At 45.4% G+C, this 72,089-nt stretch overlaps 1 protein-coding gene across 1 annotated transcript; it reads right to left on the bottom strand.

Moving 5' to 3' along the window:
* Nucleotides 1-12,628: 12,628 nt before the first annotated feature.
* LOC135400422 (stomatin-like) lies at nucleotides 12,629-44,059 on the bottom strand. Its single transcript, XM_064632259.1, has 9 exons — nucleotides 43,924-44,059; nucleotides 34,142-34,254; nucleotides 29,637-29,709; nucleotides 26,169-26,251; nucleotides 25,843-26,046; nucleotides 25,365-25,463; nucleotides 24,474-24,617; nucleotides 22,069-22,258; nucleotides 12,629-14,061 (listed from the first exon to the last, which is right to left on the bottom strand). The coding sequence occupies exons 1-9, from the start codon at nucleotides 43,955-43,957 to the stop codon at nucleotides 14,024-14,026; spliced, it is 978 nt and encodes a 325-aa protein (XP_064488329.1). The 5' UTR covers nucleotides 43,958-44,059; the 3' UTR covers nucleotides 12,629-14,023.
* Nucleotides 44,060-72,089: the final 28,030 nt, after the last annotated feature.

Here is a 72,089-nt window from a genome sequence, read left to right as displayed (position 1 = left end):
GGACTTTAATTCGGAAAATTAAATTTCCCATGGTGAAAAATTCATAAAAGTGTTCTCACACGACGGCAATAACTCTCTGAAGATGAATACCGCTGACCCCTTAATTTCCCGACGTATAGATTTTTAAATATAATTTTGACACCTTACGTGAGACACCCTGTATACTGATTAAACAAAGACGCCGAACAGGAACAGGAACGTTTCCAAAGATTACACAAATTCACTGGCTAGTTCCAGAAAATTCCATGACCAAAACAAAAAGGGATCGTGCTTGGTAGATCACTTATCAAACAGTGTATTAAATTCAAACAAAGAGAATACCAATTAACATGTTTAGCCCTTAACAGAATATTTTTTTACCTGCTGGGAGCGCGCCGGATGTCCCCAAGGAGAGCGAGCGGGTTGTTACAGGTTTCCCGCGCCGCAGGACAAGGGACATGCTTCCTCGTCCTCGTTGTGAAATAATCCGCGTGATTTCAAATGTTTGTTTCAAATAATTCCTCAAGGATACAACTGCCAGGTTAACTTCGTATTGCCCCTCCTACCTGAAGCTATTGTTTTTGCAATCCGTGCAGCATTGCACCGTGCGTGGATAGAAGCTTTTGCGGGAGTTGCCTGTGGATTTTCTTATGAAAGGTCGATGAGCGAGGATGTCGGCCGGGCATCTCAAGCCATTCCATTGTCTTCAGTTTTTCATCCATTTTTAATGTATGTAGTCGATGCCTGGGGCATTCCATTTCTTTTTACGCTTTTACCCCTCCTCGCAGGCATTGAGCGCTGCTGGGAAGATCGCAAAGTGAATTGCACTGTGATCGTTACCATCCGCGCTTGGGAAATGACCAACATCCCACATTCGGGGCGAAGCCCGTCTGCCCAGCGTACGAGGGAGACACCCAAGAAAGCCCAGCTTACCCGAAGGCAGCACAGGTTTATTAAATCCGAACGCCAGACCAACAGCTCAGCCCGGACGCCCACGGCCAAAAGCCCCGGTAAAAAGGTTCCCCCGCTTTTATTGTTAGTCGACCGGATGCCACACCTCCAAAAAGAACCGGTGGCGTCCCCTTGCCAACACAGATAACCAAGATACGCAAAGAGCCGGTGCTACGGCCACGTGCAGGAGATTGCGTCCCCCTACACTCGCCCGTCCTCAAGATCTCACAACAGGAGGTCATCTGCGTCCAGAATGTCATCCGGGACATCGGGAACCGGTACTGGGGCTTCATCGGGTCGGTCGGGGGTAGGTGGGACCGGACCTCTCAGGAAGTCGGGCTAAACCGTCGGAGCAGAGCTAGGCCAGCAACAATGTTGGACTTCACCGAACCGACGGTAGACCTCTGGGCCTCCGCGCGAGCACGGTGAAGATTTCCCCAACGGTAGGCGGCACGGTGAAGTTCAGGAACGCCGTATAAAGGGCCAAGGAGACGCCTTTCCTGGTCCGTCATGGACAGAAGAGGGTCGGTTGAGTGACGAACCTCCAGGCTAAGACCTCAGAAGGGCGGTGGGATCTGGTTCGTGTCCATTCCCCTCAATAGTCCAGGTTGATAACTCCAACGGGATCTCCACGCCCACGACACAAGGCGGCCGCTCTCGACGACATGCGATGCTGGTCGGGCAGCCGTGTTGACTTCAGGGGCAGAAAACTGATGGCGCCTTCCACGAAGTTGGTGGCGGTAGGAGCTCCACTCCGCTGCTTGGTGCCTCGATGTCATTCCTTTTAAAACAATAAAACAGTGAAACAGTACAAATGGTCAGGAGGCATCTCCTGGTGGCTAGGGTCTGACTAAACCCCGAATGCAAGGATAACGATGTCAAAGTTGAAGATCGGGGCCCAGGCCCCAACCTTCAACTTTCACGTAGCGATCGTTATCGTTATCTTTAAAGTTCGCGTGCTCCAAAGCCGCTTTGCCAGGTTCGCGCAAGAGCTAGTGGCGAATCACGGGCTGAAGTGATGCACTTAACGTGCGTTATGAGATAACGAGAAGTTGAAGATCGGGGCCCGCTTCGTTGTGAAACAGGAGTAATTTTAACCTGTGGGCTGTGACAGGCAGGATATAGTGCTTGACTACTTATTTCATTTGGGATAATTTCATTTGCTCTGTCCATTGTAGTTCAACATGAAGCCAAATGAATTTAAAGTGATTGATTTGATGCGCTCATTCCGGTAATCAACGGTGTATAAATCATTTCCATGGACCCCATGATGAACTTAGCGGCCTACGTTTATTGGCGCGTTTCACTAATTATCGAGCACTAGAAGACCTAGCTACTGGACTAGCCAGCAAAAAAAAATGATTGCTCAACACTACTTTCCTCCTTTCGAGTACACGCTAGAGAGTTTTACATTATGCACAGTTTTAATTTCCTCGTCACTCCCACACTGCGTAATCGGGCGGCTATAATTGGCATCATGCATTAACGCTTTTCCGGAAAAAAGCAATGCGGAATATTTATTGCTTTCCCAATCTGTTTACCAAAATTTAGAGCCATATGTGATTCATCCTCCATCAAACATACGCATTAGGAAGAGATAGGTTCAGTCAAACACCACCCCCGCATCACGTTCAGTCTTGATCAAGGTCGCTACGAACAAGTTTTGTTATCAAGTAACTAAGCTGTGCATGTTTGTGTGTGATCTTTCGCATTATCCACTGAGTGCACTAATATGCCGTAAACGATCATCGGGTAACTTCGCCAATAATCCTGGCGGTTACCGCGGTACAGGGAGCATCCCAAGGAAGGCTACTGAGGGATGCTTGCATGTTTTCTGTGGTGGGTAGTCCTCTTGGACTCCCCAGGTCCCAGAGCAAGAGGGTTAGCACAACTCTCCCTCTCTTATACCACCATCATCTCTCCCCTTCCACTTTCACCCTCCCCTCCTCTCCCTGCCTTGGGTGCACCGAGCAGACAGACCTCACCTTTCCCCTACATCACCCCCCCCCCCCCGTAACCGATATTGCGTGTGTACTTCGTTCTTGATTTCGTAATCGTGAAAGTGCGGTCTGTCATAATGACTCGTGTGAGATCCGTTTGGCGGCGTCGTTGTCTACGATCACCAGCTTTGATCATCTGGACTTGTCTGACAGTATTAGGATGCTTAACATATTGTGATCGCGGATACGAGATACAGGGCGCAATATCGACCTTCGCATGAGTTTAATGTGAGAGTGAGGTCGATACGCCTTATTACGTAATTGTGATCTTGAGTGATCGTGAACCAAAATGCCGACCGCTGCCGGCACGGCGCACCTGATTGTAATATCATCTGATAGTTCCGTGCCCGCCTAATAAGCAGGCTGCTGATCATGCAAGGCTGCGATCAATTCTTACCGTGTGCTTGGAAATACACATGTACGTCGCAGCGGCGCCTGTGTTTGCAGCGTCGATGCCAAACCCACGTCAAGGTTCTTTTCCCCCACGACGTCACGCCTGACTGACACTCTGTCGTTGCGGTGGTAGCAGGCTGCGGCACTGCGAGTGCGCAGTCAGCTCATACTTCTCACGGAGCTGTGCCGTGCACCTGCTGAGCGTCAATGGCGCAGCACCACGTGAAGTACACGCTAAGCGATGTACGAGGGTGGTTTCATAAGTTTCCGGCCCGACCAACTTTTAATAGTCATAGAGACGAAAGAAGTGTATCACTTTTCGACATAGTCACCCTTGACTTCGATGCACTTTTGACACCTTTCAACCAGCATTCTTACACCCTTGAAAAAATAGTCCCAAGTTTTGTCCGCAAAATGCTGGAAAACTGCCTCTTGCACCTCACTATCGTTTTGAAATCTCCGTCCTCTGAGATCCCTCTTCAAGTTTGAGAATAGGAAGTTGTCACTCGGTGCCAAGTCTGGACTGTAGGGTGGGTGGTGGATATCTTCGAAGCCGCGCTCCTTCAGTGCAGCCTTGGCAACAGAAGCCGTGTGGACAGGGGCATTGTCCTGGAGCAACCGGACACCTCGACTCGACCTGCCGCGCCTCTTTTCCTTGATGGCGTCTCGCGGTCGGTGCAGGAGTGAAGCATAATACGTCGCATTCACTGTGGTGTTCCTCTCTTTGAAGTCGATGAGGAGGATCCCGTGATAATCCCAAAATATTGTAGCCATGATCTTCTTTGTGGATTGTGTGACCTTGGCTTTCCTTGGGGGTGCTGCTCCTGGTTTGCGCCATTCGATCGACTCCTTTTTCGAAAGGGGACCATAGTAGAGCACCATAGTCTCATCCCCTGTGACAATGGACTTCAATATTTCTTCTTCGTTCTCTTGACAGAAGTCTAAAAACTCTTTGGCACAGACGACGCGCTGTTGCTTTTGAACTGACGAGAGACGGCGTGGCACCCATCTCTCACTGACCTTTTTCATGTGAAGGCCCTCGCCGATTATGCGAAAAACGGTTGTTTTGGAAAGCCCCAGCCTTTCGCAGATTTCCTTCACCTTCAGGCGCCTGTCGCTCAGCACTTCCTCCTCGACAAGAGACAAATTTTCTTGTGACACCACTTCCACCGGACCACCATTGCGTGGATCATCTTCAATCGACTCTCGCCCCAGTCGAAACTGCTAAGCCCAGCCTTGGTGGTGTACGACGGAGAGGCTTCCCTGTACACGTTGTCCAGTCGCGCTTTAATTTCTTTAGGCGAAAGTTCCTCTTTCGTCAAGAATTTTATTACAGCGCGGTACTCGATTTTTTTCATTTGAACTGAAGAGTGCACCCTGGCTGTTTGAAATGCCGCTCTCCAACCGACAAAAGCATGGAGAGGGTTGAGGGTGGTGCTCCGGCCCTCCAACAGATGGCGCCACGCGTCCTTAATCGCATTTTCAAATTCGCTCGCATTTTCTACCTGGAGCCGGAAACTTATAGAACCACCCTCGTATCTATCCTTCCTGGGAGGGCGGAGGCTAGGCGCTGAAGCAGCAAATTAGCAGAACATGAATCTGTACGAATCAAAAACCTGCCCACGGCCACGCTCAGATGATACATGACAAGTCTCACGCGCGACCTTAGCCCCAGGATTTCAAGGCCGGCTATTACGCGCAAAAAAACACGCCTGGAAACAAGGGATGAGGGCAAGAAGGGAGCACACTGGAAACACATCGTGCAACTGGTACCCCACACCAACCCTCCGCGCCCATCCCGTCAACGTAAACGACATTCGAAGTACGACCGGTTATTAAAGTAGCATGCAGAAATTTGCGAAAGCGGAAAGAAAGCACGTTGGAATTCCACAGCGCGATCTAACCAACCCGTCACGCCAATTCATAAATCAAATGCGATAACCACAAATAACTTTTAAATTTATTGGAAACAAACTTGGTCTCCCTCGCAACCAGACAGACGAGCAGGCCCCACGTCGGGCGCCAATTGTGGAAAAATGACCATCCTCCCACACTCTGGGCGAAGCCCGTCTGTCCAGCGTACGAGGGAGACACGCAACAAAGCCCAGCTTACCGGAAGACATCACATGTTTATTAGATCCGAGCGCCGGACGAACAGATCAGCCCGAGCCTGCAACGGCCGAAAAGCCCCGGCAAAAAGGTTCCCCCGCTTTTATTGTTAGTCAACCGGGGCCCACGCCTCCAAAAAGGACCGGTGTCGTCCGCTTGCCACCACAGATATCCAAGATACGCCAAGAGCCGGTGCTATGGCTACGGCCGGAGATAACGTCCCCCACGTTGCGAACGGTATCTTATATGATGATGGAAGAACACCCTGCGACACGGAACGAAGAAGATTGGATTGGATTGGATTGGAAAAAGAAAAAAAATATGGAGAGGTTAGTCCCGACCCAGTCAGAACTGACTGCTCCAAAACACGTTTGTGGGTGAAATCATAGAGCCAGAAAGAACAAACAAACAAAAACAGGAAAGGGCTAGAGTGGGTGTAGCAGGATAAAGCATAAAGAAAAACGGGGCAAAGGAAAGGGGGAGACTTTAGGTACCGAGAAACACTCACTGCATAATGATACCGCGCGAACACAGTGTCACAGAAGTTGTTACAGGGTGTCAAGGAGGTTCGAAGCGGTAAGGAAGTCCACAAGAGCGCGCAATGCCGTCACTTGGTGATGTGCAGTCCAGCGGCCTAGAACCTTCTCAACGGAGAAAGGGCGATTGTCGAGGCGGGCTTGTGCCACCTCAAGGGAAAGACGAGGCGGTCTGTATCGAGGGCAGGCCTCGATAACATGCTCTGTGTCCTCCGATACCCCGCACTCAGAACAATTCGGTGAGGTAACCTTCGCAAGAGGAGGCGGTCGGTATATGGCACATTGAGACGGGCGGCAGGCAAGACAATCGTTGCTGCACCAGCTGCACTTCCGTCTAAGCCTCGTTTCCAGTCCAAGATCTGATCGTGTCCAATGTTGAATATGTGTTCTGTCCTGGATTGGGGGGTGGCAGTGTGTTCGACGCCGCTGCAGCTTGATTATATCGCATTCGAGGGAGAAGCCAATAACTCCTCTCTATAACAAGAGCGCCCCCACAATTTTCACTAATGAATTTTGGTGAAAACTTTCACCAGGAATCTGAGCTGCTAACGTTGCCACACATGTTGGGTACGTACGTACGTACTGAAGTGATTTGCCCCACAGTGTGTATCCAATACCATGGTGCTGTCAAATACAACTGGTTCACACGATTGTAATGCCGCCAAAGAAGTGTAACTGCTGTGCCTGGAACGTGAAACGCCGGGCCAGTTATGCATTCGAGAAACAGATACGTGTGCAATGCATGACTTCGCAAGCAGCAAGTGATGCAGCGGTGGTGAGCCGTAACGATGCGGCGACGACGGCGTCTTGCAATTACGCAAAAGGTCGACTTACTTTATCAAGCCAACTACAATTCCAACAAAAAATATATTTTTCGTATGTAGGCGTAGCACAGCTGGTTCAACAGTACGTGACGGTCATGGTGCTCTTCGCCAGTTAGCCGAAGCAGGCAACGCAAAAGCACAATTCCATGAATCATAACTGCGCAGGTACGTGGTATCGAAAACGTTTTTAAGGATGGGTGTTTGGCTACTGGTATTAAAAGCCTGTAGCAGAACAAAATGCTTAACACTGTTGTGGAAACCTGGTGACTGCCATGTAAACTTTTTGAATTTAGATTGATTGAAAACTCACCTGAATTTTCATTTACTGTACCTATTCTTTTTTTCCTTCGCTTCCATTCTAATACAGTACATGCAAGAGAGTCGAATATTTCCGGTAATGTGCTTCACTTTGACATGCCTGATATTTATCCTGATAACATTCCTGATGTCACGCGCACACTAGTGAAAATCGAATGAAGAAGGATGCAATTGATCTTAATTCATCAGGCGCCGCAGCTCAGCCGTACCGAGGCCGTTGGCTTCGCGATACGAAGTCCTCCGGTCCCCGCGAATCCACTCCGAACAAATCCACCTATCCAAACGGTCGGGCGGCCGTTTGAGTATGTGCGTCACTGTTATGTTTGGCGCGTTCACTGATTTGCATTGCTGACGGTGCATTTGCTTTGCTGTTCCAACCAGCTCGCGTGGCTCAGTAGTCAGCCTGCTGGCCATCTCACGTCTAGACTGGGAGTACCCGGGTTCGAATCCCGGTGCTGGCTGTGCTGTGTGGGGTTTTTATCTGGGGCCCAGGACGCACATTTCCCGGAACGCTTGCCCACATTTGTGAGGCCGACAATGGCGAGCGTCTCGTCGAAGTCAACAGTACAACGATGGTTTGCTGTTTCCCCTTGCTACGCCTCTCTGTCACATCTCTGTAAGGGTGCCGGTATACACACACAAAAAAGAAGAGTGCTGTGGTTAGAGCTCGGATTTTCAGGCGCCTATAAAAGTTCCCCAAAATCGCGATTTAAGAACTAAAAAGGCATTATATGCACTATAACTTTTTGTTTTTATTTTCATTTGCACCTCTGAAAGTGCAAAAAAACAAAGGGTATAAATAAGTTCCATCCGCAAGAACAATACCGTAACTGGGAGTTCTTACTGTTCTTTCTTTTTTTGCTTTCGCTTCCGCGCCTTTCATCATTCGCTTTTTGCTACGGTCACAAGGCTTCTAGCCATATTGCCACCGGTCCCACGACACTTTTCAGAAGGACGTGTCGCGGCCAGCATATTAGCGATATGCATCGAAGGCTTTAGTCTAATACGCAAATTTCTTAGTCCTTGAATTTTTTAAGCTTCGCCTTCTAGAGCTCGTTTTCGGCATTACCGCAAGGTTCGCAACAGCAGGCAAATATGGGGAATCAAGTCTGCTCACACTGGAGGCGGCGTCACTTTCGCTCGTGTGCCTTGCTGGCACTGACTGCACACCAGGAAGGCAGCTTCCTCAGGTAGCCAAACACTAGGGGTGGTACCGGACTTGTGCCTATGTTCGTACGCCATACCCGTTCCCCAGCATTTTACCGTGTGCCAAATTGAGTAATAAGAAGGAAGAAAAAAAAATAAAAGAAACTAAAAAGCTTCGGGGACTCTTCGATGTAAACACGCAATAACGCTGAAAGTTCCAGATTTGGACAAAATCGTTATGAAGCTTGCCTATATTATATAATAACGACCAGGCGCGGATCTAGAGGGGGGGGGGTCAGGTGTCAGGACCCCCTCAATTCCAGACTTGGATATAGGGTTCAGTGGACCCAACCCAGCCTGCACGTTGCACTTGTCCATAGCGGACCCCCCCGCCCGCCAGATCCGCCCCTGATAACGACCCACAAGACAACAGCACAATGCTGGAAGGGAGAGAAAGAACGAGTAAGCGACTGTGCTGATTTTCGATTCTCAGCTTACATTCCAGCACCTTTGAGATACTCGCTTCTTTCAAGCGATCGATGGTTTCAAAGAGACGTGCGACGTGACCGATGTCAATGCCCGATGTCTATTATTGAGCTTCGCCTTCTAGATCTCGTTTTCGGCATTACCACAAGGCTCGCAACAGCAGGCAAATATGGGGAATCAAGTCTGCCCACACTGGACGCGGCGTCACTTCCGCTCGTCTGCCTTGCTGGCACTGACTGCACACGAGGAGGGCAGCTCGTTCAGGTAGCCAAACAGTAGGGACCCAAGCACCACAATGTACTGAAAGTCGAATGCAATAGGGGTGGACGGTACGTGTCTTATCAATGTTCTTTAGTTTTACGCGTCTGTTCAAGGCATTCCACCTACCAGTCCACCCCTGTTGCACTCGACTTTCAGTACATTGTGCTGCTTGGGGATGGTACCGGACCTGTACCTACGTTCGTACGTCATACCCGCTCCCCAGCATTTTACCGTGTGCCAAATTCATAAGACTAATAAAGGAGCAAGAAAAAGATAGGAAGAAAAGAAACTAAAAAGCTTCGGGGACTCTTAGATGTAAACACGCAATAACGCTGAGAGTTCCAGATTTGGACAAAATCGCTATGAAGCGTGCCTTCAATAGATTGATTTTCAATTATCAGCTTACATTCCGGCACCTGTGAGATACTCGCTTCTTTCAAGCGATCGATGGTTTCAAAAAGAGGTGCGTCGTGACCGGTGTGAATTTCGCCTGGACAACGCAGCTTCGCCACCGCTCAAGGGTCATTATAGGCGTTTTTCGACGTTTAATCAGAGGTTTAGGCATCGACGTCAAGGTAGGCATTAACGCCGGAATAGGCATTTATATGCACTATCAAATATATACAGGAGGCTCCCCAGCACCCAATTCGCGCTCCTGTATTGAAAAGGCAGTATTAGAACCACGCGAAAAAAAAAAGGCATTCTAGTTATTGTACTTCTGTATTCCTAAAACAGTGTTAGGTTAATCCCCTTTTGGGAGGGTGTAGAGTCATCCAACGGTGTAAATGTACAAAAAAAAAAAAAAGAAGACAAAAAGAAGGAGGAGGAGTCAGCTATGGTATAGCTGAATTACAACCAAAAAGCTGTTCAGAATTTAAGAGTGTGGTGCATATAAATACATGTCTGGTACGTTATTTCATATTTCACATGACAGTGTATGAATAGTGCATATTTTGCATAACTAGAGATTTATTTATGGAGTTATTTTACCCCAAGGGCCCTTACGGGCACAGATGGCCAGGTGCGAGGGCACCAGCATAGCCAGAGTATTCTTCTCTTTTCTTTTTGTCATGGAAGGTTTGCTGGTCTCGGGAAGGCTTTGCGTCCTCTTTCGCGAATCAAATATTTTTGCTGTTTCGGTGGGATATGTACCCCCCCCCCCCCCAATTGGCTGCCCTGCTGTGTAAAATATATTCAGCATGAATGAAGTTCGTGATACCGACAAATAGTCAAGATCTCTTTACAGCGTTACGCGAGGCTCCCATGCCGTTGGAGTGTCTCGGTTGTGCTTGCACTGCCGACGCGGACGGAGTGTAAGGCGCCACTTCATTTGCCGTTATGAAGACGGACGCCGTCCGCCCCTGTAAGCCTTCAACGCTGTACTGTTTCAAACAACTCACTTAATACAATTATTTAATTAAAGATTAAGCTCGATAGTGCGGAAGCGCAACAGACGTCGTCGGTTTTTACCCACACTGAGTTTTGTGATTAACTGATAAAATAGCAAAAACGCAGGCTGCCTGGTGGACGAAATCCATGAGGAAACAAGCCGGAACTATGGACAACACGAATTATAGGAAAATACACAACGTTGTATATTTTCGTCTAATTCGTGTTGCCCATTCCTCAGGCTTGATCCATCATGGCTTTGCGATTACTGTGCGAGCGTATTTATTTCGCGAGCCTTCTTTGTGATATGCTCTTGAACGATGGCGACGTTATTAATGCGTTAGTCCTGGGTACGCAAGAATCGAGGCGTGGTGTGTCTGTAGCCGCGGCGCGACGACGCTGCCCAGCGGCAAGTGCAGCTGTGGTGGTCGACAGGTTCGGGTGTGTCAATGTGGTCGCGCCATGTACGTAGAAGCACCGGCGAAAGAAGGCAGAGCCTGCGCGGCGGTGCCAAGCTGAGTAGTAGGAAGCCCGAAAGGCTCGTTTGGCTGCGGACGCTATCTTGTGTTAGCCTTGTGTAGGTTTGTGTGAGGGGTTGTGTAACGTTTGTGAACGGTCATAGAAGGGATGTGTAGCGTTGTGAAGGGGAATTCCAAATGGGTTTTCAAGTTTTAATGCTAACGCATTTCCGTCGGATCCTCCAATGGATCGGCCATGTTTTTTTTTACCGCATGATCACTTGTAGAATTCTCAAATTTTGGCAAATATGCATTCGATGGAGTGTTTTCTTGCAAAGAACAAGGAAAAACATTGCATGTACTCAAGATGTTTACTGCATATTTTACTGCATAGTTGCATGCATATTTCACAAGTTTTTGGTGCATATGTATCCTCGCTATCATTATGACCTCGGTACCAGAGATACGATGGCACTGATCCGTTTTAAGGGTACGCGGTGTTGTCTTTTTGCAATCCTGCGGCCGCTGCTGCTCCAATTCCAGTAGAACGTTATTTATTTTTTAACGTTTATGGCTTTGGTAGCAGCGTTACTGCAGCATCGGTCCATCTAAAAGGGGTCCGGCACTGAGTTTGCAACCGAGGTGTGACGATGGTACCTGTTGCAAATGAGCGGCAATGTTCTTACAGTATAACTCCGTTTCTGTATATATCCGGGGTACCTCGAGGAAGCAACCTGGGTCATCTTCTATTTATCATGTTTGTCAACGATATCGTTAACGTAGTGAAGCATTGCGAAATTTTACTCTTCGCAGATGACATAGAAATTTTCCGTTCTGTATCTTCCAATACAGATTGTGACTTTGTTCAAGTGGATATCGATGGAATTAGCGAATGGTGTAACTTAAATGACCTGTGTTCGAATATTGCTGAAACTAAGATTCTGTCCTTTACCAGGAAACATTCAATGATGCTGTATGGTTACTCGCTGGAATGTGCAGATTGTGAATGTTGGGCGTGATCTTGCTGTGATATTCGATAGCTGTTTAAAGTTTGATAATCACGTTTCACACATTTATGGTTTCCGCATGAGAATGTTGGGATTTATAAGGCGCATTCCCGGAACTTCTCAGACATTCAGTGATCTGTTTGCTTTACAGTCTTGTTGGCAGTAAGCTAGAGTTTTCTTCTGTTCTGTGGAACTGCATTTCATAATCCTAATAGGAATAGTTGGAGAGTATTCACAAGAAATTTGTCGGTATTACTATGATTGATTTTCAAACATCGCGTGGTACTACGGCCTACCATAATCTTTTATCGAAGCTGTGTATGGTGTCCTTAATCCGTCACCGTCGGGACATGACATTTCTGTAGAAGCTTATGCGTGGCACCGTAGATGCACCGTGTCTCTTACGTGCTATTGCATATTTGTGTTCCACCCAGACGAGACAGATTCCCGTTAATCCATCATCCATCATCACGTGACTTATCTGGTTGTACTACCCTGTTGTTCGTTCTGAGTGCATGTACAATCACTTGAAATCCGAAAGTCTAGATATATTCGCAGACTTTTCTTCTTTTACTTCCTGTGTTACAAATATTTTCGTGTAGTTTGATGTTAATATTTCTCTGACTCCATATGTTTTGCATTGTTTGTTACTTATGCTGATAGTGCACCACTGCTTAGGCTTTCGCTGTTGGTGGAAAATAAATAAATAAATAATCCTTGTTTGTTATGCATTGGATATCCTTATTCCAACGCAAGCACGAAGCAAGAAAATTACTGAGGCAGATTTACTTTGTGAGCCCAAATATATTCGTAGAATTCGAGGAGTACGTATAGGCCGTACGAGAGAAACTATTAATAACACACTTATTTGAAACACAGCGTAGCGATACACTAATTGTTACGACTTGTCACTATGACAGGCGACATGACTGATCGAATATACATGTTGGAGTTGCAATATGATTTTTAGTTTCAGTATCTTCCCTAGCCAGCTGCAAAGCATTCGTGTCGTGACAAAGCAAGTCGTGTCATTCATGAGTTTAAACCGCCTGACAACAGTATTCGCCTTTTCCGTATATCTTCGTTAGGAATGAAAGTAACACGAGGTCGCGATGATGCACTGGTTTACTTTAAAGAGTGCTGCTAATCTACTTGCGACAGTCCCATAAAAGTGCAAAACACAGATTTCACAGAAAAATCACAGACGCAGGCAGAAGAACCACACCTAACAGAGACCAGCCTAACTATATAAGCAGCCGCCTGTACGGCTACCATGTTTATTCCCTGTCAAGATGTTGACCCTTTGAGGGCCCAACAATAGAAAACCTAAGGTGGCTGACAATTAGTACGTCACTAAGAAATTGCACATGACTCACTAGAATTCCGGAGCACGACCTACACTCCAAAACAGAACTTCACCCCACAGCAAGCACTGCGCCAACCATTGCCACGAATGCTAGGGTAATCGCTTCTGATTCGAGGAGAGAGGAAGGCGTAAACGTTTTTGTATCAATTACCATACATCCAAATTGACACAAAAAGGCGTACGCCTCCCTCTCTTTTTGAATCAGAAGCGATAACCCTTTCATGGTTGGCGCAGAGCATGCTCTGTGGTCAAGTTTTTAGAGTGTACTGTGACACAGCACAGTGGCAAAGGATGAGTGGGGAGATGAGGAAGAGGGGCCATATAATTCCAGAACGCTATTACGATGGCTTCCGCTTACTACATTAGAGTAGCCCAACAAAGGCACAAGAAATTTGTCGCAGAGCATTGGTATTATGTGTCAGGCTCTACTTCAAGGTAATTGATTACTCGATACTCGGTAATTGATTACTCAAAATTGTGGTCGGATTACTCGAAAAATTACTCGTTCTAAAATATAACTGATTACTCCTAAAGTTACTTGTTCAAAAATGTAACTGATTACTCGAAAAATTACTTGTTCCAAACTGTAACTGATTACTCCAAAAATTCCAAAAAAAGTAATTGATTACAAGTAAACCAATTACTTGTAACGCGCTACGTACAACTCTGGCTACTATGTGAAAGTACATGAGGTCATGATATGTCTGTGATCCAAGTGAAGGTAGCCAGTTCACTTGGTACTAGCACAAACTAGCGGCAGCACTTCATGTAGCATCTTCCGAGGCCTTCATGTGCTGTGACTAGACGTCTTCTCTGTGCAATAGGGTCTTACTTTGACCTGAAAATAAAATGTGTAAGCAGTTTGTTAACAATATGAAATATGTAGAATACGTATATCACTATAACTAATTTGATCAAAATTGTGGTCTCAGCTGAACTTCCTACTTTTGTAACACAACAACAACAGCACTCAAATGATGATATCATCCGGTGTTTCCCCGCTTAGGCTGCGGGACAGCTCCTGAAGCTGATATGATTTGATGCGTTTGCATTACACGCCTGCGAAAGTATCAAGGCAACGGCCTCCAGTTCGTCCAGTAGCGATCGAAGAGCACAAGGCTGATGACCGAAATTGCGCCAAGGTCCAATAATCTTGCATGTACCGTACCAGGGGTGGGCAGTAATACTATTTTTGTATTATAATAATAATAATATTGGATGAAAATGCGTATTATAACACTAATATCTTTGAAACAGTGTATTATAATATGTAATACTAATAATAATGTATTACAATACATTGGTAATACTGGAAATACATATTCCTTTAGAACTTGCCTGCAGAATACACCAACGCACATGCAACGTTTATTTCGGTGCGTTCCTGTGCTATTACAGAATAAGCGTCTACACGCAATTTGACTTTAACTGCATTTTCCCCAAAAACGAGCCTTCAAGTGCTCGTCTGTTCGGCCTGAGCACCTGGTGTGCAAAGGAAAGTCGTTCCACAAAAGTAGATGAACACAAGCTGCTATTTACGATTTAACAGATTTGACTGCGTACCACCACAATAAATTGACTCTTTAGGATCGTGCGGCTCTCTATCGTGGGAAAAATGAGGCCTCCCGCCTCCTTTTTAAGTGCTTCAACCTACAGGTTCTATTTGTTAACAAAAACCATGGTCTTCTTCAGATCTAAAAATGGCCTCAACCTATGCTTTGTGACCTCTTAGTCACCTGGTATAATTGTTACAAAGCCAGTGGGAATATTTGGAACAGTATCAATGTGTAATGACATGAATCTGTTTTGAAGGCCGAGGTTGCCTTTCATATCAATGCATGCCAGAGCCAAGTCATACAGGACCAATGGTCAGTGTTAAGGCCAAGCAGTCTCACTGTCTTATGAGTAATACCCTAATACCAGAGCAATACACATTTTTGCGTATTATAATACTAATACATGTACTTTTTCAATCTTGTATTATAGTGCGCAATACTAACACAAAAGGCTGTTCTTGGGCACGGTAGTAAATATATTATTATTATTATTATTATTATTACGATACATGCCCACTCCTGTACCGAATGGTCTTCTCTTCTCTCGATAGTTTCTAGTTGATGCAAAAGTGTGTGTCGTTTCTTCGTGAAGTGACGGGGAAGTCTGCTTTGGCACCTTGAAGGACAGTGAGCAATCAACCGCATGGAGGAATGATCACGGTGTCATGTCATGACGCGGCCATAGTTGATTGAAATCATGGCTGAAAGATAGGAACGGCTATTATCTTTTGAGAGTATGCTGAAAACGAGTTTTGAGACACGGTGAGCCGCTGGAGCCTTCGAATCCGCTTCTTCGTTGCCTCGTGTACCAATGTGGCTAGGGATCCACTGCAGAGCAAACCAGTGTCCCTTCTCTTCTAGTGTACTTTGCACCTTTAGAGTTTTCACAAGCACGGGAGCCAAAGATCATCAGACATCATGCTCCCTATACACACAAGTGCCACAGGATGCTTTCTCATTGCGCTCCACAATTTCTGGGAGAACTGACTGGCTGGTTCCCGATATATCTTGGACAGCCCAACCCCACCCACTAATTAGTCTGTTCCACTCATTTGTTACTCGCTCGTAGACATGTAGCACAGCTCTAGACCTGGACCTGTCCAAACAGCTCATTGGCATACCCCACTCATTGGTCCTCATTTCTAGATCCCTAGGACAGCTCATAGGTTAGACATGCCCCAACCGCTTGTTACATTCACCGGTTATTCGATGCTAGACTTCAAGGAGAGCTCATAGGCCAGACGGCTGTGAGCGCTTTAGATTGGGCGAGTTCGTACACGTCAGGAAACATGGTGAGGCGTCGGAAAAAGGAGACAGTGGACGCACGAAGAGAACGCAGACGACAGCCAGTGCATATTACTCGCATAACGTGTATAAGTTATGCCTTTTTTCATAGCCCGGTAGTGCATGCTATTTTTTACAAAGATGCAGTGCTCCTGAAATCGCAAACACAGCGTCATATGACACCTAAAATTAATTTACATATATACATATACACTGTAAATGTGACGAGGGGAAATATAGTGACGTGATGGCTTGGGTGTGATATAGATAAGGTCATGTAGGCATTGCACATTTTTAAATGCGATAGCATTCCTTTAACATGCTTTTGAAGCATCAGTTTAGCAGCGTCACGTCCCGCTGGTTGGAAACAGAGAGGGCCCCCTCACTCTCGCCATGCGCACAATCGTCCTCCTTTGCTAATGTATCGCGCCGCCTCGGCTGAGAAGATACGTTTCGACGGATTTCCTGACTAGTGGCCCTTCGCCTTTGTCACGCAGGTAATTCCACACAATGGAGGACTGTTAGTTCATATCATCGCGTGTTTGCGTCATTCCTGTGCAAATATTTGCAAAAACAAGCAAAGGACACGGCATTATGCGTATGATTCGACCCTCTAGAACACTCTCTAAGCCACTTCACATCGCTCCTGACTCCTCACATATTTCACAATCACGTTCGCAAACTTTGGAGAGAGTTGTAGGGATTGGGAGAAGCAGTTTGCGGACAACATCGTCTACCTCGACAAAAACTTGTAGTGTAACGATAACGCGCTTGCCCGCGTGCGTTCGGGATTTAATTGGTCTCGTGCTGTAGCGATGCTAAACCGCCAGCTCTTGTATGTTTGTGTCCTTGTCTTCTCTTCTTATAAATTTACTTATACATTTTCTTGATAAGGCCTAGAAACGCGTAAGTCACGGCTGGAAATGCTAGGTCGAGCTCTATTCGCTGAGTCACCGGTCCCGGCCGGGCGTCATAAAAACAGGAAGGCCCGTGCCGGGTCGACCATTTCTCGATGTGCCCAGGCCGAGTCGAGCCCGGAAAAGTCGACCCGTGCAGAAGCTCTAATGCGGACGCGATGGACGAAAATGAGCAACGTAAGCGTCGTGCGACAAAGCGTGCCGCCATTACATCCGGCCAACTGTTCAGAAATGCGCACCAGAGAGTACAGTACCTTTATAGGAGCAATGAGGCGACATTTAAAGTGGCTCGAAATCCTTCCTCGTCTGTCAAGCTGTGCACCAGAAGTCACCATGCAAAAATTTTTCGCTCTGCGGTGTGTTATAGCTGTGCAATGGAGAGTACAAAAAAAAAAAAAAGAAAAACACTCGGAGAAACGAGCCGCGTACGGCCGACACGATTCCCGCGTGACGTATTGGAGGCTTCCTGTCTTGTTTCGTTTTCTTTTTTTTCTTTTTTTTTGCAGTTCACGCGCAGCTTATACATGCTTGAGCTGTCCCACTGTACGTCACGGTCACGTGAGTGACTGAGTACGTGAGTAGCATACGTCACGACGTCCTCTCGTTCTGCGATGCGCTCTTTTCACGAGGAGAATTTTTCAAAGCTGGTGCGGAACAGAGCCCTCGCGCTCGCTCTGTAGGTCGCGTACGCTCATCGTTCTTTCGCAGTTTCTGTCGCTGGAGTTTGTTTACATACGTCGGGAGTCGAGCGAACAAAGGAGGCATTTTAGAATCTAAGAAGGCTAAGCAGGAATTAGTTGCTAAGAAGAGTGACCTAGCATTTGTTTTCGAATGCGGATTAGTAGTCCGCAAGGCAATACCATGTTTGAGTTTCTCATCCAATAGTCCTGTAGTATTTACATGTGAGTGTTGCAAGGGAACAACGGCTCCATTGGAAGTGTATAGTGTCTCTAGGAATTATATACTTTTTGTCGGAACTTTGAGACACAAGCAATTATAAAAATGCACAAGTTAACGTTCACATGGGCATTTGCAAGACCTCAAGAGAACACTTCTTTTTTTGGTGTGGTGACGACAAAACGTGCTGATAGACGTTAGCTCTGACCCTGATGATTGCAGAACCCTGTTACTGTGTGTCAAAGCTATACGTGAACAATACATATTTTGAAAACCCTTGACACACACGCGTATATCTGACACCTTGTCTTGACTTAACACCATACATGTGCAACTATTTAACATGCCATATGCTGTGCGGTGAACATCTGAGCGCCGCAAGAGATGCTCTGGCAAAGTGAAGTATTCGTTTTCTGCGCTGCCCTTGGTATTCACGTACAACTTGGTGTGATATTTTTATCCTTGCGAGTCGTTCGTTGATACGTGTGCGGCACCAGACAGAAGCTTTCTCTCCCAGAGACCATCCATAATGGATGCTTGTCTACGCCGCATTAGTCCTGTGACATTGTTCACTTTGCCTGAGGTCTGAAAATGCATACATGTCAACACGACAAAGAAATGGCGGTTCCACATTCTGTATTACTAAGATTAATATTAAGATAAAATCGTGGTGACAGAGTTGATCAGGAAACTCGTGCGATGGTTCGACACGTGGGACTTCCGTTCCGTTCTTCTTGATTAGGAAACGATTAAAAGAAAGCGTGGGGCATTTCCAAAAGGCTGAGAAGAAATTAGTAGTGCAACATTCCTCGTTTCGATCTCGATACATTTTTTTGTTGCCGGCATTCTGTCCACAAGCAAGAGATATACAGGGTGTTTCAGTTAAATCCCCGGGCTAAATAATTCGCGAACAGGTGCACCAATCGAATAACTTTCTTTTTTACAAGTATCTGTCCAATACCGCCTACAAGATGCGCACCGCGTGAATGAGCGGGAGGCGCTCATTATTTAAATAAAAATGCAAATGAGTTTCGTAAAAAAGCGTAACTTCTAAAGCAGGGCGCTGTCGGTATTAAAATGGGTACTACCCCTTTTGGGACCTTCAGTGGACACCTTTCAGAGAAAAATCTGCCACCGAAGCGGGTCATTTGTTGCAGTAATTAATTGGTTTCGGTTTACGTATTTTTGTCGCGGCTGGTCGCGGCGAAACGCAAAAGGACGTAATTCATTGGTTTAAGGACGTAATTCATTGATGGACAAGGGAGTGAAAGAGCGTCTTTTTGCGGTATAACTCGTGGGGCTCTAAATACGTGCGTAAATAGAAATTCCGAAATGTGTGCCCATCATAAGTTATAGTAGTCGATATAAGTTAAAAATGTCAGTTAAAGTGGCACATCACATTGTATTGCAGGATGAGGTAACCGCTATTGATAATTGGTGCAAACAATGGGGGATGGAGGTTAGTATACAGAAAACGGTATTATTACGTATTACGAGGAAGAAAATACCTAGGACGTTTTCCTATCTTCTTGGGAAGTGCACCATAGATCAGGTTAACCAATATAAGTATCTCGGGGTTAACCCTTACTAGCCAACTAACCTGGTCGAGTCATATTAAGAACATATGTGCCTCAGCGTTAAAGAAGTTATGGTCTATTAAAAGGAAATTCAAAGATGCTCCGCTAAGTACAAGGATGTTGGCATCTAAAGCGTGTGTAAGATCAAAGCGCGAGTATGCATCAGTTGTATGGGTATGTGAACAAAGTTACTTTACGACTTGAATGTGTGCAGAGAGAAAATATGTTAGATTTCTTTATAGGAAATATGGAAGACAAGATTTCCCTTCCCTGTTAATGCGTCAAAACAGTATTCCTACCTTAGAGGAACGTCGGAAAATATCTCATTTAGTATTTTTGTCCAACTGCCTTTCAGGGAAAGCTAGGCTAGTGAAGCCAAGTTCTTTAAGGCCGTTAATGACCAGGAGGACGCGACATAGTAACCAGGAACATTTGCTGGTGCCCATATTTGCGAGGACCAACGCGCATAAGAACAGCTTCTTTCCCAGAACAGTGGCTGAATTGAACGTACTGCCATTAGGTGTGATGCTGTCAGGTGACTTTGCTGGTGAGCTTGAGCATATGTGGTGTGAATTTAGGACGGTGTTCTCTAGCGGTCATTGTTGGTTACTCTAACAACTGTTGCTGTCGTGTTGATATGATATGTTTTATTTCTGTTGCATTTCTATATTACGCTCCACTCCTGCTTGGGCCAAGAAGGCTCGCAGTATGTATAAATAAATAATAACATCGAGTACCCTCAACATACCACCATGCGCCAGAAACTGCGGGAAGATCCCAAAATGAAAATAGAGGAAGCAGAGGGACCTCGGCCATCACCAGCGCTCCCGACTGAACGCTCCCGGAAACGGAGGGAACTCGCCAGATTGAGGCAAGCGCAAGAGCCTCAGTCGTACACGACTGTGTACGTGACTAAGCGGATTGTCGTGGCCTAGAACAGAGCTTGCCCAATCGCATGTGCCCCCATTGGAGGTAGGCGAGCCCTCCAGCCCATCAGTGGCCACCATGGATAGCCAGGTTGGGCTCAATTGCCCGAGCGCGAAGCTACAATCGGAACATTTTACGCTCAGCGGCTCATGCCTCGATTTCACATTCTCCCATAGTATGCATACCGTGTCCTACTTCTTGCACCAGCGTTCCATTTCCAATCTGCTGACAGTGCGAGACGTCGCCGACAAGACACTAGCGCCAGCCACACTAGCCACCGCCCCCTGCCACTAACCACAACCCGAGCCAGCACGCACCCCTACGCCGCTCGAGTCGCCGATCCGTAGAGTGACTCGTGCAAGGGTACGGAACAAAAAACCCAACTAGATTAGTGCCTAGCTTGTAAGCCTAAACCGTTTAAGTATTTGTAGCCTGTATATATGTCTAGTCATGTAAGATTTGCACAATAAATGTACATATCCTGTGTATGTTATTTGGTTTCTTTCATTTCCCCACTTATCTGTATCACTCTAAGAAAAACAGGAGTAAAACGGGGAGTAATTGCAGCTTCTACTCCCCTAGTCTGCAATTACTCTCCATTTTAGTCCCCTAACCCGACATTTAGTCCCGACATTTACTCCCCAGGACTGCAAATTGTCACTAAACTTCGCGAATGGTCTCCTGAATGCAACAGTTTGCGTAAGTATGTGCCCTTGGTCAATTTGAACGACATAAGGCTGTATAACTCAGACAACGTAGCAATTTTCGAGCCACACCGAGTAAGAAACAGTTAGCGCATCTTTCTTCCCAAATTGTGCCCTATGTATGGCGCAAGATTTTATATCACTCGATATATCATGGTTGACGGTTTGCTTCAAAGTATTTTCATGCATGCACACGAATTTTGCACCTGGGACTCTTACAACAGCGCTTGAAATGCAGTCTCCACTCTGTGACATTCATTTACTCCCGTGCATTTACTCCCGAAAGGGACTATTTTTTGTGGCAAGTGTTTGTGGCAGTTTCTTAGAGTGTACCCCTCAAGCACGCATCCTAATGAGCCACGCATAAGACGTTTCACGGAAATCAATTCGGTGGCGTCTCTGATACCACCCACCCATACTGTTAATCAAACTCTAAGCCGTGACCAGTAACCATTTGAACCTAGAGACCCTCTTGCCCATTGTATCACTTCTTTGCTGAATAATAACAACAACGATGATAGCATGTCACGTGTTAGTTCCAAAGCACAGGGCTCCCAGTACGACCCAACCCGAGATTGAACAAGGGATACTCAAAATGCACGGAACAAAGGGCTTCACTCAAGTGGTGACACAGCTAAATATTCCATCGACAGTCGCCGTTGGACACGCAATAAACCCTTATTATTGTCTTTCAAAACGGACGCTTATCTGGCTATCTTCGCTGCGCTACCGTTCGGCCCCACGATCGCAACAGCGGCAAGAGAAATTCTCACACCTGTAGCGTGCACCCGTTATAGGAATTTTCTTGTACGTCACATGCAGAACGGTTTCCTCTAATGCCTTTCTCCTAGAAAGGTTTCAGAATCCTGGAACGTTTTTCTGTCCTGTATCGACTTGTCTTGTCTACATTTGTTCGGTGCATCAAACTTTCCACCAAGAAAAGCCTGTATGGCAGCAAGAAAATACATTTCATTACTACCCACCGGCCCCAATGCTGAAGCCCTTGATGAATTCCAAGGGCAGAGGAAAAACAATCGTCGAGTTTTTCTCTGCTGCGATTGATGTCAGTGTTTGGAGGTAGCGAAGCTGTAAAGCTGGACCGGACATGGATATCACATCAGCAGCTTCTTTGAGTGGACGGGCTGCACGCTGCTCTCCTTCAGCTGCAATCACCTGCAAGACACGAGAGATTGAAAAAGGGATACTCAAAATGCACGGAACAAAGGGCTTCACTCAAGCTACATCCCTGCGAAGTCCTTTCCATTCGAGAAAATACACATAACAGCAACAGACCATGAACATAAGCGACTCAAATCTTCAAGCGCATAAATCCTCTTTGGAGACACTTAAGCTTCGTGTTTGTCATAAGCGTACAGACGTTCACGTGTGTTCAAGAAGTTTGTATTATTATTAATCAGTGTTTGTCACTGTGAATCGTCTTTCCCAACAAGCCGCTGTAGTTCTACTACAAGTTCACTTCTATGTGCCTGACTGCTACAAAAGTTGTCCTTGAATGTGCTACCTTCGTGTGTATCGAGCACATTTGGTACCGCCTAAGATACTTTAAGTTATGCTTCAGACACACTAAGCCATTACCTACTAACAGCATGCTAGAACACTATTAGAAAACATTGATGTAACAGATGTCTAGACCATGATGATGGTGATAAAGAAACGAAAAATGGGGACGTAAGTCACGACAAAATCGAGCTGGCTACCCCAGTACACCTACCCGCAGTTGGTTATAAAAAGAAATGCACACACAAAAGTGAAAAAAATGATAAAACAATAAACAGGGAAAGGAAGCAGCAAGTAGCAGGGTACGCCAGAGTTCAACCGATGGGAAACACTTGTCGTGTGTCGAGAAGTTACAGAAGTTAAAAAATATCTAGTAGCTGGGTTTTATTCAAGGAGACGTTGGAACGCTTTCAATGCACCCGCTTAATGATGGGATTGTCAAGGACCCATAATTTTCACTATGTTAAAGTGTCCAGCTGAGCCAATCTGGCTTACAGGACCCTGCGGCTCGCGGCTTACATGGAGCACACGAGGTAAAGATGGCTATCTTCCCTCTGCCATGACTGTACTACGTTTGAGGTTGCTCGAGGAACGTCAGGGCAGAGCATAACACTCTTGGCTAGTATGGTCTTGCTCTGTCGTGAAAGGGAAATCGTGAAGCACCGGTATGTGGTACCCTAGCATCTGGCCTATGAGGCAGCGGTGGACACTCAGTATATTGCTTTCGTGGAGGTAACATACCGACAATCGCGGTACGCTCAGTCGACTCTGCTCTTGCCTTGGGACAACGCACCTCCGCAGCCTACTATAAAACTCAGATCCAAGTTAACCCCAAGAAATCTGTGGTGCGGTACTCGGCGTATCTGATGCCTACCAATCTGAAGTTGAAATTTCCATAGCTGGCGCCGCGTAAAAGGCAACATCACAGTTTTGTTTTCTGGTGACACGCACATGCCTCTCTGAAGTAGGTAGATCGAATTAGCGATTGCTTTTCTGCATCTGTTGCAATGTTTACTCATCTGGGATTGATCAGGTCTGAGAGAAAGACGTGTATTTGTTTTTTGTTTTCCTCTCATATCGATGGTCAAATCCAATCAAGTTTCACTGCTGTCCATACCTGGCCTCGTCATGTAAAATACGCTGTTTTTATCGACGCAGGACTGTGCTTACTAACAATCATGTTTCTAGGCCCCTATAAAGCCGATGTTGCCAGCGCATTTATGTGATTCAAATTCGAATAATAGTTAAATTTAACGAATTGAAATAGTCCTAGACTATCACTGACTAGACTGTCACGTCCACATCTTATAGTGCGTTCACATGTCTAGATCAATATCAGCTATACCTGCAATAAAAATACGCAAATTACTGTCTTCGTTCTCATGATCAGAGATTGAGATCATTCACCAATCTTGAATTCAGTGCATTCTGGAATACGCTAGAAGAAGGTCCTTTCTAAACGATTTTAATTTTCAGCAAGCTTTGACATTCTGTCACAGAGGAGGGCTGGGCAGAAATCGATATAGAAACTGGAAATGGTAGCCTAATGAGCTGTATTTCTCAGAAATCAGAGAGAGGAACAAACGCAGAGCTGCGATATGACATGGATGACAAGAAATGGTTGAAAGTGTACGTGGTTGTAAGTTTAAGTGTAAAAAAGAAGAAAACTGATGAAACGCCCATACATTTCTAGCCCCAAAGAGTTGGTAGACTTTAACATTTCACAAAATTTATAACATTTGAAGTTACACTTGCTTCAGTATAATTAGCTACGTGTGCATTTACAACGACAGCTCAACGACTAATGACTCGTAGCTCATACTAGGTAATATCCTAAGTACTAGTAATGAGACAATAACAGCTTGCATACCTTCGCTCTTGCTTCTCTGGAAGCTTCAGCCTCTGCTGCCATAACTCTCTGCATCTGCACTGGGAGCCTTACATCCTTTCTATTGGAAATATTGGTGCTATAAGTCCGTGCATGAAACAGTACGAGCTTACGTGTGACCTTGCACTATGTCGCCTGACAACCATATTATGAATAATAAAGTCACCTGGTTTCAAATATGAAAAGAATGACATATCATTTTGCATCTATATCTCTGTTTTAATGTGGGATACCAATATGATGAGAGTTTAGTCCGTGGTAAAGGTTAACTAAGCACACGAGTAGGAGATGTAACCGAAATCATTTCCAACTCCCTCTACAGTGCTTATGCACTCAACAATGAACATCCAACATTCAAGAGCTGAAATTAAGGCATTCGCAAAATGCAATGCCCGTATAAAAATAGCATGCCAGCGAGAACCACAGAGTCCTCTGGTGCAGGCATGTGCTTTTAAGTTCTACGTAGTACCTTTCATCATACATTTCAAATTCGAGTCTACCGAAAATTTGGAACGATTTGGTACATTTGGACAGTGGGTACAATGGTTCACTGCTGTTAAGCTCTTCAGCTGCGGGTCAACTACATCACGAAAGCTGTGCGCATTTACGTTACGTGACGATAATAAAAGTATTGCAGTACCTGTACGTGCAACTCGAGGTGCCTGATTCATTTAGGGCCATTTAGGGTAGACCTGATAGCCAGACAGTGTTGCGTCAGAACAGCAACACTGTATCAATGACGCTCAAAAGGATACATGACCGATCACCACTGAGATTATAATGATGGTGACGTGAAATGAAAGTATCGCAAAATATTCCACAGTTTCATTTCCCGGCCAAAAATTTTGAACTATTCTGTTTACCGCTTTATAGTATGTTTCTGCTATACATAAGGTACAATAAGGCAGTAACTTGCATTTCGACTCTCTCCACTTTCACTCCCCAGGCACTTGTGGCATCATCCAAGTTGGTCTACGATCAAATAATACACATCTGTACATATGCATTGGCTCTGAAAAGAACAGTTATGCAAATGATTGCTGTCTGTTGCTAATTATTTAAAGTTCTTAAAACGTAACAAATAGCCAACACTGAACCTGCCCAAGGCTCTGTTAGGCAAAAGAGCACACAAGGCAGTAATGCTGCAAGTCGCGCAAACTTGCTGCTGGCTTTATCTCATGTTGCATTTGAAACGGGATGTACACCAATGCATCCCTAGACTCTATGCAGATCTGCTTTGATTGAGTCTGAACCAACTAAACCACAGCAAGCAATGTACAATTGAGAGAGGGACAACTTGCAGCATAGTCCGAAAGCTGGACTCATACAGTTGAGTAAAAGTTATACCCACTTGCATAGTGTGACCAATGGCCTCTCGCTCGGATAGTATCTCTGACAAGTTTCTAGTGCCAAGAGCATTTCTGAGGCTCGTAGCAGCCAAGAGGTGAGTAGAACGGCTATAGTTCTCCACGTTTGTCACTGCAATTGTTGCATTCTGGATACGATAGAACACCACAGCGTCGACTGTTACTGTCACGGAATCCTTGGTTAAGATCTAAAACGACATACCATCATCAGCTGACATTGTGCACCACCTGTCCTCACCTAGTCATCAATCTAGGAAGGATGACTTATTGCAGCACTAAGAAACATGTCATTAAATAGCGCTAAGCATACCTCTTGCTCTGGAACATCGTGTGACATTGTCCGTAGGTCAACCTTCATGTAGGTGTCGATACACGGAATTATGAAGAACAAGCCTAGGATCACAATGAAATGCATAAAAATAAAGATTTCTAACTGCCTAAGAGAATTCATTCCTCAAGTCCATAGATTCACCATTTCCTCTTCTTTTTTTTTCTCGTTAAACTTATTCACCATTAGTGTCTATATAGTTGAATAAAAGGGCGTACAAAACTTAGAACAACAGAGAACGAGCTCAGATTGGGGTTTGTTGCACACCACGAGCGAGAAGATTCCTCTCTTCCCGCGGTTGTTAACTCGCACACACACTCATCGGCACTATAGGTGCATCACAAAACACAGGGATAAGTTTGCGGAATGTTTTTCTGAGTGTGTGTATGCAATAGATGACTGGCTGTTTGCAACAACGAGATAGGGATAAATGAGCGCGCAACCGGCCGGCGTTTCCCTTGAACTTTGAAGCTTCAAGGAGACCTCTCGCACTCCTTCGTTGAAGGCAAAAACGAACGAAGAGCGAACCGAAGGGCCAATGAAACGCGAGTGGGCGTCGCACGTTGGGTTGCAGCGGCCGTGGGAAATGCACACTCGAGCCAGTGCAACTTTTAATGCGTTAGCATTAGGAGTGTCAAACTGGAAAAAGCTGTATATGTAAGTGTGTGTATGTGTCAGTGTATGAGATGGCGAAGCCTCAGCGAGGCAGAGGTATCAGTGGACATGTAAAGGGGATATAAGAGGGTAAATCTAAATGGAGGTAAATGATTTCAAATTGAAGTAGTCGAAGGTATTTAAGAGTAAAAAGTAAGAGTAATCGAAGGTAATTAGAGGTAATTAAAGGCAATTAAAGCGAAAAAGTTGAGTTTAAAGGCAATGAATGTAACATATATATAATTAAGAGAGATTAAATTAAATTAAAGATTACCGAAGGTAACTACACCTTACAGGAGGTAATTACATGTAATTAAAGGTAATTAACATCAATCAGAGGGGAATTGAGAGTAATTAAAGCAAGTAAATGTAATAAAAGGCAATTAAATGAAATTCAAAATTATCTCATATAACCTGCGCTTACCTTCGGTAATTAAAACGTAATTACAGGGTCATTGAAGGTAATTGAGGCTAATTAAAGGTTCATTAAATGGTGCATAATGTAAAACCCGCCAACTTCACCAGCTCGCTTGCTTCTTAGCCATCTTTTCACTGTCATTAAATGGACTTACATATAGTAATTGAAAGTGTCGAACTGGAAGTCAAATATAGACCGGAGGTGGACAACAGGAAGTCAGGTTAGACAGGAAGTGGTGAACCGGAAGTCGAGTTATACACGAAGTCCATACCGGAAGTCAAGTATAGACGGGAAGTGGACAACCGGAAGTCAGGTTAGGCCTGAAGTGGACAAACGGAAGTCAAGTTTGACCGGAAGTGGATACCGGAAGGCAAGTATAGACGGGGAGTGGACAACCAGAAGTCAAGTTAGACTGGAAGTGGACAACTGGAAGTCTGGTTTAGACCATCACTGAACACCGGACGTGGACACCGGAAGTCAAGTATAGACGGGAAGTGGACAACCGGAAGTCGAGTTGGACCGGAGGTGGATATTGAAAGTCAAGTATAGATGGGAAGTGGACAACCAGAAGTCAGGTTAGACCGGAAGAGGACAACCGGAAGTCAAGTATAGACGGGACGTGGACAACGGGAAGTTGGGTTTAGACCGTCAGTGAACACCCGGAATTCGGGCTTAGACCGGAAAAGGTGCTTAATGCTAACGCATTTCTCTCGCATGTACCGCTAAATCGCCACTGATTTTTTTCTGCACGAAAACAACCAGCTGAATTAGCTATCAAGCCGATTCCTTAAATTGTTGGCGGCATTACGGAATAAATAAATGTCACGGAATTTCGAAGCTTTCGCACGCAAGAACGCTCACCGCATGAGTTCCTAATGTCCGCCATTTGCAAACAAGGCAAGGTGAGGTGAGGTAACATGGCGCGTAATATGGCTGCCGGTTTATCCCTGTTTCCCTCTCTATCTCGTTGGTTTCCAAACAATCTACGTCACAACGCCAGATGTCGCGACCCGTCGTTGGTAAAAGAAAACCACGTACGTTGGCAGTCCCCGATCACATGCGCTGTTTTGATGGTTGTTTCCGTTGATAGATACCATTGCGCGAAGGAGATACGAAAGAAAACTTCATGTGCGAGGCAGATACTACCCTGACCTCACCTCGCGAAACGCAAAAATGACGAAGGTACACGACGGGCGTCACCAACAGCCAAGAAGGTTTCGTGAGCCAACAACAACTTTATTTTATTGGTGATGATTGGGGAGTGTCGTCGCCACTTCGTGAGCAGGTTGTTATTCTCTATTTGCATTAAAAAAACGTTGCTACCACCCACAACGGGCAACTAAGAAGAAAACGGGCGTGTTTCGTATTCCCCTTCAGGAAGAACTTCTTTTCTGGTTGCCTTGCCAGTCACCTCTCTCCCTTCCCGTGCTTCTCTTTCGCCTCACTCGTGGTTTACAATATACCCTTCGGTCGTTACAAAGAGGTAACATTTTCTCGAGTTTCAGGAACACCGCGTCCGTTTTTTGCTTTGTGTGCTCTCTTATTAAACTCTGGGCTCCCACCAAATGGTCCGCCATACCGCACTTGGCATGTCTGCGGTGTGTTGAATAACAGACAGAATAAATCACCAAGATGACGCAGAACATCTTCAGCATAACGTTAGTCGTCCTATATTCAGCATATTGGGAGCCAAAATTTTGTTTTCCAATTACTTCTGGTGTACATACTGCAAGGCATATTAACATCAATGACATCCAGACATACAATGTGTCCTTTCGTTTGTGCAATCACTTATGTTTCCGGGTGTTTCATTCACTATGTATATCCATCTTTAGCCAATCTCTACACTTCTCAGTTCATTTTAACTCACCTCAATATGCCAACCTATTGAAGCTAAAATGTGCTGATACCTGAGAAATATTCACAGTGTTATCTTTTGCGTCAGTGTGCATCTTTCGTAATATAGTCGTCGAACAAATTCAGAACATGTTTTTTTCTTACATGTCATGTCGTTAACATATTAATTTTCAGTTCTCCAGCACTGATAATCAATTCTATTTTAGATATATCCCTGCACGTTACTCAATATCACTAGCGATTAGTAAGTAAGTTGACAACGAAGGGAAATTGGGTTTTGCATTTTATACCAACAGATCTTGAACAAAAAATCATCACAGTGGCTGATGTGCTTTTGAAGTCTCCTATAGCTCAAACGTTCCAACAACCAGCCAAAACTACAAACCCATTCAGAAACCGATATATGTTTCTTGAGATGGGGCCCTTTTTCTTTTCTGGTATATAAGAATGAATTATTACATCAAATCACACATTGAGCATTAGTCAACTAAAATAGCACATTAGGTTTATAATTCCTCTACCTGGGCCACGAGCTCCCCCTTTCACCAGGCGTCCCAGTCGAAATATGACAACTCTCTCGTACTCCTGAACTATCTGTCAGGAAAAAACAAAAAAACAAGACGGTCAAGGCAATAAACATACATTACCACAGACAAATCTCAACTCAACTCAAGTTCACAAAAAGCGAACCGTTGAACTGAACAAACATTCGGAACACGGCACAAGTGGCCACAGTAACATTAACGCAGTAACACTAACAGGACATGTGCGTGAACCCGGGATGCTCAGCCATAAAACAGGTGTGTTTTTACGGACATAAAATAGAAAGCGTAGGTCACACATAGTCTCCAATTGAATTATGGTAGTTGAAGAAAAGGCACCAGCAGATGGATTCGAACCCACGCCCTCTGACTGCCGGTCACAGATGCTACCAATTGCACCATGCTAGCAACCATCTGTGTTTGTCCTGCTATGTGAACTGCCCCACCCACTACAACGTTACACAATCTCATCATTACACTATCAGTTTCGGTGCAGCTTCACCAAATGCTAATGCTGCACGTAATGATACATTAGTGTAAGCACATTTGCTCAAGGTGAAATACAAGCAAAGACAAGACGGCACTGAAGCTTTCCTAGCAAGGAACTGATGCAAGAACACGAGGAAAGTGCGCATGCCATCATGCTTCTGCCCTTTAAAAAAATAATAAAAATAGCACCAGAGCTTGTTCCAGAATGTTATGTGTGCATGAACGTTCAGGAGGCATTTGACAGGCTCCGCACGTTTTTATTTCGAAGTAGAATAAATTATGGCATCAATTGCCTCAAAAATAAGCAGTTTTGCATGAAGGCTTTCACAGCACATGTATAATGGAAATGCTTCACTAGTAACAACAGTCTGCTGTTCAATCACATTACCTCTAGCCCATATAGTCCAAACATTTGATGGAATGTCAGAGAAATTAGCCAGACGACTTCAGTGAATAAAGTTCTAGGAAAGATTCTACTATGCAAATTTGGGGTGGTGAACATGGAAGAAGCCTTCTGTCTGACCACACAAAGCATTGTAGGTCAGAGGTTGTTTCACCTGGCACAGTGAATACAAGACTTAAGCATGTCAAGAGGAATCGAAAAACACACGTGAACGAGCGCCAGACAATTATCCTACCTACAAAATGCTTCAGCAGCGCGTAAAATAGGACATGGCTTCCAGTTGACCCTGACAGTGCCTGACACTACCCCAGTGTAGTTTGAATCGAGGAAGAAAATATGTTCAGCAGAACAGGTGACCACGTAACTGAAAGCGCGGAGCAACCAAGTTTTGAGCAAGAGAACAAGATGTGGAGGGAGGCTGAAAGAAATTCCCGGTCCAGAACATTAGTGTGCGATTTGGGCTTCGGTTCTTGTAATTTTGAGTGATTAAGGGAGCACTGCTGAACACTACAAACAAAATTTGTCGTGGAGTGTTGATCACCACATGATGTTTTCATGCAGGAACTATGAGCATAGCACATTGTCAAAGCCCATGTTCGATTCCACATGTGTGCAGTGCTTTGCACTGTCGTACAGTGAATGTCATAGGTCGTCATGTAACACAGGAGGAGGTCAACAGCAGTCAGGGGACCCTGTTGAAACATCATTCGCTCCTAGTCACAGTTCGGACACGAAGGCCTCACTGCTTAACCCTCTCGAATCACTGACACCACGAACTTGAAGGAATGTGAAAATAGCGTGGTTGGGATGGTGTTAAAGCAGGGCACGTGTCCTCTGCCTCAACAAAATGTGCAACGGCGATCAGAGCACCGGCTTGACAGGGTTACTTCGTGTTTTGCCTGACCCTAATTATCAGAATCATAACACTAAAGCGGAAAGGCAAACAGCTGGTAATAGGCAAAATGTGAATGCTGGAAAGTGGCTGTTGCACAAAGAAAACATATGTTTCCACGTGTCAACACATCAAGTAGAATAAAACGAGGTCCCATGTGCATTTATAAACTATGTAATATGGTATTTATAATAACAGAACCGTACGTTGAGGTGTTTTCTGTGATATCGTGCAGCAGAAATAAAAAGCATGCTGTGCAACTTTACTATAGCTAATCTACCGTACCTTGTCGACAGAGGTTATCAAGAGTGACGGTTCTTCACAAATTTCTATAGTGCTCGTCTAAAAGTAATGCTTTTGAGCGTTTCAACGACATTTTGTAACTACGTTCTGAGAATGGCTAGACCCTCGCATCTTCCTTTTCATTCTGTAACATAGCATAACAGAGTACCCGACGCTTCTACACATTCAAATTAAATTATTAATATTTAAATATTTATACGGTCACTTTTCAACATAGTCGTGCCTCACTTATCTGTACAGCGGTTGACCGGGAAACTCGTTATCCGCACTGCCTTACTGGGAACGAACCTGCTATCACTTTTTTTTATTCGTTTATCCGGAATCTGCTATCCGTATCCGAACGTGAAGCATTTACAAAGAGTTTTCGAGGACCAATGTCATTCTAATTCGCTGATCAGGAACGTGTCAGGGGTCACTGGCTTTATATTTGGTACATTGCCCCGTAGTAACATCATCTTACGTGGAAGCTTCGCGTTCGCTTTTGGACTCCTCTTTGCCCGGGGGTTGTTGATGGTTAAGCGAAAGAGTTATTCCATATTTACTGGGAGCAAAGAGTCGAGGTGCGAAAGTCGGTTTTCCATCCGAATACATACATTACATAAATTATATTATATTAAATTACATAATTACATAACATTCTTAGAATATAAAATGCTATATTAGAATATGGCTTTCTTGTCACTTCTTGATTTTTTACTACAGTAGTTCCAGTCCACCAAGTCGGTGGTACTATTCTACTATCTGACGCCATTTGTTTGTAAATAGTGAGACGTGTATTGGCGCCGAGAAGTTTGGGAGTCGCCCCCTGGTGTTCACTGAACGAACCTTGTCGTGAGGATGTCCCCGGGCAGTATTCTCACATTCCATTGCGTATAAAGGCATTGCACGTGTTAGGGGCTGTCCAGCATTGATATTTCCTGGTGATTCATGAAGAAAACGACATATGTGTTCCAAGTAAATCGCATTTTTATTCCAATATGACAGTTTTTACTGTAAGTAACAGAAACGAAACCGAAACGGGGATCCCCACCAAGAGACCAGAGCCGTATATTAAAAGGGAGACTGGCCATTAATGGGTCATGCCTATACCTGAAGCTCCACCCACTTTTTCAGCGTTCTGACCAATGAAGTCTTGAAATATGGGGCGCTATCAATCAACCTATCCTCACTATTTGTCCCCCTATCCAACATGGGCAGCGCCATTTTGGGTGGCAAGTGGATTGGATGATTGGTGAATTGGATTGAAATGGATACTTCTCGCAACCCGCAGAACTAGTGGATTTTTGGTGCAAATTTGATGAGCGCCACCTAGGGGGCGTAAGGCACGTCGGGAGTTGTCGTCTGCTTCCGTCGTTGCACCGCTGCCGGCAGATCCACCTGCTGGGACACATTCTGTCGTCGGAATGATTTTTAAACAAATCTACATGAAGACTTGGAATATAAAAGGCAAGAATGTTTATATCCATGAAATCCAGCAATTAAATATAAGATTGTACAACACAGTGCCGTTTTTGTTATGATTTCGTTGTGATCGCCGCGATCGCCGTGTTCACTAGGCCTAACATCGGCGACAAAACGTATTATTTTCGATTAGATATCGACGGATGAGCGTACGTTGAAACTGATTTCCGAGAAACGTATATGACAATGTGCATTTGCAGTGTAAAATCAGAGTAGTCTGTGAAAAAAATTTGTCACGAAATCCCCGCTTCACTATGTTTGCTTTCGACGCCATTTTGGGTGGCAGTATGGTGTCATGGCGACCCCCTTGGTAAAAAGCAAACCAATCAGAGGAGCGAGACTGTGATTGACAGGTCGAGCCTCTTTTTGTGACTCCTCCCAATGGCCAGACTCCCTTTTAATATACGGCTCTGTACCAAATGTAAAGGCAGTGACCCCTGGCACATTCCTGATCAGCGAATGAGAATGGCACAGTGGCGCCCCTAGTTAGGGTCTCGCCGCCAATAGGCTTGGCAGCGCTTCCTGCACGCGCAGCGAGCGCGTGCCCAATGCATCGTCAAAGCTAATGAAAGGGCCCCTCGAAGCGAACGGATCCCTCAAAGCGGAGCCAGAATGAGGCGGTTAGATTCACTGTTGCCACTTGACAGAAAAATAAAATCCCGGCGTTCCAGGGATACATGCAAAAGTGGCCGCTACGTTTCTCTGTCGCATATTGTTTGTTGATCACAAGTCGGGGGCAGAACTTTAAAGGTTGTGAAGAAATAGCAGAATCTGAGAAAATCTCAGGGTCCAGTGTATACCACATTTCGCAATTGTAACTCAAGAACAACATTCAGTTTGAAGGTGCACACTCCATCCTAGCAATAGACATTTTTCATTCTTAGCTTATGCGAAGTATGAAACTATGTTTCTATGTGTCAACCGATATTTTCCTACCTTAATGCACATTGGGAGAGAGATTGGGAACGTAAGGATAATGAAGAAAATGGAAATTCCTGTGAGAAGATAGGCACACAGGCCTCCGCCACTATTCCTCTGCATACTTGGCTCTGATGGAATGAACACAAGACAAAATTATTAACATAACAAACGAGACGTAAAATCAAACTACAAATAATGCATTCACATTTTGCGTGTGTACGTGCATCAAAAAGTGAAACAATGAAAATACAAGAGAGAAACTGATGTTCTGAGGCTGGAACAACATAGAAGGGACATATACAAACAAGGCCTCAAATTGCCTAAGTTTATACCACCTAATACCTAAGTTTAAGCCTAAGTTTACCTAAGTCTAAGCCAAATACTTTCGTATACAGATATATTTCGTTGTTTATTATTTCGGTGATACCGAACAATGCACCTTTTATGGCGCATTTCATTGGCAGAGCTGAGTCAAAGTTTTGTCCCGGGAAGGAGCAAAAACTATTCCATTAGCAGAATCGGTGCATGCGTCGAACGTTCCATTGGCGGAACAGGGGCAAAAAATTTGCTCCAAGGAGGAATAGTTTTTGACCCAGCGATTTCCTCGGGGCAAACCCAGCGGAATACGACAGAGAAAAGGAGACGTGCGCGCGATAAATCAGGTCGTGATGTTCGAGCTTTCTTTTCTTTTCACTCGTGTGTCGCGCAGGTAGTCGTGCGTTTCTTGAACAGTGGGAACATGGCGCATCACGCTGTGTGTAATTATACTATTGTTGTGATTCCGAAGCACTTTTGCTGAACCCCGCGTGACCAAAGCAAACCCGAGAAAACACGCGGGTCACGCGCTATGCACGAGCGCGTATCCTACCTTGAATGCTATTATTTCATTGACAAAGCAAACACGTGCAACCCCGCAGGCGCATGCAAAACCCCACCCAGCGCGGGGCAAAACTTTCTCTCCCAATGGAATTCACCATTAGTGATCCCTCTCTCATCTCTACCGCAAGAGTAACAGGGCAGTGCATAGCCATAGCGGCGGTGAATGGCCCATCACTACAGTTCATCCCATTTATATGTGTATGTATCTAGAGGATATTCATTTTCATCCATTACATTTGTTTACAATAAAGCTACGAGAGCAGCATAAGTGTCGTTTGTCGGTTGTAAGGCAACACGAAGAAAGTATGCAGCTACAAGACGTGTAATTGCCCAAACTTCATTGTTTAGTGAATTTCGGGCAAAGGCGCGATAGGAGAATGGCAGACAATCCTCGTTGGAAGCCATTCTATCTCTTCAAAATAATAAAATGTGCGCTTGTCGTCAAATATCCACCGCCGAATTTGGCTATGCACATCAGACGAAACCGAAACGGCGCGTCACAGAAGCGCATGACCTTCGCGGACGGATACTTATCTGGGCCGCAAGGCGGTTCATCTGGCCAGGAGATGACCACCTACTCCAACCCAGTCAACACAGATGGTTGGTGGGATGTAAAATCCACGTTGAATATGGTTGTACTATGTGAAACGCGAAGTACGAACCCAGGACATAGGGAGCATATGGATGGTTGTCTCGTCCCGTGTGTCGCGTCGCTCCACGTGCGAACATCTATTTCGCGCAGATTGTACGTGGGAAATTCAACGTGCGAACTGTGATACAAGGATACAATACAGATTCAGCTCTCATATACCAGCAATGGAATGGCGCACGTTATGACAGCGTTGATACGTATAATGGAATTTAACGTAGCCGTACACGCGAAATGAATAACGTTGTTTCTGCACAAGTTTTACTTCATGATTTCGCATGCATGTGTATACGTGGAAGTCATATTGATTTACCACACGCAAAACAATAGCATTTTTCACGCGTTGTTTCAATGTGTACTATATGAGTAAGTTTTTACTCAAAAGCTGGCAGAATATACTACAAGTACATTAAACATAGGACTTATTACGAAAGATACAGACACGCCCGATTGGGTAGCACTGCGCATGTTTAGCTCTCTGCGGGCCAACTCAATGCAACACAGACGTCATGTGGATGCTGACTTCATAGTTTGAGCAATTATTCGCTTCCGTGTTGTTTGTCTGCTTAACTAAATTAAACATAGGCACCTCAACCTTCGACTTGATTCACAGACGAACAGGACTCTCGGATTCACGGAAGTTTCCAAGACGAGCAGTGTAAAGTGTATGTTTTACGTAAGGAAGGAAGAATTGGCAATACAACGGCCTTTCTGAGGGTTCCGGACTTGAGTGCCCTGGCAGCTTCTATATTATATTCTATATTCTCTTTCTTTCTTTATCTCTCTGTCTTTTGGAAAAAAATTGTGCGGGTATTCCGCCATGGAAAGTCCGGGACACACACACACACAAAAAAAGAAAACAAAGAAAATGATGTGCGGTGACAGCAGTTGAAAAAGTAGAAGAAAAGAACAGGACGAAAAATGCAGATTTCCACTGAAAACCTTATGTTGTTTTTCCACTTCAATTTCAACATTCGTATAGGATGTATTAGCGTATGAACTGCGTTTTGTTTGCGTTGAATATGCGTTGATTGGTCGGTTTTTATTATAATGCGTTTTCGCGGAACATTTGATTGTTCGCTCTCATCATTGATTATGCGCTCGTTTGATTGATTTTCAACGTGTTTTCTACGTTGAATTTACAATGTTGTGTTGACTGGGAATTATTTCCTTCGCTCCAAAGCATATGGCCCTCTGACGTGGAATGAGCGCTGTCCTCCCTGCGCTCCCAATCGACGTGGTTTCGGTTCATCTACAAATTCGGCAATGGATATTTCAACGCACGTGCGCGTCTCAGGATAAAATGGCTTTGAACGAGCATTGTCTCCCGTTTAGCTATCTCGTTTTTGCCCGAAATTCTCTCATTGAAGGGATAATTATTCATTCACATTGGTACTCTGAGCGCTGCTACGATATTGCAGAAACAGTATGGATCATGGAACCAACTAGCGCAACGTAAAGCTTCGTTAATTAATTATTTTAGGTAATTAGTAATGTTGTAGTTACAAACACACTTCGAGAGGATGTCCGCAACTCCACATCACTTGCGCCAGATTAAAGTCAATTTGTGGTAAAATGACAACATAATATTTAATGGGAGTGCTATTTCGCAAGCTTCTTCTCCATTACATGCAACGCAACTACTCGTGTGATCAAGAGAAAGGCTTCCCTCAGATGTAGACCCAGAGCTGAGTGCGCAAAGGCTTCGCTTCCAACAAAGTCAGAAAGTCTTTTGATATTGACTGTTCTTTATTTTATTTGGTGTGTGTCTGTTTTCATTAAACTACACTTTCAGCTTTATAGTTCCTGCAAGCTTCTATCACATCAAGTCACATGTTTTGAGAACATCATCGTCTTAAAGGGACGGTCGCATCCGTTCCAGTAAATTTTGAAACTATACTGTCATTTTATTCCTCCTGGACCCCTAACCACGGTATCGAAAATCGCAAACGAAATAATGGCGTAGATTGACTGTTATTCGACGGAATACATCACACGAGTATTCCGGAATGCCCCCTCTGTAGTAACGAGAAAACATCACTCCCTAAGACCTAATGAGAGTGCGACCTAGAGAAAAGGAATGCCGCGGCCGTCTCATATAGAGTCTGATAGGGTTACGGGGCGTCTGGACGGCGAGTTTTCTCCTTCTGATTACCGCGCTTTCACTGTCCGCTTAGGGAATGACGTCACGCCCCCTGAGCTTCTGCTGCCGCTGAAGTAGCGCTCATCTTTGAAATTCGTTGATTAATGCGTTATCATTAGCGTCCTGGCTGCGAAAGAATCTCGGCGTGGTCTGGCTGTAGCCACGGTGCGGCGCGTATTCGCGGCGAGTGGAGAGGGAAGGAGGGAAGGATAGGGCGCGTCGGCAGTGCAGCTGTGGTGGTAAACAGGTTCAGTATTTATTTATTTATTTTACCCCAAGGGCCCTTACGGCCATTACATGGGGGGTGGAAAAAACAGTTACAGTTACAGTATACATACAGTTACAATTGAGAAACATAAATGCAGTATATAAGATATAAATAAAATACTGAACATTTGCATGATGAAAGAGAACAGAAAAAAAAGAAAAGAAAAAGAGGACGTAATATAAAGGAGTTAATGAACAACCCGAACATACTTAATACAATTTGCAAGTAATCTAAAACAGAAAAGCAAAAACAAACAAAAAATCAGTTTAGCGGACGTATAATGTTCAAAAATGACTAGTGGTCCTGGGTGGTTGCTATATGTCCTGGTAGATCATTCCAAATGACTATGGTGGAACAAAAGAATGACTTGGAGAATGCGTTTGGTGTTACAGTGAAGACGCGTGATTTTATTAGTATGGTCTAGACGGGGGAATATGATATCGGCACGAACGATTGGGGATTGATCTGTGGGAATGGTATGAAAGAATCGATGAAAGAGGGACAACTTTGAAATGGTACGACGATGTGCTAAGGTCGAGAGGTTAAGCTCTGCTTTCAGTGCAGATACTGATGTTGTGGTGCAGTAATTGTTGAATATTGTTGAATATGCCCTCTTTTGGATGCGTTCAAGATTATCAATGAGGAATGTTTCATCCGCGTGGGCGCGCCATGTGTTATGAAAGCTGTGCGGTGGAGCGGCGGCGAAAGAAGGCTGAGGCTACGAGAGGGCGCCGCCAAGCTGAATCGGAGGAAGCCCGAAAGGCTCGTTGGGCTGCGGATGCTGTCTTGCGTTAGCGTTGTGTAGGGTCGTGTTAATGGTTGTGTAGCGTTTGTGAAGGGTCGTTGAAGGGTGGTGTAGCGTTGTGAAGGGAAGTTTTAATACCAACGCATTTCCGTCGGATCCACTAATGGATCGACCATGATTTTTAATATCTAAGCACTTTTCGGACGAAAAAAATAGCCGGGTAGATTGTCGGCCAATGCCGAACATAGTGGCATCGATTTCATATATGCGTCTCCGGATGCCAATCGTCCCTTTAAAGAAACGCACGCTTCTCAACGAGCTTCCAGGAATTCTGGCTTACACATCGTATTCCGATACAAGTCACCAAGCGCAGGAAAATATCCATCAGTACTGGCACTCAGATAAAACCTCTGATTATGAGTCTGACAACTGCTAGCCCACAGGCGCGACGCCGAAAATGCCTCCTTTTATTTTGCATATTTTGTTCATGCTTTTGCATGAAGAATGCATGTATCCAGAATACCATGCAGCGTTGCTTTGGTCTTACCAAAATACACAAGAAAAATAACTACGACCAGGCGAAAAATAACTACGCAATTTTAGTGGCGGTAATCTTTTAATCTTACCTCTACCTTAATCTTCATATACGAAAAATGTCCCGTAAGAATAACTTGCATGCCTATATATATTTGAAAACGAGCTTTTCGGCATATTTCTCAGGGCTGGATCCCGACATTGGTGTGCTCAAAAGCAATTTCGCTTTCCCTTCAGAACATTTTTAATAAACATACGGATACACCACAGTACATTGCTTTCTTATGGCAAAAACACCAAGCACTCAGTTTTGAACATGCTAGATGTATAGTGTATATCAATAGGGTTCAGCTTAATAGCTACGAAAGGAAGGTCAAAGAACTTCAGGGCCCAGTAACATATACCTAGTGACTAGCAGTTTTAGAAACTGGATTGGAACTACCTAAATCCATAATTTTAAAATTATTCTTAGACAGCGATGTAGCTCAGGGGCGTACTTGATCGCTCTAAAATAGGACAATCAGTTCTTGTAATCTGTCCAAGCCAGTTCACGATTCCATTTTCCTTTTGAGACGTTATGACCAAACTTACGTGCCAGTAAACTCCAAATCATTGTCAAGTATTTTCACAAAGAATGGATACGTCACTTTCACACGCTTGATGACCTCCAAGGAAAAGAAAAGTAAAGCCTGACCTTGTAGAAGTTAAGAAAAATGTATATCCAGTATACAACAACCAGTGCCTGTGCCAATTAACGCGAATTTCCACGATAAAATGGGATTTTGAGATGCCAATTTAGCTGCACGTGTGTTTGTTTATTGCCAGTACTGCGGCACAGTTTCAGAATGACCACATGGCAGAGCTGGGTGTGTATCAAACGGTACACGCAACAAAAGCAACGACTCCGTCGCATTTCTACGTTGCAGGGAACAACAGCATTGCCCAATATCGTGCCATCCAAACCGTGTCGTACGAAACGAATTGACGTGAAACAGCCTGTGAACATCAGTGGAAAGCGCCCTAAACGATGCAGGCGGGAAAGCTATTAATCGGGTCGCCAACAGCCGTGGCGTCTGTGGCGGTTGCTAACCAGGGCCGGCACTGACGACTTTTGCTTACTCATGCTCACTCATCTTCCGCTCAGCTCGTTCTTTGCTCACCCACTCCCTGCTCAGATCTCCGTTCGCTCACTTATGCTCAGCTCATTCGCTACATTCAGCATAAGTGAAGATGAGTGGGTATGCTCGCGCGCGTGAGTTTTGTCAAGCATGCCACATTCATTATCGTGTAGCAGCTGCAGGCGCTTTGACCATGAGTCTATCCTTGGCCATCTGCTGCCATTTTAACTGTTCAGGAGAATCTAATGGGCTCTTATGTTGGTCAGGATGATAGTCGGAGCGACATCCTCACAGAACATTCTATAGTGGAAGAGAAGCAGGAAGAGCGGAAGTCCCGCCGCGTCATTCGCACTGCGCAGGAATTTCGGACTTTTCCTGAGATATTAGTGCGAAGAAATAATAATGGACTTAGTTTACTATTACTTAGACTAATGTCGGAATATTGCTCTCTTGTATTCCTATAGTTGGACCGTCATTTATAGGGCCCGGATTTGTAGGCACTAACGGGGGCGCTCTTGACCGCATAGCACGCAGTATGCCAATCATCATCGCGGATGATATCGCTCTGTCTCCCGATAAGCTGAGAAAGGGGGCGCGCCCCGTTTTATGTATCTATATTGCTTCCAATCGGAAGATAAAACAATACTGTTCTGGAGGTTGGTTGGCCTAGAATGATTTATCCGAAGGAGAGCGCTAGCTGTTAGCGCCTAAAAATCCGGGCCCTAGTCATGTATTCTGTACTTCCCAGAGATAAACCGAATCGCTTTCCGTGTACACGCTCGAGTTGTGTAATATATTTTTTTTTTTTGCCTGTGGAACTCGAATCACTGTTGCATCATGAAGTTTTGATCTCACAAGCACATTGAGAATTATACGGAAACAGTTTTCGTTCGTATCGCTAATTTTTTTTAAGTTTCCTCTTAGTAAATCACACTTATCTAAACGTCGAAGTACGTATATCAGAAATGTGTGCTCACTACGTTAGTCTGATAGTAAGTGTTACACCTAAATACGACAACTACAACAACAACTACATGAGTGACGATGGGATGAGGTGTTTCACCGCAACAACACGAGAAATATGAGATGCGACAGAGATATGAGAAATAGAAATACGAGAAATTCTATAATTTCCAAGCAAGTATAGGAGAACAAAGTAGGTGACTTTTTTTTTCTTATGCGCCACAGCATTTTTTTAAAATTTAATCTTCATTCACAATTGCTTACGACAATCGATAATCGCTACAACAGATTTCTGCAATCGAAAATGGTATTTGTGATGTTTTCGTAAATACCAGAATCATCCTTCAAACAATCTTATTGATACTCCTTCTGGAATTACAATAATCAAATCATGAATTAAAAATTAGGAACCGCCGCGGTCCCCCTCTCATTCGTCGTGACTCGGATCCGCTACGGAACCGCCGGGTTTGCGCAGCAATGTCGCGACTACCGGAATTCCCTTCGTCGCTTCGCTTTGATCTATACCGGTGTCGCGCAGCACCGGTCCCTTCCTCAATTTGTTCGTTTGTTCCTTTTTCATGGTTTTTGCCCCTGGCTTGTGGACTTCAGAACCGCTGCTGCCCTGAGGGGTGGGTGGGGAAGTGACGTAACAGAACGCTAGTGCCGTGTTGTCATGTGTTTTTGCCCACACGCAAAAAAGGCACGACGTTGCAAAAAAAAAAAAAAAATGGGCTGCATGGTTGGTGGTGGACTGGGAGTTTTGAATGAATGAATGAGTTTATTGTGCCAAAGAACGGCCCCAAGAGCCTTTGTGTTGGAGCACTATCAAATTACAGTAATGTATATACAGGGTGTTTCAAAAACGTGTCATTCGGTCTTAATTCTCAGTAACTTTTACTCTTTTTCAAAGTATAGTTTCTCATTAAAAAACGTGAGGAACAACAGTCATCAACAAGTGACGCAATTCGGCTTGGCTGCCTGACTTGAGTGCTTTGCAATCATGCCCAGCACTGTAATCGGTATCTATATGAAGTATAACACCAGGTTGCCAAGCAGTGCCACGGTGGAGTGGTTATTTAGCTTGGGGTGTCCCCTCAGCACAGATCTTCAAACCAGTATGACGGAGAAGAATTTTGAAATGACTGTGCTCCTTCATGTTAATGAAGGTATGCGAGGGACAATAACAAGAAATGGTAAGAAAAACAAACTGCTGTGATACATTGCTAGTTGTTACTCTGTGCTACCTGGTCAGTGTCCAGTCTATTTTCTTGGAGTAAAGGTATTCAATGGCTCATATCTCGGGTCAGGAGCCATAAGAAGACAATGAAAAACATAATGCGTTGTCACATCACGTGACCCAAGCTAGTCTGCTTTATCAATCATACAGCAAGTAATACTAAATCAACCCAATCCATTTATTTGTTTATTTATTCATTCTTCGGTACACCAAGGGTCCTCGCAGACAGGATAAAGGTAACTGTAAAAGTAGTGAGTGCATTTTGGGATGTGTATTTTCTCCGCTGCAGAATCTGTAGCTGTAACTCAGATACTTTTGAACCCATGTATCTGTAACTGTAACTCGGATACTTTTTAAAAGCAACTTTAACAACGGTAGTGGTCGTGGTGAAAGGGCTTCGATATTGATGTCCAATGGCTTGAAAGAGTTGTCTAAATCCACAGCCGTGTGACTGGAAAGCATTTTGAAATGGTTCCCTATTGAGTCTGCCGTGGGTGGACGTGAACCCTGGTAGGCACCCATAACTGTCCTCATCATAGGCATTCCACCAGAATTGCACCCTTCCTCATCTTCGTTTCCTTCTTTTTCCAAGCTACAGAGCTAACAGTATGTCAAGGTGTGACTAGCCCATTGTAACCTTTGGTCAGACTATCTTTGTTCAGCACTCCCGTTGTATGGAACAGACTTGTGGCAAGTGTTTAAAGTGTGCAAACACCCAGGAATTTTCACGGCCCCCTCCCTCTCTCCCATCCAAACACTCCACACACAAATCTCACAAAACCCCTAGTCCACCACCAACCGCAGCCCAAATATTTTGCAACGTGGTGCCTGTTTTGCGTGTGGGCTAAAACACATGACAACACGGCGGACCTCCCCATCCACACGTCTGGGATGCTGAGCAGCAGCGGTTCTCAAGTCCACAAGTCGAGGGCAAAAACGAAGAAAAAGAGACAAACCAAAAATTGAGGAAGGGACCGGTACTGCGCGACAGCGGCGGACCGAAGCGAAGCGGAGTCCGGCAGCCGCGACATTGCGCATGCGCACAAACCCGGCGGTTCCGACACTGCCATTAAAAATTGCAATGCTCCCAATACACTTCCGCAGGAGTATTCTGGGGAATGTCGAATGGGGAATTGTGTTTCATAAACAACACGAACGCTGTACGACACGAACGCGAATACCAACACTTGCGACTTGTTTTTCTTCGCGAAACTGAGTTGACTACATGGAGCAAGAAGCAACACCATACAAATTGGCTCACCGTCATCAAAAGCTGTGATTGCTTCCATTTCCATATTGCTGCCGCCCGGATATTACACACCGAAGCAGCCGACTGCGGCAACGTTTCACTGATTGTGAGCGTGGCCGTGAGATTGGAGTCCGCACATCCGGACAACAACGACACCACGTGAGCGTAAAAGCTAGTTTGTTTGGTTTTTGCTTGTTGTTTTTATTCCGTGACGGCGCTTTTGGGTTGGTGCCAATACTCCTTATTCATGGTGCGCGCCATCTATGTGCGGAGACGGAGACTACGTTTACGCGCCATATTTGAATAAAGCCGCCGGTAGTTTCGGTTTTCGACACATCGCCTATCGCCAGCAACGCAACGTCCCGGGTGGTTTACCGGCAATGACCCACTGTCCCGTGCCACTGTGCACACAAAAGACCAATGTTGGCCCCAATAACGAAAAGGAAGTCTTCAGTTCGCTGTTATTGCTTCTGAATAATTAAAAATGAACGCGACGCGATTATGGGCAGAGCATGCTTAGACCGTGGTTGTTTCGCGTGTCACGGGACGGCAGCTTCTTTCAAATGTGTGTCTATGCTGCACGCGAGCAACAGAGGACATCATTTTTGTGCAGAAGTGTAGAATTTCCAGTTGAAGCGTCCTAACAGTGGCCGTGCACAAATATACCGGAAAGCGTTGTGTGCGTGACCAGTTGTCTCTTCTGGCACTACAGTCTACGGGTGGTATCTTACCGCTTAGTCAGGAGGGTTTGATGCGCACTATGCTTCTGGAAAGCTGCACTGTAGAAAAAAGCATCACATATATGTGCTGATTTTGACACAATGCATAGTGAACAGCAAAGGAAAATAAATCGTGATATGATCCCAGTTGTACATTATTGTGTACATGCATGCAATGACAAGTCTGTTCACTTCCTGCAGGTATCCTTCCACAATTTCCCAACAGAGAAATCACTGCAGGGCATGTGACTTGTCCCTATAAAGCGAGAACCCCCATTTAATGTCACCACGCCCAAGGTTCGCTCCTTGCATTTCAGAGAAAGTGACTTCGTTAGGAACGTGGCAAGTTGAAGAAGGATGCTGCACAGCAAAGCAGTTCCAAGTATTTTCAAATTTAAGACACCGCAGAAATCGTAGAACGTAGAAGATCAATGTGCAAGTGTCCGGCAATCTGCACCTCAAGAAGCCCCTGAAGAAGTGCAGCCTTCTCTACGAAAACTTCGTCTCATTAAAGGCACTGTCGCATACTGAACCGTGGTTACGAATCCAATACCAACGTGTTCGGTACACTACCACGAGCTATTTGCCAAATTTTCTCCTTCCAAAACGGACCGGGCGATGAGGAATCGAATTTAAAAGATCCGGTTTCGTTTTGATCCTCGAAAGCGCCAGCGCCAACAACATCGCGTGACGCAAGGTGGAATCTGGCTAATCCGCTTTGAAGGACGCTGTCGTCTGCCGCCAGTCCGGGGCTGCTTTGTTTTTTTCCGGTACGTCGCCCGTATTCACATGTGACACTTTCTAGTGACGCGGATACTATCTCTACGCTTGCATACTTCGCGTGAGATGTCGTTTGGAAACCGACGCAGCGTTCCTGACTCCAGGAAAACTTCCTTCGAAAACCTCGATGTTTGATTTCGCACGGCAAGGATACAGCTATAGCCAGACCCCAGACGAAGCGAAAGTTGGAAGCAGCTACATCACTAGCGGGTATCCAGATGAAGCAAGGAGTGTTCATGCTGTCCGTGTATGCTCCTCGCATTTCACCGATAATGTGTACCTGGATGAGAACATCATGCAAGTGCAACTTGGATTGACACAAAAAAGGAACGAATTTAAACTTGACGCCGTTCCGACAGTGTTCCACGAACAAAGCGAGCCAGCAACTTCGACAGTAAGTCACAATGTCTATGTAGTTTCCCAATCGGATCTGTCACTCTTGCGCGTGAGTAACTTAGCAGCAAAAGAGGAAATCGGTACAACGTAAGGTATCCCCTAACCTATGATTAATAACTAGGTAAATAAAATACAATAAACAAGTAAAAGAACATGATGTCATTCATATGAACGTGTTGGCTTTTCTCGTTGTCGGACGCGTTATCATGAAACTTTCCCTGTTACTGATCCTGTGACTTTTGTGGAATGTGGTAGACATGATTGGTTTTCATGTGTATTACAGCTGCCGGCAGCTCGACAGGGTCAAGCGCAAGTAGTACGTATATTACTTAAATACATATAATGTGTTTACAATTTTTGGACACAGAACAATTCGCAAACTATGAACCCCGATCACTAAAAGGAAGAACTGACGCTGTTTGTGTGCTGGTGTTAGAAACAGGCACTATATACAAACAGTACCTCTGTCCGTAACATAAGCGCCATAAACCACTTCCCAGTTTCCTTTTATCTCTCTGTTTGTGAACTGTTTGTGTGCTGTAGGGCGACGGTTTTTGCGGTTGTCGTAGCCAACTTGAGATGCACTTTTGACGTTCTGTGTTATAGAAGGACCAGGTGCTGCTGATCCAAGTCCCATCCATCCATGAAACGGCATCAAACAATGTACGTGTGTGCACGGCAATTTCGGTGAGAGACCTGGTTTTTACACTAATGCCTTTACGACGCCTCTGACAAATTAGGGTCTTCCAGAACAGTGCTTTCTTCATCCAAGTTCAAGAAGTAAAGAGAATGACCTCATGGCTTCTACTGACATCTCACAGCTACATGCCAAGACAAAATAACTTGAAAACAGGAAATGAAAAGAAAAAAAAGGTCCGTTTCAGGTCCACCCAAATCTTTGTGCAGAGGCTGACAACAACAACGTTATTGTGAGATGATGAATGATGCTGATGCAGCGTTGAGATTAAGCCCTTGTTTCCTCTTTTGCAATGCTATACATTACTGCTGGTTAAATGTAAAATGATGCACCTACCTCCAGACATTAAAGGGGCTACCAGAGATGTAGTGTCAATTCAACAGAAAAGCTGCATGTTCTACGAGGCACTGTCACATAAGCATTGGCCAAATTTGCTGTCCTGTGAGCTTTGATAGGTAATGCCGTAGATAGTAAGAGGCCTCTTACTGTAAAAGGGAGGTGCATTATTCGAGTAGTGGGGTCTGAGGCATGAGGGTCATTTCAGGATGTACTAACCCTCCCAAAATTTTACACTTGGTTGTGCCCAGAGATCGATCCAGATCCCCCCCCCCCCCCAACACCTTGTTTTTTTCCTGTGCAACACTGTTATAATGAAACCGTCCAATTTACTGTCCAACCGTCCCGTTTTCATTTCAATTGAAGTACTTACGAAACTGTTTCTTTTATTTTTTATTTTTGTGAGTCCCCGCTTCAGATCCCAAGGGACATTGCCAGTGTGGTGCACGCTGATAACTGTCTGTGCATAGCAAATAATAAATATCTGTGCGTGAAGAGTTGGATGTGGACTTGTGCGATGGCTCTTGAATGGACAACACTCAGTCAACACAAAGAGTTATTCACATTTGCGTAACTTATTGCCTGTCATTATAATAATTATTATAATACATAGACAAGAGGTAATGCTCTGCCAAGGATCTCTGAAGTTACAGTCTTGAAAGCTGTTTTCAAAACAGTGGTGCTAAAAAAATTGGAGCAATGGCAGGTATCAAAATTTGTTTTGCTGTATCAAGGCAGAACAATTTTCCGTGGCAATGACAAATTGTGGACATTCCCAGACAGATGTATCACTTACTATGATAATGAGGTGTAAGTGTACCATTAGTGAGTTATGAAACGTTACCTGAAATTATTTGACGTGTTATATCCCTCACATGCTATAATACTGCCAACGATAAGAAGCATTACACTGCCATTAAAAGTATAACTGTCAGTTATTGCTCCTGCCTATTCCCCTGCACTTCTCGGGATTACTGTGGTAACACAGATTCTGTTTCACACTTCTCAATTGGAAACTACGCAAGTCTATTATGGTTTAGGTGTGAACAGGAAATGAGGCACACAAAAGATGATAGTCCTGATAAGACCAGGATGGAAAAACGTTGGCGAATCATGCGGACGACACACCCAGGTATCTGTCGTCTGTTTCTCGGTCCAAGGAATCTCCAAACTCAGCTTGTAAACACACAATAAGCAGTGAACCTGACGTAGCTGTAGAAAGAAAGGACACTTTCCTAAACACGTAGCACAGTTAATTTCCTGACAATCATTCTAATTCTAACCCGGCCCTTGAGTTGCACAGTTGGTTAGAGCCTTCGTAACTTTCATAGGGCATTCGTCGTGTGTGCAAACAACGATGACAACTACGAAAATAAGGATTGCTCGACGTGATTATCTATCGTGGGCACAGTAGGCGAAGACTGTGATCGTCGCTGCAATACTGCAGTGGATACACCACCAGAAGTTCTGGCCGATGACAGAGAGCTGGGAACAAAGTGTGATGCGTGCGTGTGGTGCGTGCCGTCATTGCACAACTCTGCCACTTCACCAGCACTGTAGCATATAGGCACTCATCCGGTTCCTGGGGAGCACAGACGCCGCTCAAACACTTGGATTGTTTCCTGCGTCGTAGTGTGAATGTCACGGGATTAAGTATTGAGCACTCCGATCATGAACGTACCTAAAGCAGTGGTCTTGAGGCTGGTTCTGTTGCGCTAACGCAGCTGCGGCACGTACATCACCAGCGACTCGCAGAAGAAGCGGATCCGTCGAATATGGGCCGTCATCAAACATGTATATTCGTCACGGGAGCTATTACTAAAGACATTTGAACAGCATGATTCGCCACTTCCGCGTTCCGAGTCCGCCATCCCCGTATGTGCCTTCGCCTTCGTCTCCCTGACCTTGCTCGTGCAAGCTGCAAGTCGCGGGGACTCCTCTGGCTCGCCGCGTTCCTATTGGTCAGATTCCTTGTGACGTTGCTAAAGATTCTCAGCAGGGAGTTCCGCTTGAAGACCGCATCCGTCGTCTGCTGTAGCGCCGCTTACACACGAATTATGCAAAAAGTATTCCGGCGATCGGTATGGGACTTTTGGAGTCATGGTCAGTGAAGGACGGGGAATCTCATTTCACTGTGGTTTCGGAATCGATCTGTGCTCGATGCGACTGTCCCTTCAAAATGCAGATGCTCTCAACCGTCTTCTTTCGGTTGCAAACCGCAGAAACAAAGAAGACCCCTCAAGAGAAAGTGGTGTGCTTGCACCGAGGACGACGTGGGCTAACGTTGGAAGCACCGATAACTCTGTGGAATCACAAAACCATCTGGGCACAAATGAAGACTGCACTGTGTCCAGTGAAAATGATGTAATACAGACAACTCTGTCTGAGCAGCTGTTTGTGAACACAGAAGATGCAAGAACGTAGAGAAAGGATGAGGCAATAGCTAATCTGCAGAAGTCTTTGCAACTTGCAAAAGATGAGATAGCTACACTAGAAAGGGAGCTGTTACTACTGAATGAAAAGCACAGAAAGCTAGAGGCAAAGCACCTTCGGTTCTCTGTTCAACGCTGCAAAACTTCACATGACATGAGGACATTCAGTTTCATACCGGTCTCCCTTCCTATGAAGTGTTTAAAAGCCGCCTGGGTCCAGGGGAGCGCGGATGCAACATTCAGTATGGATCATCTGATGACCGTATTTCATCTCTTGGAAGACCACATATACTTTCCGTCGACGATGAGCTGTTTCTGATCTTAGTTAGACTACGACTTGGATTATTTCAGCAGGACCTGGCGCACAGGTTCGGCGTAACCCGGACAAATGTAAGCAGGATACTGTCAGCATGGATGAACCATCTGTATCTGAAACTAACGGCACTTCCACAATTGCCCTCTCGAGAAGTCATCCCAAAGAATATGCCACCAGCATTCATGGAGCAGCTTCCAAGTAACCGGATGATAATAGATGCAACAGAGATAAAGTGCCAAGTGTCTACCTCATTTGTGTTGCATTCAGAGACGTACTCGACGTAAAAGTCAACAAACACCTCGAAGTTGCTTATTGGTGTGTCTCCAGATGGATACTTGACATTCTGTCCTCTCTTTACACCGGAAGCATATCCGATGAGGAGCTAGTAAAGAAAAGCGGACTTCTGGCACTCAAGTTTGATGAAGGCGACACCATCACGGCTGACAAAGGGTTCAGAGTAGAAGAGCTCCTGAAGCCGTTAAAAGTGGGTCTCAACATTTCCTCATTCACCACAGATGGTAAGCTTACGAAAGAAGAAGTCGTGGAGACACAGAAGATTGAATCCCTAATCCACGTGAAGCACAGGATTCAACGTACCAAGACATGCCACATATTTGCCAGTCGAGTTCCCATCACACTGTGTCCCCTTGTCAACCAGATATGGACTGTGTGTGCTCTGATAAGCAACTACCAAAGCCCTATAATTAAGACCTATGACTACATAGTCCTTGTGAAGAGAAAGTGACACTAATTTTTCTGTGATAAAACTGTCTTTGCACGCTAAAGCACACTGGAAATCATGCTTTACAAACAAATTTAACAGGGTGTCTACCAAACTATAGCTTTGAAATTACCTGACATTTGTCCTATTCTTCTCTGTTGTCCCGTTTCGTCCACGTGTTCGTGAACCTTCCCTTTTTCTGTAACCGGTCAGTAGCCTAGATCACTACGTTCACATAATCCCCTCCACACTCTAACAAAGCAGCCATTCACTCCGGCCGTAGAAGCCCGTAAGGACCCTTTCTTCCCTCCGGGCTGTTGACCCACAATTCGCATGAACCTTTAAACACGTCAAACCTAACCCTTTAAATACCATGCCAATGATGAGGACGGTGCCCAGAAGAAGAACAGTCTCTGTTCGAAATATCGGCGGCTTCTGTCCTGAGGCTACTCCCTTCCTACATCTCTACTGGTTCGCTGGATTTCTACCCATCTACGTTCGCTACTGACGATCCGATAGCCTCAGAAGGTAAGCAACCCGTCCTCTCTTTCTCACATGTCGCACTCCTAGGGGATAGCTGTTACAAGTACATACACGAACACATCCCGCACGGAGAGCACGGACCTCACATACACTTCTCAAGCGGCGCAAGAATACGAGACATCATGACACATGTAACCGCCGCCCCACCGAACATCACGCACTTCATATTCCACGTAGGGACCACCGACATCGCACGGTCGACAGCACAACATGTCATCCAGGAATTCGAAGCACTAGTTTCCTTCATCACAAACAACAGACCAGGCGCTGAAATAGTACTGACAACGATACTTCCCCGAAGACAGAACAAACACCGAGCATACATATACCAGGACACATGGCTACACGAGTTCAACAGGAAGGCGCACGCTGTCAACAACTACCTCATCCACATGCGTCAGGTACACACCAACGTTATGGTTATCACACACGCAGCTTTCGAATACCACGCTGAAGCACATCTCGCTCGGGACGGCATCCACCCAAACCACGCAGGCGTACGAGCTATGGCACACAACATCAAACACCTAATGGTCCATAGATGCCGTCCTACACTGACAAACGATCAAACACAACATCCTCAACCAGCTTACACTTTAGGTGCCAGCACCGCAAACACGTCTGAACACACGATGGCATCAAAGGGGACCACAACGACCACTGCACCCACGCATACACACGCGGCAAACGACAACACTCCAAACACAACCCGCACACACACAAAGTTCACGCAAACTGTGACACGGAAGACCACAAACACGCAAACACAGACAGATGACATCGAGGAACACAGCGAGTCTCCACAGCCATTGACCCCACAGCCACCGACCCCACAGACACGACGCACGCGCACATCACGCAGAAAACACCGTTGACTATCTAATTACCAGCCTACCATGCAGTCAACGAACTTTCTACGAATGCGAAAACTCATGGAGAAACGTAGCCGATACCTACATCATCTACGGATCTACACCCACCACCTGGCTCACAACACGGTACCTAAAGGCCTCACCCTAAAACAGTTCCTGCATTAGGAAAACTGACACCTGAACTAGAGCTAGAGTGGGCATGAGCCCTTAGCAACACAGCCCGTACGTTTCTAGAAATATTAAAGAAACAGTGCCACGCGCAACTCGCTACGATCCAGGCCCATATGAACAATATCAGTCTCACCGACGCGGAGGCAAACACTCTCGAACTACACATTCAACAACTCAACCGCGAGCTAGCTAACAAGGAACACTCAAAACTCGGAAAACCTAATTCCAACAGCGACACGGATACCGGACCCACTAACACGACACACGCAGCAGTCGAACAAATCATTTCCAGCACCACAACCACAACTCTCCGCAACATCGCTGACTCACCCCGAGAAAACGCTGACGCAAGCACTGCAATAGATATATCACGCTCACTAACCAGCGACGAACTACAAGTCCTCTCTAGGGGGTTAACATTCTGCCCTACACTCAATTCTGTTAACGAATACGAAATCCACAAAGACATATCAGACTTTGCGAGACGGCTACGCCTTAGAGAATTCTTCGCTGATACAACACAAGAAAACAACAACGACCTCCGACTACCATCAACCTGGACACCAAATCACGGCCGAGAACCCGCGTTAGACCTGTACATTAAACAAGTAAGCAACTACATCCTTCGCAGTATTTCCCAAAGCTCGCGTGGTCACAACCTCACTAAAACACAACGTGACATCATCAAAGCGCTAGCTGACAGAGATGATATCATTATCAAGCCCGCAGATAAGGGTGGAAGTATCGTCATCTGGCCCACAGATAAATATATTTCTGAAGCTCATAGGCAACTCAACAATACGCAACAGTACCTCAAACTGGACCATGACCCAACAAAGGAGTACACGGCGCTAATAACCCATACCAAAACAGGACCTCCACGAACGAAAGCTCATCACACGTGATGACCTCAGATATCTCATCCCATCAAACACAGGCGCAGGTAGTTTCTATTTACTGCCCAAAATCCACAAGGTACACGTCAACGAGCTCTATACGGCTGACATCCCCGGCAGGCCAATTGTATCTAATAACAACACACCAACAGAAAGACTCTCGAAATTCCTGGACCACTATTTAACCATATTCCGACAACACTGCCATCGCATGTACAAGGCACACCCCACCTCCTCAGAATAATCAGAGATATAAACAACACTCGTACATTTGGTAGGGACACAATACTAGCCACGCTGGATGTGACATCACTGTATACTAACATCCCACACAACGACGGAATCACAGCCCTCTGCAATACCCTTTCTACAACAAACACCAGAAAAGACACGGAAACCATACTCGCTCTAATGGACTTGGTCCTTAAACTGAACTACTTCGAGTTCAATGGCGAATACTACATACAAGTACACGGTACAAGTATATGGGCACACCTGTTGCACCCACATACGCAAATATCTTCATGGGGTTCTTGGAAAACAAAGTTCTCAGCGCCCTCTCATTAAAACCCACTGTGTACCTTCGATACATCGATGATATACTGATAATATGGGAACACGGGGAACATGAATTTCAAAAGTTCGTAGATCTACTGAACACCGCGCATAGCAACATAAAGTTCACATCACAACAGTCAACTCACTTAATTAGCTTCCTCGACACCACAATATCACTAGACAACGGCAACCTCATCACAACCCTGTACAAAAAGCCAACTGACAAACAACAATACCTTCACTTCAAGAGTCACCACCCGCGTCACTGTAAGGTTGGAATTCCTAATGGGCAGAGTGTAAGACAACGCAGAATTTGTTCAAACGACACAGATTACGCTGAGAAGCTTGACGAACTCTGCATTACACTTGCCCAAAGGGACTATCAAGACTCCCTCCTAACCGAATTCCGTCGCAAGGCACTCACACTCGATCGAAACGAGGTTCTGGAAAACCGAAAAAATCCTGACGCGTGCCAAATAAGCTTGATCACAAGATATTCCAACGCACTTCCGACCACCAAAGCCATTCTACAGAAGCACGAGCCCCTCCTCCAAAGCAGTGACCGACTTAGCAATATATTCACCCATCCCATACAGGTGACATACCGACGCGCAAAAAAACCTAGCAGGTCCTTGGTAACAATGCGAAAATCAGCAAAACGAGCACCCCGTACACGGGAACACGGCCCTGCAACCTCCCGCGCTGCAAAACATGCAAGCACGTTCAACACGCTAACTCCATCAAAAGCACTGCGAGCAATTACACACACCCCGTTAATCACGCATTCACATGCACAAGCTCCAATGTCATATACTGCATTGAATGCGGCGACTGCTCTATGCCAGTGTTTCCCAAAGTGTGGTCCGCGGACCCCTTGGGGTCCGCGAGAGTGTGCATGGGGGTCCGCGACCGTCTCTCACATTTCAGTGAGGATTTTCGTCCCCACAAACACGCGCTCGCACATGCTGCCCGATTTCCAAACACCCAGAACTTCCAAAATTGCTACAAGCATGCTTCAACGGCTAGCTTCTAATTTCTGATAGAAAAGTCCTGCAATGCACGTTTGTCCGCGTCATACACATACTAACAAGAAGAAGAAACCAGTCCGGAATCGTTTCTGAAGCTGTATCGAAAGCATGCAGCAGCTGACGAGGTTGTTGGTTATGCACTGGCTAGCATGGGAAATACAGTGCGTCATATCGTTTTGCGTCGAGTTCGAACTGACTGAGAGTGTTCCTCCTGTGTTTAGCGCATTTTATATTTGGCAGCCGGGGGGGGGGGGGGGGGGTGCGTGAATTGGTTCTCATCGCTTCCGGGGGTCCGTCACCGCCAAAAGTTTGGGAAACGCTGTTCTATGCAATACATTGGTGAAACCGGCCAACAAATGAACAACCGCCTTACCGGACACACAACCGACACGTCCAACAAACTCCCCAAAGCAGTCGCCAACACTTTAACGTTCCTGGTCACAATTTTTACAACATTAAACTATATAGTCTAGAAACCGGGTTTAGATCCACACGTGACAGACGTGATACTGAGTCTTATCTCATATACAAGTTCGACGCTCTTCACCCGCCCGGTATCAACAAATCACAAGGCACCCTAGAAACACTTCACAAATAAAATATGCTTTTCCCTTCGACCTCCATGATCATCTGTTATGTTCTGCATGACCACTGCTTTCTGCTTTCTTTATTGCATGCCACAAAAAAAAAAAAAAACATTGCTCGTTCTGGAATTTTCCCCTCGTAACCACTAACCTCCTTATCTTTCACTATGCTCGCCAATTCTTGTCTGTTGTCCCGTTTCGTCCACGTGTTCGTGAACCTTCCATTTTTCTCTAACCGGTCTGTAGCCTAGATCACTACGTTCACATAATCCCCTCCACACTCTCACAACCCTCCACACTCTCACAACAAAGCAGCCATTCACTCCGGCCGTAGAAGCCCGTACGGACCCTTTCTTCCCTCCGGGCTGTTGACCCACGATTCGCATGAACCTTTAAACACGTCACACCTAACCCTTTAAATACCATGAAAATGATGAGGACGGTGCCCAGAAGAAGAACAGTCTCTGTTCGAAATATCGGCGGCTTCTATCCTGAGGCCTACACCCTTCCTACATCTCTACCGGTTCGCTGGATTTCTACCCATCTACTGACATTTCCAAGTTTTCCATGACTATTTTAAACAAATGGGAACTTGGTACCTGCTCCTATGTTATGATACAGATCTCTCATGAAACAATTTACTGCGTTCAATGAATGAGAATACAAATTCACGTTTCTCCTTACTGTTTAAGGGAATAATTTCTTTTTCCTGCAGTGGAGGTACCTCGTACCGTGTTTTAATCACGGCCCTTGCCTACTTGTTAAAGGTCACTTATTACCAGTGATGGCCACTAACTACTTCTACAGTAGTTTAACTATAACTACTAACTACTTTGCGATTGAGTAGTTTAACTAGTAGTTCAACTACTTTTCAGGGGAGTAGTTAAAACTACTTCTTTAACTACTGCAATGTAGTTTAACTACATCTATAACTACTTAACGTTGTCCATCAACACCAATCCCTTGTGGTGTTCTTGGACACCTAAATATGAATCACAAGCAATGATAAGCTTTGGCTCAAGCCATTGCTATGATCGTCAAATACAAAGCTTGCGACGAAATTCTTTCTGTGCCTACGCGATAAACTAAATTGCAGAATTATTTCACAGCAAATGAGGCTTCACTAGACAAGCAATATTTATTTATTTATCCACATACCCCAAAGGCCATACCCTGCATTGGGGACACCAGATGATACGTGACAAAAGGACGAGGAATGGTTGTTCACGAAAGTGGACTGGAGGCGGTCAGTTAAGAACATATGAATCCAGGAGAGAACATGTGCATCAAGGCCTAGTTGTGAGAGTTTTACCATTAATCTAGCGCGCGGTACAGAATCAAAGGCTTGAGCAAAGTCCAGGAACACGGCATCTGTTTGAGTAGAACTGTCCATATTCGAGTGGAGGTCGTGGATAAAACGAGCTAGTTGTGTTTCACACGAGAAATTTTTACGGAAGCCATGCTGGGAGGGGGAAAAGTAAGCATTTGACTCTAGGAAGTTGATTACCTACGAATATATAATGTGTTCCATGATTTTGCAGGGGACGCTGGTAATGGAGATTGGTCTATAGTTCAACCGTGAATGAGTGACACCACTTTTATGCACTGGTATTATCATTCCCCGACGCCAGTCTTCTGGCAGAACCGAACTATTAAGTAGGAAGGGAGTTGCCTCATGACAGAAGCCGCCGATATTTCGAACAGAGACTGTTCTTTTTCTGGGCACAGTCCTCATCACTGGCATGGTATTTAAAGGGTTAGGTGTGACGTGTTTAAAGGTTCATGCGAATTGTCCCTTTAAACCATGCCAATGATGAGGACGGTGCCCAGAAGAAGAGCAGTCTCTGTTCGAAATATCGGCGGTTTCTGTCCTGAGGCAACTCCCTTCCTACATCTCTACCGGTTCGCTGGATTTCTACCCATCTATGAACTATTAAGTGATTGTTGGAATATTGCAGCAAGAAATCTGCTCGAGTGAGCCTTTGTGTTTTTAAGAATTTTGCTGTTTATTCCATCGAAACCAGCAGAGGAGGAAACCTAGATGGAAGAGATAATCTTTTCACTGCCAGCAGGAGATATCGCTATCGGTGACATGCTATTGAAGATCGATGTGGGAGGCGCGGCAGTTGTGTCTTCGTTGGTGAACACGCTTGCAAATGCGTTGTTGAAGATAAGAGAATTGTTGGTTACCTCTAAGAAAATTACTATCACGGTATTTCAGTTGGATGTTTACCGATGGAGATTTTGGGTTTATAACTTTGTAGAATGCTTTGGGGTTATACTTCAAGAGGTTAACGAGGCCCTCGCTATAGAACATGCGTTTCGAAGAAGTCACCAATGATTTGTATTTCCGGGCGCACTCTTGATACTTTAGCAGTGATGATGCAGACTTAGAGCACTTAGCAAGCCTGTACAGATGTTTCTTTTTACGGGCGAGCAGTTTGATTTCATGATTGTACCATGGGGCATGACAATGTGTCTTGATGAGAATGGAGGGTATATAGGCTTCAATAAGTGCATTAATTTTGAATTTGTATAAATACCAGTTTTCCTCGACTGTTCGTACTTCAAAATTAGCGAGAAAGTTAGCCAAGTACTTGGATAATTCAGAATTTATTTGGTCGTAGTTACCCTTATCGTATAATCTTATGCGTATGCACGAGGAACGACGGGGCACGCTGGGGACAGATATTGTAAAGTGTAGTACTTTGTCGTCACTCAAGGCGCATGGAGAAAATACAGAACCTACTATATCTGGGTCGTTAGTGAGGATTAGGTCTAGGATGTTTGATGAGGTGGGAGTTACACGGGTGGGTTCATGAACCACCTGATGAAGGTCAAACACATGACACAAATCAATGAAAGAACGTTCTTCACGGCCTGAGGCTGAGGTGGATCTCCAATTAATTGAGGGGTAGTTGAAATCACCAAGAAGAATAACCTTTGAATTTGGGAATTTGGGAAATACATGATGTAGTGATTTGTGTAATTCTGGGATGAATGCATCACAGCGATAGAAGGTAAAGCCAGGACACTCTCGTAACAGCTCACTGTCTCTTATATCTGGCGATAACCAAGTTTCAGTAAGTGCAACAGGGTCACATTCACAGGATTGCAACAAACTACACAAATCCTTACGCTTTGGAATCAAACTGCGGACGTTACAAAAAACAAACAAACAGATAAAGCATGTGCGGTAGTATAGTGGTGGGAAACAGAACAGATCAGCTATGGTAGATGGGTAGAAATCCAGCGAACCGGTAGAGATGTAGGAAGGGAGTTGCCTCAGGACAGAAGCCGCCGATATTTCGAACAGAGACTGTTCTTCTTCTGGGCCCAGAAGAAGAACAGTCTCTGTTCGAAATATCGGCGGCTTCTGTCCTGAGGCAACTCCCTTCCTAGATCAGCTATGGTGTACGTTCAACAACCTGTTCTAAACATTGTTTTAAAGCAACCTGTTTTAAGGCATTAAAAGTGAAGATTTAGTACACATGGACGACACAGTTGCTCTGCACCTCCGTTCTCATCAAACAAGTAGCTCAAGGTAAAAGTCGGACGCACAATCGTGCCGTAAACGTTGCGGCAAAATCGGAAGTAGTTGGCGTCTTCAGTAACCTAACTACTGTAGTTAACTACTTAAAATAGTAGTTTAACTAGTAGTTGCCACTACATTTCTGCAAGTAGTTGATAACTACTTTTTAACTACAATCAGGTAGTTTAACTACATGTAGTTAACTACTGGCCATCACTGCTTATTACTGAAGTTGCACTACTTTCCGGTTTTCGTATCGGCCAACTCTTACAGCAACTTGCTGTGTGGCCGCTTAACCGCACTGATGGGCACTTACGATTCACTGCGTATCGTCATGGCACTTGTCTGTGAGTTTCCCTGACTTCAGCTGCTTTTTTGCAACTTACCTGACAATTCGCTGACTTTTCCGGTCACACCAAAATTCCCTGACAATTCCGAGTTTTCCAGGTTGGTAGAAACGCTGTTCGAATGAAACTCGGGAAGTGTAATGGAAAATCTTGGTTAGAAAGTATACACCATGCAAAAGAGCTTTGGCATGTGAACAAAAAAAAAAAAACAAAAAACAAACAAACAGGAGGACTGTCCTCGTCAAACACTGTGCAATGCAAATACTATACTCGATTTATTTCAAGTAACATGGAAATAAACTATAGAGTGTTTCAGCTTTACATGATAGCAACAACTCACTGAAACTTTCATCGGGTCATGGGTGAAATTTCTTTTCGCATCATGTTATTTTTGCACAAAGGCAGGGCCCTATGGGTGACTTACGGAAGGTAGAACTTACGTAGACTTCGAAAGCACTGGTGTTTTTTTTTTTTTTTTTTTGCTAACGACACACAAAACGAGCACTAAATTGCGAAAAACAATTTGTCCCAAATCCCAAATGAGTGTTGGAGTCTCAACAAGTAGAATGGAAGCAAAATTAGTTCACATAGTGCTACCATTTGTCGCAAAAGTGCAATGAAAACAACCACTCCATGGTATGGCATGCATTAAAAGCGCCCAATGTGTAAGCCGAAGTGACGACATGCAGACACGGAAGAGATCTGTATAATTTTGATTGCAATTCTGTACCGAATCATATTTTCACACTATAACAAGCATCGGATCGCTTAAAATAACTCTAAATAAACTTGTGGTTGTCACTTAGTAGCGCTTTAACTCGTTCCTTACCGCCGCAAAAATGGCCATTTTTGGGTGGTCTGGCAAATATATTTTTTGTGACTGACAGTATCACCTCAAAATATGTTGCTATATCGGAAAATGTAACCAAATGAATGCCCTATCGAGTGATGTAAGTTGCGGAAGCAAATTTGTCCATGCATTTCCAAAATTAATTTTGCAACAAAAAAAAAAAGTTGGTGCAAACAGCAGAACCCTCATGAAGTACGCCTGTATCTTGAACAAAAATATCAATCTACAAATTCCAAAATATACAAAATGTGGCAAATTTTGTCAGAAATGTGCAATTTGTGCAATTTGACCAACATTTTGCAATTTCATTTTCAACTCCTCCCGGTTAGCTTTGAGACAGGAAGAAGAGCCTCGTTATTTGGATTCTAATAAACGAAATCAAACCCAAACATGCTTCAAATGCAAGTATTGCGCATTCGCGAAAGAGGTACGCCGCCGGAACGCGAAGCCTCGACCAAGATAAAATCTCCACAGTACCTCCAAACTAGAAAATATTGTCACATCCATGGTCATAGCTGATCCCCACAAGGATTAAACGTACATGGGGGCCTCATCGTACTCATCATGACCACAAGGATTACTTCGACCAGTGTGCGATACCAAGAGGCAACGATCTTTCAGTGGAATGCTAGAAGCCTCCAATCCAAAGTATCTGACTTTCGTCAGTTCGTGTGGCGACACAAGTTTCCCATAATGTGTGTATCAGAGTGTGGAATTTCAGAGGACTTTCGTCTGTCAGGGCACGTCACATTACAGGGTCGAAATGCCGCGCTGCTCTTTTTGTCCGATCCGACATACCGGCTATAAAGACAGATGTTCGAACCTCAGGAGAGGGAGAATACGTCTGTACCACGGTACGCATAGGGGATCTTGTGTTGACAGTTGTCTCCCTCTAGCTTCCTCCTGGATACACTTACGAGGTGAATGGCCTTGCAGCAATATTAGACACAATTCCATCACCATATGTATTATGTGGCGACTTCAACGCCCACAACACCATCTGGGGCAGTACAAGATGCGATGCGAGGGGACAGCGATCGGGCGACATATTCTCAAAACGTGACCTTCATCTTCTTAGCGATGGCTCGCCAAAATTTATCAGGACCAGCCTCCTCTCATCTTGCTTGGACCTTACCGTTGCATCAGCATCAATTGCACGCCGCTTCCGGTGGCAGGTAGATGTGGACTCACTAGGAAGTGACCATCTACCTGTATTGATCAGCATTTGTGGAGCGCATCGACATCGTTCCGTTCATTACGCCAAAAGGACGGACTGGCATGTATTTCGTGACGCGGTCGAGAATGCTGTTACCGCATCTACACCCGCAAGCGAGGAGGCCTTCTCCCATACTGTAGTCAGAGCTACCCAAGCCGCTACGAAAGTTTTCCGCGTCCCCGAGAAGTTCACAGCTGTAGACACAGAATACGAGAAGCTTGGCGCCATCCGCCGCGCAGAGCGCCGAGCCCGCCTCTCCGGCCTTCTAATTCAGTGAACTGCACCCAAACGAATACAAAAGGTAGTCCATAGACACTTATGCAAGCTTGCACGCGACCATTGGGGGAACTTTGCGTCGTCCCTCTCTCCCCGCGCAACCCTCTCTCGAATTGGTTCCTTGCTCAAAGGCCTCTCTGCACCTGTGATTCAGAGGCAGCCATTCCGATCGCTATAGTAAGCTGAGCTACAGATCGCAGAGGAGTAGTGTGCTCGCCTAACTGCAACTCCTAATCACATACTGGCAGCTGCAAAAGACATTCCCATCGTACTGGAGTCATCGGATGAACCGTCTGTAGACGTTCTCTTCTCGGTCAAAGAGCTTGACTCTGCAGTACAACACTCCGGAATGCACACCTCCCCGGGGGCAGATCAGGTTACATATAAAGCGATTCAAAACCTCCCAATGAGTGGACGACAAACACCCCTCAATATAATGAACCAATCTTGGTGCACGAAAACTGTTCCGAGTCCGTGAAAACCGCCATGATAATTCCCATCTTAAAACCAGGAAAGTCTCCGCACAACATCAACTCATTTCGCCCAATAGCCCTTACGAGCTGCATAGGCAAAATCATGGAACGCATGATCCACTCGCGCTTAAACTGGGCCTATTTCCTAGACGCCATGCCAGGATTTCGTCACAGAAGATCGGCGATAGATAATGTCATAGACATTGTCTCCAGCGTCCAGCATGCTCGGACTGAAGCACGGCTAACAGCTGGCGTTTTCCTCGAGGGGATGAAGGCGTAGGACAGCCTGCTGCACAGCATCACCATCGCCACACTTCGAGAGGCTGGAATAGCTATCATGGATCCAAGATTTCCTCTCTGATCGGTCCCTATTTGTGCACACTTCAGAGGGAGACACGACCACATATCCCGTTCACTGTGGCGTTCCACAAGGAAGCGTACTCAGCCCACTGCTCTTCAATATCATTATGGCTTCACTCCCCTTACAGTTACGTGAACATATCCACACAGCAATATATGCTGACGACGTGTGCATCTGGACCTCAGCTGCCCACCGCGATACGATCCAACAACGTCTACAGACCGCTCTAGACACTATTGTATCCTACCCCGCCGACCGCGGGCTCTCGATTTCACTAAGCAAAACGGTAGCAATGGCTTTTACGCGCCGCTCTTTCAGCAAACACGCTCTACGTGTTGGGGGTCTGCCGCGGAAGTTTGTCCCGCATTATAAATACTTGGGTATCGTCATAGACATATAGTTGACATGGTCGAAACACCTGAAGTAAATTTTGACCAAAACCAACAACTATACCAACGTGCTACGACACGTCTCTGGAGCATCCTGGGGTTTGACGTTTGCTGACCTGCGTCAACTACACTGCTCCCTCATAATAGGAACCCTAAGGTACAGCTTGCCCGCCCTACAGGGCCACCGCAGAAACAGAGAGATGGAACTCCTACGGATCCAAGCACGCAGTCTTCGAGTATGCCTAGGAGTTCCTAGGACCACTGAGACATACTCCGTCTTAGCTGAAGCGAAGGAACCACCGGCGCATATCCTGCGAGACAGAGAGACACTCCGTACCTACACGCGATTTCTCACCCGGCACCAGTCACATTACCTCCAGCCTATCGAGTCGAACTGCCCATCGTCTACATTCGGAGCTGCAGTCTCATGTCTAAAAAGCTGCGTACCATCGTCCACTGCACACTTCTCATATACACCATCTATGTGGACCCTTTGTACTCCTACAGTAGATACGGACATCCCTCGCCTAGCAAGGAAGAGTAACGTGCCCCCTATCATCGCGCACCAACTTGTTCTGGAACATTTAGACACTGCACACCACCAACGAAGGGAAGCGTGCACCAGGATTTCGGAATGGGATCACCCATTCCTTTCAATTCCTCGGAATGAAAAGGTATGGTCAATTCCCATTCCTGGAAAGGCTTGGCAACCCCATTCCATTCCTTTAAATCCGCCAATAAAAGAATTACGACCGGTAACCGTACAAGCTAGCCGAGCAGTGCTATAAAGGAGATTGACATTACCCAGCACGGAAAAAGCACAAAGACAAGGTTATTTCGCCCTCCTCCTCTTCATCGGCATCATCATTATAGGAGTTTTCCACTAAAGTAGCTGGTGCAAGTGATGTGGGGTTGTGGGCCTCACACTAGTGAAGCCAAAATCTCCATTTTATTTCTTCTTAAATTGGAATAATTGCGGAGTCCTCAGCACCTTTTCAAGCTTTCAAGGACACACCACTGTACACTTAATGAACGTACTCCACCAACGTGTGTTTCAGTATATGCTTCATCTAGTACGTCAGTAGAGGCTACCTCCACAGGTAGTTCTCTGATTTGATAATGACATGTGTGTGTGTCCGTGTCCAAGCTGTCTCCCTCCTCCACCCTCAATGGGACACGTTGGTGACGCAGTGATGCCGATAAGTATTGTATGCAGCGGTCGCATTCCGTTCAAGAAATAAAAGATGTAGATTATTTATTCGAAACTGTTACTAAAACAGATGATCAAAAACTGAAATAATAATGCATGGTTGAGTACAAGCTGGTTTCATGCGAAACGGTAAACGTCCTGGTCACGTCCAGATATCCAGCATAGACATTCACTGGACATTCCCTATATCGAAAAATGAGGAAGAAAGTATGTTCCTCTGGACGTCCTACAGACGTAAACAGGACCTTCACAAACATCCCTGAGGCATCCAAATGTCAAATCCCATACTTCCCCAGGATATCTTTGGGACAATTTTGGTTTGCTGGGTATAATGCGTCTTTCACGTTCAAATGTTCTGATTTTGCCATGGACATTTGTGGGGCATTCTGTGCTGCAAACATGCCCTTTTGGAAACTGGAAAATCCTGACCTATGGGTATTTCTTCAGAAGTACACAGGCCGGCAAATCCCTCACGAGTCGACGAAAGGCTCCGAAAAGGCTGCCTGCATCGTTGCTGTCAGGCTACCCTGCAAAACATCCTTGAGAATATCATCTTCACACACAAAAGATGAGACGCTTCAGGACGCTGCGTAGCCTCTGTTGTCTTCGAACAATGTAAAGTGGTACAGAAGCACGGGCGTGCCCAGACGGGCAAGAGGGGCCGTGACACCCTGGATCTCCTAGGTCGCTTGTGAAAAGTGCGCTCTTTATTCATAGGTCGCCAAGACTATTCTCAGATGCCAAAATAGGGATGCCGGAACACCTGGACGTCTGGCTACAGAAAAAGAGGTGATGGTGGTGGCGTGTATATGTATGAGGGGAGGGGTTGCACGCTTGCCCCCCTTGGAAGTAGTTTGCCCCCCACATCGGAAAAAATCCTGGGAACCCCCAAGCACAGAAGTCATTTTTAACAATCATTTTTCTTTTTATAAAACTCTTAAGTAGGCCAGTAAAATCAACCATGAGAAGTAGGTCAACCCACCAAGTCATAACTATTGCAGAAATTGAATTTAAAGTACCCCGCAAAAATCAACCGTGGGCATCGGGGGTGAAGCGCAGTACCAGCCTGTGACCTTGCGCTGACGCTACACCGTCTGCTCTCGCTGATTGGTTCAGAGTATCGTCTGCTAGTCATCCGTCCATCCTCACCGCATCCCCAACCTTCATCCTCTTCTGTCCTCCATCCGTCCGTCCTTTCTGTGTGTCGTTTGTTCTTCTTTTTTTTTGCTATAGTCGTGACGACGCCCACTCCTGTGTGGCCAACAACGGGAGCGTATCCTATCGTCACGAAGCGAAATGGGCCGGCGAGTCGTCGAATAAACAGCAAAGGGTTTATTAACTACCTGGCAGCAAAAACACAAGAGTGATAGCTCTCTGAACACAACTGAGTCCAAAGCATGAATGCTCCAGCTTGGAGCGCACAAGCATTTAAGCGTCGCGCCGAAAAGTCTAGAAACAGCACGTGCGTTTGCCAGAGAGCAAGCGATGTGTCTGGAAGCTTCTTGCTTCTTCTTCAGCATGCGCCGGGATGAGATGTACCGTTTTCTGCCTGCCCTGGAATTTTCACGAAGATGATTCGTGGCACTATCGTTACGTCCCCCCCCCCCCCCCCGGAATCTGAAGAACCATTGCTCACACGCCACACAGGAAGGCTCCAGCGGGACAATCAAGTCCTCTATGCCAACGGTCACCCTTGCAATTCCTAATGCCCCCTCCTAGGGAATAGGCTTACAGACTAAAAAAGACGAAAGCCCTCATGCACAAGAAATTAAACAAATAAATAAAATAAGAACAAAATAGAGACGCTGACCTTGACTGACAGCGTCGGCGTTATGCCGTCAACAGGTCGTCCTTCTCCTCCTCCTTACAACCCGGGGGCCGAGCGGGGGCGGACTGCGTTTGGGGGGGGGGGGTTCTTTGTTGAAGCGGGTATTGAAATGGGAAGAGGAAAATCTGTCGTTTTGAGGGGGCGATTGGCCGACCCCGCCTTAGATCCCACACTCAGGGGCGAGCCGAGAGTGAATGAAAGACGAAGAAGAAAAAAAGAAACTGTATGGGCCTGAAAGACTGTTGTGCTGTTCGGCAAATTGACGCACACACTTTCATCACATGTCTTTAACTGAAAGTATTTTGGATAGCCCTCTATAAGATACGAAGCATTGCACGTTGTTTGTTTCTACATCTGTTTGCTTAACCGCTGAACGCGAGCAGTTTTTCTTGCCTTGTAGCTCGTGATTAAGGAAGGAGAAGTTACCCCCCCCCCCCCCTGTACGCTAGCACGATTCTTCTGTTCCTGCTACATATTATTTTTACTTAAGTAATTGCGTTTCAAACACGGCTTTGCTCAGGGGAGACTGCATGGTGCTGCACACGGAAGGCGGCACCACAAGGAAGGTTCATCCACCAAGCCATGGAGGTCGTTCCGTCTTCCACGGAAGAGGCAAGTGGAATTGACAATGATTCCTCTGCAAGCAATCGCACAGCAAGGATGACCTAACCTGTGAGAACGGGCGGCTGTACGATTTCGTCTTCGGAGGAGGAACAACCGTTCCAAGACGTTCCGAAACGTGCCCGGAAGGGAAGCAATCAAACTTCTCTCGAACCAAGTCTTCGCCCACGTGGACCGGAATTCCAACCTGGCCAAGTTCCTTACCTCAGAACTACCTGGGAGGATCAAGAAGATTCGACCAAACTACTCCAAGAACATAATTGCGGTCGATCTTGTTGCCCCTTCTGCAAAGGCACTGCTCTCGAAGCTGGACCGCATATGCTCAATCGCCGTCCGCGCATACGTACCACGTCCATTCAACTCAAGCTATGAGGTCATCATGGGAGTAGACACATCACTGTCTGACGACCAAATACTGGAAGCAATTAAGTCTGATCCGCCCACTCTTGCAGCGCGAAGAATACGAAAGGACACCGGGGCGGTCAGACTCACTTTCCTCGGCCAGACATCTCCCAAGCAGCTAAGTGTACACCTCTTGACAATGCAAGTCAGGAATTACTTGCCACGAGCGACATAGTGGAATAACTGTATTAGATACGGGCATGTAGCGGCATGTTGCACCCCTAAGAAAATATGCTATAATTGCGGTACGCATCACGAGGCTCCTGGTTGTCCCACTTCCGAACCCCTCTGCATCAACTGCAAAGGGAAGCACCTGGACAACTCAAGAGACTGCCCGAAATTCCGGGAGCAATGCCGCATTACCAGGGTAAGGTCCAGGTCCAGTACCAGCTACTAAGAGGCAAAAGTCAAGGTCAGAACGAATGCGCGCCAAAGAAAACCTAGCCAAAGAAATATACAAGGGAACCCACAGAAGACAGGAATCCAGTCGTCAGGTATGATTAGTCGCGAAAAAGAACAACCACCACCATTTACCTAGCGTGACTTCCCTCTGCTGGAACCGCAAGGTCACCAAAACAAGCAAAGTAATGCTGTATCCGAGAACAGCAACAGGGGACGCAGTGGCTGATCACAGCCACGCTCCGGGGATCAGAGGAAGGCGACCGCGCAGTGCAGACATGACCGTAATCGTTATACGTCTGCTTGTTGCAGACCTCAAAGCCATCGTAAATGCGTGCCCTGAAAGCACCGCCCTCGAGGAAGTTCAATCGATCATAAAACTAGAAAATATTGTCACGTCCATGGTCATAGCTGATCCCCACATGGATTAGACGTCCATGGTGGTCTTATCTTACTCATCATGACCACAAGGATTAGTCCGACCACTGTGCAATACCAAGAGACAACGATACTTCAGTGGAATGCTAGAAGCTTCCATTCCGAAGTATCAGACTTTCGTCAGTTCGTGTGGCGACACAAGTTTCCCATAATGTGTGTATCAGACCTCTCCCCGCACACCCCTCTCTCGGATTTGGTCCGTGCTCAAAGGTCTCTCTGCACCTGTGATTCAGAGGCAGCCATTCCGATCGCTATCGTTAGCTGTGGGACGCACGGAGCTAGAGATCGCAGAGGAGTATACTGTGTTCGCCTAACTGCAACTCCTAATCACATACTGGCAGCTGCAAAAGACATTCCTACCGCACTGGAGTCATCGGATGAACCGTCTGTAGACGTTGTCTTCTCGATCAAAGGGCTTGACCCTGCAGTATACAACACTCCGGAATGCACACCTCCGCGGGGACAGGTCAGGTCACATATAAAGCCATTCAAAACCTCCCAATGAGTGGACGACAAACAGTCCTCAATATAATCAACCCAGCTTGGTGCACGAAAACTGTTCCGAGCCCATGGAAAACCGCCATTGTAACTTCCATCTTAAACCCAGGAAAGTACTCACAACCTCAACTCGTTTCGCCCAATAGCCCCTACCAGCTGCATAGGCAAAATCATGGAGCGCATGATCCACTCACGCTTAAACTGGTATTTTGAAACCAGGGTCTATTTCCTAGAAGTCATGACAGGTTTCGCCAAGGAAGATCGGCGATAGATAATGTCATAGACATAGTCTCCAGCGTCCAGCAAGCTCGGACTGAAGGACAGTTAACAGTTGGTGTTTTCCTCGACGTGATGCAGAAGTACGGCAGCGTGCTGCACAGCGTCATCGTTGCCACACTTCAAGAGGCTGGAATAGGGCGCCAAGCGCTATCATGGATCCAGGATTACCTCTCCGATCGATTCCTATTTGGGCGCACTTCAGAGCGAGATACGACTACATATCCCGTTCACCGTGGCGTTCCACAAGGAAGCGTACTCAGTCCACTGCTCTTCAACATCATCATGGCTTCACTCCCCTTACAGTTACGTGAACACATCAACATAACAATATATGCTGACAGCCCCAAGAACATTCGCGATCCTCAGGACGTCCTCAAAGTGTCATCGTGTCCTCGTCTGTGATTTGATGTTCGGAGGAGATCCGGAGAGTGTCATCATGGGATCTTCCAGTGATAGCAATTTGCGTACATCCTGCGGCCGCCAGCCGGAGGACATATATAGGAGAAGTAAATTAGTTTAACAATGCGATGTGCATTTCTATGCCTGCGCCCATTAATTAGTGTTTCGGTTTGTTTGTCATAACCAAATCAGCAGTTATCATTTATAAACTACAAAAATACTACAAAGAGAAAATACAAAAATACAGAGGTACAAATACAAATTGCATGATTTCAACGGATACTCCACGCACTGGGTTCAATGTGCGATAAAATATAGCTTGCTAGACCTTTTATTGTGATCTTGTTGCCATGAACATCCGTGCAACGTCCCTGATGGGATGCTGCACGGAGCATTTCCGTGGAAGATACAGAAAACCCAGACAGAACAAATTGATCCCACAGAGGTCCCACGGATGTCCTAAACGGGATCTCACGACATCCTGCGGAACGGGTCTAGCGGGACAAAAGACGTCCCACGGACACCGTTTTGTCAGCTCCTCGAACATCCCAGTTACTTCCCACGGCGGTACCATTTGAAAATGCGGGATGCGTGACGGACGACGGATGGAAGTACTCTTTCATGTTGAAATTTAAATGTTTTGTTGATTTTTAACCATTATATTAATTAAAATATAGAAATCACTATAAAAGACAGAAGTGATTTATTTTTACGCATGATACACGTACAGTAAGGCATTTGTGTTGCAATGACGCTTACACCCCACAGCAGTACCGTCCACCAGAACATGTGCTGCAATATACATGCGAAAAATTGTTGAAAAGTTATTTCCAGTCTCATGCGGCACACAAAATGAATTTGTCCAATGTCTGTACAGCACAGAGAAGTAATGTTATGAATATAGGCGGAACTAAGCCTGATACGTTTCAGGGAAATGTGTCGTGCAATGACAACACGACAAGTCGAGAGGTCTGCCTTTGAGTGTCGCGGGATGTTCCTGGGCAGACTTTACAAGTAATTAATATATTTTTCCTCGAGCACTTGTGCAACCATGATATAAAAACATGCAAATTGTCATGCGGTCACCCATACGCTCCATTTGTGCACGAGTTGTAAATTTGACTAAAACATTTCCATTTTACAAAAATCATGAGGACAGTTACTCACAAAGCTACACTGTTGTAGAGCATAAGGTACACGAATATTTTACAGCCCCGCGTATACACGCCAAATTTGGACAAATTCCACCGAATATCGAACAATTAATCATAAAAAGACAATGTTTGAATGGGCCATTTCTCAGAGCGTGAGAACTCTCAGACAGGTAACAGAACAACATACAGCAGCAGAACTATATTCCCAGAGCACATATGTCACATATTTTTGCGGTCCCACACACAGACATATGCGTAGAATGTTCAGTAAAGAAGAAAATCATAATCAACTGCAAACACTACCTCAACGTATCCCAAATTAAATCTGTGCAAAGTATAATGTGAGCTGACTCAGAACGAATGAAAAAAATTGTAGCACTTCCAAATGATATCTTGATATTATGCTAGATCATGAACATGCTCTTGGATCTCTTGGAATGAAATAAAAACAGTTTGTGGAAAATGAAATGCTTAATGTATACTAAACCCTAAGCATCAATTCCCTAAGTACACCCAAAATTATCAGAGCGAAAGTACGTTCTAAATTCGCCAGAAGTAAATAATTTACGAGCGATTCGAAGGATGTTTGGATGGGGCAAAACGATTGGAGTAATCAACATGCAACGCAAATGTTCCTCGTACACACACGCACACACGCACAGACACATGAATAAGTTTTGCAACAGTCTTTTCAAGTTGCGCAGCTTGGTGCTTCCAGGGGAATGAACGTGTAGCATATTTCTATTGTCGGGAAAAACTCACGTGACCTCAGACGTCGGGCCAATCGTTGGGCCTCGGTAGAGAAGTTTTTTGCTTTGTTTTATTTTGTCTCCATGGGTGACGCGTGACGTAAAGCGACGCTGCCGAGGGGTTCTCTTCCCTTTCCCCTCTGTTCTCTCCCCGCTTTGGCGGTTCTGGATTTTCGTTCGCATCCAGTGAAATAAATAAAACGCGGAAGCGTTGGCTCTTTCTGTTGCACAAGGTGCTTTATTTTTCGGGATTGGTATTTCCAAATCACACATATGCAGTCTCTGCGCCAAACACGAACTTGACATGAACATTGTTTCTGAAGTTCGAGTAATATGCCGAAGCAACTTCACATTCACTGTTAGCTGATGTCTCAAGTGGAAGACTTCACAGTAGATCAGTAAATTCACTGCACAGGCACACACATTCACAAATCCAGCATGATAGGAAACATGTCCATATCCCTTTGCTGCTTGTATAGTGTCACATGTCAAGGCTGACCCGTCACAAAGGAACCTGTGCAGCTGCTAAGCCAAAAGATGATGTTCCAACCACTCAGAGTGGCATATCCATTCTATTGCGTCCATGCCGATGCTGTTCTGAAGCAGATATGAGTTGAGCAGTACCTAGTTCATACCTGAGCAAGAAAGACCAGAACAGGGATCAGAAAACGTAAAAAACTAAAAATTCTACCGACCGAAATGCTGAGTGTATGCCACAGGTGCGGTGCTATGCCATGCTACGCTAAGCGGCAGAATGGAATAGGAACTTACTTACCTGCCATCGAGTGGAAAAACACAGTATTGATCCTCCTTGAATCGTTGTCGCGCCAAGCTAGCAAGCGAAGCAGACCTGCGCCTTCCACTTATCTATCACTGAATTTACTTGCAGAAGTATCCAAGAGGATTCGAGTTTTGCAGAGTCGGTATCGACGGGCACGAAAAGCCATCCAAAGCGGTACCGGCAAAGATGCTTTGCGTGCGTCCCTGGTGCACCATATTTCGAAACTTTACGGCGAACTGCTCCGGCACCCCAGACACGGCGGTGCCCGCTTTCCCGCGCCACGAAAAGGTTATAATTTCAAACCGACCAATGAGCGCTCGCATACCAGGGGAGCGGCCGCAGGAGCCAATGGGATGCTCTCGGTAGAGAACTCGCGCTTCGACGTAAAAATTTTGACGTTTCATGACGTTTGATGACGCGAAAGGCTCGCAGCGCCTCACTTTAGTCCGCAAAGGAACTCGCGAGTTTCATCCCCTTGGTGCTTCCTTGCCGGCAACTCATCAAATCTTTCGCGACAAGTGTCCTGATGCAGCCAGTAAACCACGACTTGATTGCTTCTTCGTTGCGTTGTAAATTGTGCAGGAATCTTGTCGTCATGCCAGGTGAAGCAACCTAAACATCAAAGGAAAGTAGACTGCGCTTGAGATTGTACATTTATTGTTGGCACATTGAGCTTCAAAGAATATGCACGCCATACACATTGTCAAATCTGAAGTGCATGCACTTATATTCCTCCAAAGTTGTAGATTGGGACATAATTAACTTAATCAGTGTGCCAAAATCTCACTTTTTCTTACGTTGCTTCAGATCGGAAGAGTGAGGAGACGCTGTTTGCCATGAGCACTAAAATGATACTGTAGTACCCCTGAATCATGCGCCACATGAGCCGTGGAGTATGATCTTCCTGTAGAAGAAATACAAGGAAAA

Source organism: Ornithodoros turicata, chromosome 7 (genome assembly GCF_037126465.1).
Source record: "Ornithodoros turicata isolate Travis chromosome 7, ASM3712646v1, whole genome shotgun sequence".
NCBI lineage: Eukaryota > Metazoa > Arthropoda > Arachnida > Ixodida > Argasidae > Ornithodoros > Ornithodoros turicata.
The sequence above is the reverse complement of the archived record's forward strand: the minus strand, read 5'-3'. Positions and strand labels throughout refer to the sequence as shown.

Coding starts and splice junctions, on each gene's coding strand:
- LOC135400422 (XM_064632259.1), bottom strand. CDS start 43,957: ATGGAAATGGAAGCAATCACAGCTTTTGATGACG. Junction 25,464..25,842: donor CCATTGGTCACACTATGCAA/GTGGGTATAACT, acceptor ATTTGATCGTAG/ACCAACTTGGATGATGCCAC. Junction 24,618..25,364: donor TTATGTATAGCAGAAACATA/CTATAAAGCGGT, acceptor CAGGCGACATAG/TGCAAGGTCACACGTAAGCT.